General features: G+C 48.5%; 6 protein-coding genes, 1 long non-coding RNA gene, 1 other non-coding gene and 1 pseudogene across 14 annotated transcripts; 4 read left to right on the top strand and 5 right to left on the bottom strand.

The window, feature by feature from the left end:
• Window positions 1–123: 123 nt before the first annotated feature.
• TRNAE-CUC lies at window positions 124–196 on the top strand. Its single transcript has one exon. It is a non-coding gene; the product is annotated as a tRNA-Glu (tRNA).
• Window positions 197–2,209: 2,013 nt separating this feature from the next.
• LOC120655708 lies at window positions 2,210–3,900 on the bottom strand (annotated as a pseudogene).
• Window positions 3,901–9,082: 5,182 nt separating this feature from the next.
• On the top strand, window positions 9,083–10,850 carry LOC120711652 (expansin-B11-like). The gene is made up of 4 exons (XM_039997254.1): window positions 9,083–9,412; window positions 9,519–9,631; window positions 9,782–9,975; window positions 10,096–10,850. Exons 1-4 carry the CDS (start codon window positions 9,172–9,174, stop codon window positions 10,424–10,426), a joined length of 879 nt encoding a protein of 292 aa, XP_039853188.1. The 5' UTR covers window positions 9,083–9,171; the 3' UTR covers window positions 10,427–10,850.
• A 15,807-nt stretch (window positions 10,851–26,657) lies between these two features.
• On the bottom strand, window positions 26,658–28,399 carry LOC120711645 (expansin-B11-like). The gene is made up of 4 exons (XM_039997250.1): window positions 28,035–28,399; window positions 27,816–27,928; window positions 27,471–27,664; window positions 26,658–27,350 (listed from the first exon to the last, which is right to left on the bottom strand). Exons 1-4 carry the CDS (start codon window positions 28,276–28,278, stop codon window positions 27,020–27,022), a joined length of 882 nt encoding a protein of 293 aa, XP_039853184.1. The 5' UTR covers window positions 28,279–28,399; the 3' UTR covers window positions 26,658–27,019.
• Window positions 28,400–34,729: 6,330 nt separating this feature from the next.
• LOC120657361 lies at window positions 34,730–39,453 on the bottom strand. Its single transcript, XR_005668144.1, has 3 exons — window positions 39,396–39,453; window positions 38,799–38,949; window positions 34,730–34,850 (listed from the first exon to the last, which is right to left on the bottom strand). It is a non-coding gene; the product is annotated as an uncharacterized LOC120657361 (long non-coding RNA).
• Window positions 39,454–40,368: 915 nt separating this feature from the next.
• LOC120657352 (expansin-B18-like) lies at window positions 40,369–41,995 on the bottom strand. The gene is made up of 4 exons (XM_039935654.1): window positions 41,763–41,995; window positions 41,547–41,659; window positions 41,176–41,369; window positions 40,369–40,939 (listed from the first exon to the last, which is right to left on the bottom strand). Exons 1-4 carry the CDS (start codon window positions 41,935–41,937, stop codon window positions 40,609–40,611), a joined length of 813 nt encoding a protein of 270 aa, XP_039791588.1. The 5' UTR covers window positions 41,938–41,995; the 3' UTR covers window positions 40,369–40,608.
• An 11,103-nt stretch (window positions 41,996–53,098) lies between these two features.
• LOC120711627 (F-box protein At5g51370-like) lies at window positions 53,099–57,085 on the top strand. 2 transcript variants are annotated; one of them, XM_039997221.1, is made up of 3 exons: window positions 53,099–54,678; window positions 56,258–56,519; window positions 56,606–57,085. In XM_039997221.1, exons 1-3 carry the CDS (start codon window positions 53,519–53,521, stop codon window positions 56,672–56,674), a joined length of 1,491 nt encoding a protein of 496 aa, XP_039853155.1. In that variant the 5' UTR covers window positions 53,099–53,518; the 3' UTR covers window positions 56,675–57,085. The 2 variants fall into 2 exon arrangements, with proteins under 2 accessions (XP_039853155.1, XP_039853163.1); XM_039997229.1 differs by having other exon boundaries at window positions 53,102–54,678; window positions 56,609–57,085.
• Window positions 57,086–57,436: 351 nt separating this feature from the next.
• Window positions 57,437–60,508, top strand: LOC120711639 (remorin 4.2-like). The gene is made up of 6 exons (XM_039997238.1): window positions 57,437–58,061; window positions 58,728–58,827; window positions 58,918–59,133; window positions 59,210–59,420; window positions 59,796–59,877; window positions 59,965–60,508. Exons 1-6 carry the CDS (start codon window positions 57,567–57,569, stop codon window positions 60,154–60,156), a joined length of 1,296 nt encoding a protein of 431 aa, XP_039853172.1. The 5' UTR covers window positions 57,437–57,566; the 3' UTR covers window positions 60,157–60,508.
• Window positions 60,509–61,467: 959 nt separating this feature from the next.
• On the bottom strand, window positions 61,468–63,946 carry LOC120711591 (protein NONRESPONDING TO OXYLIPINS 2, mitochondrial-like). 6 transcript variants are annotated; one of them, XM_039997209.1, is made up of 4 exons: window positions 63,630–63,946; window positions 63,400–63,521; window positions 62,111–62,152; window positions 61,468–61,902 (listed from the first exon to the last, which is right to left on the bottom strand). In XM_039997209.1, the coding sequence occupies exons 1-3, from the start codon at window positions 63,758–63,760 to the stop codon at window positions 62,133–62,135; spliced, it is 273 nt and encodes a 90-aa protein (XP_039853143.1). In that variant the 5' UTR covers window positions 63,761–63,946; the 3' UTR covers window positions 61,468–61,902; window positions 62,111–62,132. The 6 variants fall into 6 exon arrangements, with proteins under 6 accessions (XP_039853143.1, XP_039853118.1, XP_039853132.1 ...); XM_039997184.1 differs by lacking the exon at window positions 62,111–62,152 and having other exon boundaries at window positions 63,364–63,521; window positions 63,630–63,942; XM_039997198.1 differs by lacking the exon at window positions 62,111–62,152 and having other exon boundaries at window positions 63,630–63,942.
• Window positions 63,947–68,823: the final 4,877 nt, after the last annotated feature.

Here is a 68,823-nt window from a genome sequence, read left to right as displayed (position 1 = left end):
GTGTCAAAACATGTCTGCCGTGCAGCTGCAAATTGCTATGGAAAATCGTGGACGCTGATTTCTGGACTTTCTGGCTTTTTAGTGACCGTAATAAAATGTGACATACAGTTCGGAATTGCAAAATCCGTTGTAGTCTAGCTGGTTAGGATACTCGGCTCTCACCCGAGAGACCCGGGTTCGAGTCCCGGCAACGGAATTCCCTTTTTGTTTTATTTTGTAGCATGTCCTGCACGTGCGTCGGCGGCCTTTCTTTATTTTTCCTGCAAACGGAGTGGCGTTTCCCGCCCTAGCACTGCAGGAGGCACCTGGCCCCCTCCTACTCCCTTTCTGTGCTCTGCTAGCTGAAGCGCTGAGCAGAGGATGCCAACGCCTATCATTACGGGATGAACAAACACCGTGTTATCCGATCAGAAAACATGCAAGACACAGATGTTGGTCGGAATTTTTACAGGATAAGCATTTTGACAATCATAACGTGTGCAAGTGTTGCTGGAAAACTTCCACAGGACGGAGCAGCATTTTCATGAGCAGAGGTGTGGATACGCCTTGTAGTATTCTACAAAAAACGGACGCATTTTTTCATGTAACTATGACAGGTACAAGTACAATATCCATTCGCTAAAGAAGGTACAATATCTATTTATAGAGCACTGATAGATTAAATCTTTTAGAACACATGTGTATGCATGATTTGTTATCTTTTTGTGCCAAGCACGTCTATTGCATCACGATATGGTCACCTAGTACTAATTAACCAATTGGGCACGGCAAAGCAACATGATCTCATGCCTTCTTTATTCTGCACTACGGCCAACCTCGTGCAAACTACTCATTGATCATATTATACATTCAGTATTAATATTGTGGCATTCTGAAAATTAACAACCCCATAGAAAATTTCGCCAAGCATGGTTGAAGGCTTACTAATTGAATTTGTGGTAATTAAGTCTTCATATCCATCATGTGGGCAAACCGTTCTTTTTGGAGTTTTTCTATAGAACTATACAATTGTAATAAGTTTGTAGGATTTAGATATAACGATGATATGTTTTATTCTATCATTAAAAATAGAGAGTGGATATGTTGTGGGAGGAAACATAATAGGTTGAGAAAATTATTTTGGGAAGACGGTGTGCCATGAGAAGATTTAGAAGGGCAGGAGTGCCCTGCGGAGGCGGACCGGTAGTTGACCCATTTTGTGAGGACATGATTTTGCATGTTTAATCAACAACATTTAGAATTAGGGTACAAAACTAACCGAATGTCGTTGTCTAAGTTGGCATGTAAATACTCACTCCATCCATAAATATAAATACATAAAGTTTGAGTATACTACCTAAAGTCTGAGTATCATTATTTACATCCGTTATGAAGTTTATTTATAGTTTATTTATTTGATATGGTAGATGTTAATAACGTTCTCTAAAAATTTGGTCAAAATTAGAATAATTTAACTTAGAACAAACCTGGAACCCCTTATGTTTATTGGAAGAGGGAGCATTTTTTTTTTGCATATAGCACTGCCATGTACCACTAATTTTTTTAGAATGAACAATAATAAACATGTCACTGAGGTGCATATCATTATTTAGCTTCTAAAATTCTTGATGCAATGTTCTTTTTCTTTATTTTTTTGCAAAACATAGTACATGTGCAAACACTCACAGTTCTTTTTTTTGTTTTGTTCTTTGATTACCACCAGAAGTTTATGTCCACTGAAAAAAGCAATTTGTTTGCTTGCCTCCTTTTATGTTTGCTTCATCGTTCAATAGATATAGATTAATAAGGAATAAAAACTGAAAATAATAGAGGAAAGCAACTTACATACATTTTTTACTTAGAACTACCGGAGATAAATCAACATTAAACAAAATTAACGAATAGCAAAACATAGAATTCGAGGAAATCAATCCATAGATGATTCCAAAGCTCTTCAAAGAATCGTACAGTAAGGAAACCTTCTGGAAACAAGTTTTCAAGCCTGTTTACAGGCCCCTAGCAATACGTTCCAAGAAGGTTGGACGTACAGGTTAATCAATCCCTTAACTACTAATTATCATATACATACATATGCTGCTCATATATATATATATATATATATATATATATATATATATATATTCATATATGCGACTAGTATAGGTTAAGTGTTTTCGATATGTATACTCAACGAAACAAAAAAAAAGATTAATATGTATGACCTCTCGCCTCACGCCTGAGTAGCCTGCTTCTCCTCGTTGATCTCGGACGGAAGGCCAATTCCCACCTGCAGCCACGGCGAGGTCTCCCCAGCCATTTTCATGTCCTTGAGGTCACTGATCTTGGCCCGTTTGGCACTCGTGCTGTCCGCCTCGTCCTCCGTGGCCATGGCTTCCCCCGCGTCGTCGTGGCCGCTCGTCGCCGTGTTGTTCATGTTGCTCGCGTTGCTGTGCCCCGCCCACGAGTGCATGTATAGCGACGCCGGCGTGTTCAGGCTCAGCACACTGTCGTTCAGCTCGGCCGCCTGCCTCGTGGCGCCCGATGGGTTCGTTGGCACGTTGAGGTCGAGGAACGGGTCGGCCCCAGGGTGAGCTGCCGGCACATGGCCTGCATGACGTGGTCCTGGGTGACGAAGGGCTGGAGCTTGGCGACTGCGCCGGTCGGGTCGCCAGTGCCAGTCGTGAGCCAGTGGCACCGCTTGTGGCCGCCGAGGGCCTGCCCCGACATGAACACGCGGTGGCAGATGGAGCACTCGTGCACCTTCCCCTTCTTTTTGAATGGCGCAACGGCGGACATTGTCGCCGGCACCTCGTCGGCAGCCATTTCCGGAGTTGCAGTGGCCATGACAACTACGCCGGTCTCAGCATTGACCGTGCTGCCTTCCACGTTGCCATCGACACCGGTAGTGTTCTGCTGTTCGTTACCAACGGTGGCTGGAATAATGGCATCGCCGACGACCTTGTCATTGGCGGGGGCGGCGACGACGATGGGTTGTGGGGGATCGACGCGGTTGCTCTCTAGCTTTGCGGCGAAACACCCCTTGACTTTCTTGTGGGAGGCACGGTGCCCGCCGAGAGCCTGATGGGAGGTGAAGACCTTCTTGCACGCCTTGCACTCGAACATGCCGCGCGGCACGGTGGAGACGTGGTGCGGTAGCACCTGCGTTGGCGCCAGCAACTTCAGTTGGGGCACTGCAGGTGCTACCATGGAGATGGGCTGCGGCACCAGGAGCTGATGATTCCTCTTGTCGCTCTTGCTTGCGCACGGCTCCTGGCCGACCTCGACGCCGACATGGGGCGGCGCAGCGCTCGACGCCGACGACGAGAGCATGACGAGGAAGTTGGCGAGGTCCTCCTCTTCGCTCGACGGGGCCGGTAATTGCTCCTCGGATGTCGTTATCGAACCATTCCTGATGACCATGACCTTGGCACGGCGCGTGCGTTTCCCTTTCGACCACCCCGCTGCTAGCGCCAGGTCCTCCCCAGCCTCCTCGCCATCGTTGGCGGCGTCGCCGTCCAAGTCGCCTTCCTCCTCGTCGTAGTTGCACCTCCCGTGATCGAGCAGCGACTTCCACGACGTGAACTCTTTGCCGCAGTTCTCACACACTCGGCAGTTCTTGGGCCGGCCTGGGTTGGTGCGGAGCGCGTACATGCGTCTCGCCGTCGCCGCCGCCGCGGCGCTCCCCACCTCCGGAGAGTCGTCGGCGCCACACGGGCCCGCGTCTTCGTCGAGCGCGTCGTCGGCGCTGAGCCCGTCGTCGACGACGCCGTGAGCCCGCATGTGGCCGCCCAGCGCGCGCCCGCACATGAACCCCTTCTTGCACACCCTGCAGCGGTGCTTGTACGCTTGCGGCAGCACAGGCGGCGGCGGGACCAGCGGCATCCGCGCCAGCGGCTGCTGGTTCTCCATAACCATCGCCATGATCGATCGATCACGACTTGCTTCTGGACATCGCCATGATGCATGCAGTTGATGAGCTGAGACGAGGCATTAAACTGAAGAAGAGGAGGAGCGGGCGCTGCAGCACTTATATACCAAGGACAGCGCGCCACTGCTAAAGATAGCGCCCGGTGAGCGGCTCCAATTGTGTCCGGTTTGGTCCTGTCGTCCCTACCTGGACGGACGGGCCGGGAGACCTTCAAGCAGTGTCGACATCAACTAGGAGCTGCGCGTCACAAGCGCGGCCCCATGGATCAAGCGCGTCCGAGAGTTGCGCTGGCCCTGGCCGTTGTGGCGGACTACTACTCTTGTGGGCAACATCAACATGTGTAATATGGGTATGGCAGGCCTACGGTTATAGTACTAACGGCACGGCACAGCCTGGCGGGTTAGTACTCTGGGTGTAGAATTTTTCTCCGATCGAGCATTCGGGATCGAGGAGAACACAACAAGATGGGAGAGAGTTGTATGGAACGTCATAGCTTGTGGCATGCTTTGACCTCTTTTTGTTTTTTTGGAAAAGATGGCATGCTTTGACCTAGAAGGACCGATTTTGGTGTGGGTGGGTCCGGTTTTCTTCAGAGGTTAATTGGGTACCCCTCCATCTCTAAATAAGGAGTGCAATTCTAATTTTTCAGTCACATTACTGGTGGTGTGAAGAGACTCGTACTCTCATTTGCTGGCCACATGCGATTAGTTTTAGCATGCAAGTCAAATAAGACCACTTAATTAAATAGGTAGATGAGATCTAATTTATTGCACTCTTTATGGGTTTTTTATTTCAAAAGCTAGGGTTACACTTTACATGGAACGGTAGGAGTATGTAACATTATAATTGTCACACTTTGGAGATAAATCATTGCTCGCCATAGTAGAATTGTATCATTATAGTAGAATTGTATGGCTTCGTGTTCTGGCCCAAGCACGACTCTCCAGATACTTGCAGTCGGCTTATGTACTTATCGTTACGAGAAGATATGGCCACGACTAACACACCATGTTTATGCGTTGTTATACTACTACCAACGATGAGAAAAAAAATTCAAACTAAAACGAAAAAGTTTAAGAAGAGACAAAATTGAGAAAAACATGCTTTATTAATTTTTATGTATGCATCATTTACCAGTGCATCCTATGTGCTGTTGTCACATCCTGCTAATGTGGACGAGATCGACGAATCGCCTGGAAGTCGCCTCGGTCTGTAGCTGGGAGAACTGTCGGGAGCTTCCTAATTGTGCTTTTCCGTCACGTAATCACGTTGCATGTACCTATTACTACCACATCAGTAGGGTCTTATGCCATCTGAGCCCACATGTCATTCCACGGCCCACAGCCCACAACGCGGCGGAGCCTCAGCACAGTTCAGAAAGTTGCGAGGCAAACGAAGGCCCAAATCCCACGTTGGACTTAGCTTGTATGCTTTCTGTTCTGTAGGAAGCACCGATATTTTTTTTCCCAAGAAGAAAGGCAATTGACTTCAAGCAGAAATGGACGCAAATGTTAGGAGTCGCACGTGTGAATGGCAGTCAAATCATCACACAAGACCCTATTACTATTATTTTGTTCTGGAACAATTTTTTTTGTTGCTGGAACATTTGTAGTAGAGACTAATTTAGGCCCAAAACGCAGAATCTAAAGTGAGGAGGGACTGCTGCGATGGATTAGCTGGGTGTAACGCGCGTTACCTGTTAGAAGCAACGGCGAACAAACCACGAAGAACAACAAGATCAATCGCAGGGACACGAGGATTTAACGTGGAAAACCCTCCCAATACGGAAGGAAAAAACCACGGGCGCCAACCAGCAAATCTTTACTATATCGGGTGTGTGTTTACAACGCCTAGTGGCGGCTTACAAGAGGAATTAACTGAACGAGGAGCAAACCCTGGTGAAGATTTGCTCCGGATCAAGCCTCCGGCGGCGGGCCTCCGTTTCGCTCCCTCGGAAGTCGGCCTTTTCTTGTACAATGAATTTGGATCACAATATAACATTACCCCAGACAGCCCCCGAAATGGACGGTCTCGATTTCAGTTTGTTGACCGTTGGGACTAACGGATGAATTAGAGAATTAAGCGTTGACAATTGGGAAAATAGGATGTGGGCATTCGAGAAACATTTTCCTTTTGTTAGAAGAAATCTAAGACGCCATATTGGATTAAGCTAAGGTTTAACACCTCGTGCTTGGAACTTTTTTCTTTCGAAATTGGAGACATGGGCTTCCATTAAACATTGGCTCCAGGTTTGTCACCGTAGACTAAATGTGCTACGAATTTCAGTGCTTGCCCCGTGAACATTTTCGAACCCACATCTGCCTCCAAATCAAGACGGCACTGCGACTGCGATTAGTGTTTATTTTTGGGAGTAGTAGTAGTATGCTGCCGAGTAGGGCGGGCGGCAGGGCGTGCCGGCACGGTGAGCGGGAAGAAGCACCTTCCGGCCTGGATTCCGGCTGCCGCGCGCGGACGAACGGTGCATACTGTCGGTCGGTGCCCGTATAGGCCAGGGCCACGCGGCCTTTCACGTCTCCCACTGCCGGTGCCGGTATCGGCGGGGCGCCCCGAAAATTCCTCAATTCACGGCGCCGGTGTCAGGGGCGACCCTGAACTGAACCGCCTGGCGCCGGAGCACTCGGGGGTGCTTCGACGGGGGGCGTGCTAAGGCCAATTTAAGTGGAAATATCATAAAAGTGTTATGGACATTAAATTTGTTAATATATACTAATAGTATGAGGAGAAAAAAGAGAGTAATGTCATAAAATATGAGAGAAGTGTCATCATCATAACACTCTATTAGTACAGTTCTTAAAATTCTAATCAGGTAATTATGTCAATGACACTTTCACTGAGACTGGTCTAAAACAATCCGCGGTGCCCATCCACACCATGGGGAACTAGAAACAGATTCTGAGATTAAGCTGCCTGCTACACCGTGCTAGCATGCAGCTTGCAGCAGTACACCGGGTCAAAGAGAAGGAAAGCCTTCCATGTGCGAGCGGTACTTGCGACCAAACGCCCCTGGGCTACCCTGCATCCACCGATCCACGTATGAGGTCCCCAACCAGGCGCGGGATTTGGGTGTGTTCCTTTGCCCGCGACTCGAGCCTACACGTGGGCCCGGTCCCAACGACCAACTAACTGCCGATTCGGTGTTCTGGACACAGACCGCCACCACTTTTGAGCGCACACCCGAGCCTGCTGCCTGCCTGCATAAAGGTCTCTCAGTTCAACAAAGGCAAGTTGAACTGCATGTCCTTCCTTCTCTTTAACCACCGGTCTTCCTCCTTTGTAACCGAATGCTCCCATGTTAAACTGCATGCAAAGGGTTACTGTTACTTCAGTCAGGTTCAGGTTAAGCACAAATTCTAACCTTGCATGCCAAGAAAAGCTAGCCCGCGGACTCGAAATTCACCGGGTCTCAAACAGCGCAGTTTGGCCAAAGCACACACAAATACCAATGGCTGCACTTGCATTCCCAATTCAGCTTCAGCCTTCAGCCATCGAATCTGATCCAAAGGTATACACGTCGCGTGCATGTGGCTGCGGGGTCACTTCAACCACCAGAAATTCAAAAGATAAGCATTGCCGTTTTTTTTTCGAATCAAAGAGGACTGGGTTATATTTTGGATTACATAGCTTCGCGAGAGCGCTGCAGAGCGCAACCGACCACAGATCAAAAGTGGAATTCCGACGTGCAGCTCAGGGCTCGAGACACACACACACTTCTCCTCAACTTTCTGAACCCAAGGCTCCACACCAAAACGGACCTGCATTCCGCCCTGAACACCGCAAAAAGCTCTGCGTGATTTGTAAAGCGCCTCGCATCGACCGACCGACCGCTCACATGGGGCCCGGATCAAAACTATTCGGCCGTCATCAGCAGCTTTCCAAAGAAAAAAAATTTGTGATACGTGAGCATGCAGCGATGTGCAGCAGAGTTCAGAGCTGCAAAAGTTGCAAAGGCAGCAGCCAGCAGCAGGGCACGAACATTCTCCTTCGCTGGCGCAGAGGATGGTCGGCGCCCTTCAGGCTTCAGGCCTTCAGCCGACGCATCGACCGCCCATGCGTGACAGGTAGGCTGTGGTATCGATCCTGTATGATCAGGAGCCGGGAGCCCCGGGACAGCGTTAGAGTAGAACTGATCAAAGGCTCGCTCTGACAGAATGATGAGCTAGCCAAGTAGCCAACCGTGCGGCTGAGAAAGGAGCGGATCGGATCAACATGGCTCAGAAAATTCGTAAGAAATCCTTGATGACCTCGCCTGGTCATCGAAATCCCCGGCGTTGGATAGGACGCGATCGCCTCCATCATCCAAGGGTCGCCGGCGTTCTTCAACCTTGTGCTCGATTAGCAACAAATTATGAGACTCTTGATGATCCCTCGTCAGATTCCACGCCCTCCTCAAATCGCGTTGCGTTGTGCCCCACTGGTAGTTCGTTGCCTTTTATTTTGATTGAGCACTCGACCTACTGTATAATTAAGCTTCTCCTGTTTTGAGTGCATCTCTAATGAGTTGGGATATCCTTTTGACTAGGAGCATTTTCATGACGCACTAAATCACTCTTAGCAGTACTACTACTGCGCTAGTCACCATAGTAGCTAAAATCCTCTACATAGTACTCTACGTTGGCTGGAAGATCCGGTCCTCACATTTTTTTTTTGCAAATAACCTATTTCAATTTTCAAATACCAGTTCTAGCATCTCTTGGACTTTGCTCTATGTTACTCAAATTGTACTTGGAACTTCTTTGAGACCTGAGAGAATTAGTCTGCTACTTGCAACAAGGCTAAATGGCTAATGCCACTCACTTTTGATACTACCATAAACAGTGTGCACTCACAAGTACATGTACAGTTCAAGATTAAATTTCTCAGCATGTGTTTCCAATTGTACTTCTTTCTTTCAAATAAGCACAGTTGCTAGTTCTACTTCATAATCCATTTTTGCCTGAAATTAGCTCGTACTGTAGCATTATTTGTAGGCCAAAACTGCAGAAAATTAATGCTGTGTTTAGCCTTTTTCCCGCGAACACCAAGTGGTCACGTCCCCCCCCACTAATTCAGCCGGCAGGATCCCAAAATTTCTTGCCACGTACGTCTGCATCCCCCCACCAAAGTGCCTATAAATACCCCTCTGTGGCCACTCCCACAACTCACCAAACACACACTCGAGCTAAGCTCAGAGCCTCACAGCTTCCCTCGAGCTACCAGTGTTAGCTTAGGAGGAGAAGGAAACCAAGCAAGCTACTGCAGCAGCAATGGCGAAGTCTCGCACCTTGCTGTTCGGCGCACTAGTCGTGCTCGCGCTTCTGGTGAGCCCCATTGCTTGCTCCCGCAAGCTCGCCAAGGCCAACAAGCACAAGCCGAGCCACAAGCCGGCTGTCGGGGCCCGCGGCAACTACACCGCCACCCCATCGGCCTCCGACGCCTACGGCTCCGGTGGCTGGCTGTCCGCCGGCGCGACGTACTACGGCGCCCCCAACGGCGACGGCAGTGACGGTTAGTGGCGGCGCCGCGGCGGTTGCTTTTAGTGCTCTGTCTGTTGGTTAGTCAGTTACTGTGCACTCTGCTTTGCACCGCGGGCTGACATCGAACACATCTGCAGGCGGCGCATGCGGCTACCAGACCGCCGTCGGGCAGCGGCCCTTCTCGTCGATGATCACCGCCGGGAGCCCGTCGCTGTTCAAGGGCGGCAAGGGGTGCGGCGCCTGCTACGAGGTCAGTCAGCGCAACGGATCGCCTCAGCGTTCGTGTGGTCACACCGCACGGCCTAGCTCCTGTGCAGTACTAGCAGTGTGTCTCCATTAATGGTGAAAAGTGGTCGGCGCTGGTGGTAACTGAATGCGTTCATGTGCCGACCTAATGCAGGTTAATTGCGACAGCAACCCGGCGTGCTCCGGGCAGCCGGCCACCGTGGTCATCACCGACGAGTGCCCCGGCGGGGTCTGTCTCGCCGAGGCCGCCCACTTCGACATGAGCGGCACCTCCATGGGCGCCATGGCGAAGCCCGGCATGGCTGACAGGCTTCGCGCCGCCGGCATCCTGAAGATCCAGTACAAGAGGTATGCGACAGCTACCTGCTAAAAAATTCAGAATTACATACAGGCATGCCAGCATTTGCGCAGATATGCCTCGTTTAATCTCGGATTCTCGGTGCTAATTTCCGTGGCTCGTCGTCGCAGGGTGCCGTGCAAGTACAGCGGCGTGAACATCGCGTTCCGGGTGGACCAGGGCTCCAACCCGTTCTACTTGGAGGTGCTGGTGGAGTTCGAGGACGGCGACGGCGACCTCAGCGCCGTCGACCTGATGGAGGCCGGGTGCGGCACCTGGACGCCGATGGTGCAGAACTGGGGTGCGCTGTGGCGCTACAACTCCAACACCGGCAAGGCGCTGAGGGCGCCCTTCTCGCTCCGGCTCACCTCCGACTCCGGCAAGGTCCTCGTCGCCAACAACGTCATCCCCGCCGGCTGGAAGGCCGGAGCCACGTACCGCTCCTTGGTGAATTACTCTTAATTATTGAACCGCGGCGCGGTTTAATTTTCACCCCCGCTGCGCTTGGCCGGATTTATTACGCGCGGCCAAGAATTGCTCGCAGGGATGTGGTGGCTAAGAACGAGTCTTCGAGTTTGTTTCGTGTGAAATCTGTGTCCGGGGTGCCTGCGAGAGGCGGTGTCAGAAGAGGAGGAGGAGGTTAAAGAGCCGTGTTCTTCACTCCCTCCACGGTCTCTGCAGTCCCCTAGTGATGTGTGTCAGTGTGAAGTTGTCGTGTCAAGTTCTCTGTAGTAGACTGTAGTTCCTTTTGCTGTGCTGCTGAGAGAAGCTTGAGCTGCGACTAAAAAGGTTGCAAGCCGGCAGTTGTATCAAGTTGTGTGAGTGTTTTTTTTTGTACCACGCAATCATTTCAGAGTAATGAATTACTGCTATCTCATTCCCGTCACGTTTATACTCTATTGACGACAGAAACCTGCAGTGTAAAAACTGAATACGAACCAGAACTGTAAAGTTTTGAGTAACCATGTACTCTAATCCTTCTGTAATCTGACGAACGAGAGGCAAGAGACGGCACCTCATAACGACCGAATCCAAGGAAATCACCCAAGCAGCAGCATGCAACGTTTGTGTAGTTTTCTGCACTCTGTTTTTTCTGAACTTTTCTAAAAAGAAAAGAAAAATCTGAAACACCATTTTCCACAGTAGGTATTGCTAGCTACTCCTTGAGTTGCAATCTCCACCTTCGCTACACCGACTAGTTTTCCCTCTCATGTTACGGTACCAGCTTCCTGACGATGGCACATTGGCACGTGCTTTTTTCTCAAAGAAAAGAGACAAAAGTGCTGCGGCCTGAATATTACAAAGAGGTATCCTACTGAATCATTATAGGAACTGTTTTCTAAAGGAATTGTTAAATTCCTAATACTGAATCAGTCTGGCATGGGAGTGAGACTTTTTTTTAAAAAAAAAACGACAAACATGGGAGTGAGACTGACGAACAAGAAAGGGCCGCACAACACAATATTAGGATAATACTCGTGGAATTAGATTTTGAAAATTAAGAAAATATACATCACGAAGCGAGTATGATTTTTTTTTAAAAAAAACAAGTATATTTTTTATTCCTGAATTCCAATTCCGCGTGCGGGAAAAAAAAGAAAGCGGTTCCCCAAATTTATCGAGCAAGCATTTCCACGAAGCACTCCTTTTTCCCATCTCTCTTTCTCTCTTCACCGCGTCTTGTGCTTCTTGCTCGTTACAGATTCTTGCAAATGCAACACAACCAAACCAAAGCATGTTGCGTTATGCAGTTTTACCGTGCCTCTGCATATACAGCAACAGCAAACACCCAGACGTGCTTCACGCTGCTGCTGCTGCTTTTTGTACCGTGGCAACCTTTCTGTAAAAGAACGGCGAGTCGTCGCCGGTGATACGATGGACGCTGCACCCGCATGGCGATTGACGCCGACCGAAGGGCGCTGCCGAGTCACTATCGCGCTCTGGCTCCCGCCATGTGCTTCGCACAGAGAGACGATACGCAACCACGACCCAATCTGTCAATCCCTCCAAAACGATGCTACTATGATGCCATGCTACACAAAACCGTACCGGAGCCGCCCGGGCCTCCCGAGTCATCGACGAGCACATGCAACGGTGGCCGCTCCGCCGCTCTCACTTCCGGAAAAGAAAAGCCCTATCATCAGTTCACGTGAATGGCGAAAATCCTTTGCAGGATTGCAGTTTGCAGTTGCGGTGATTTCCGGAAGAGATTTCCAGAAGCTCGCGGCACGGAACTGCAGATCTACCGGCGCCCAACACACCGCCGGCCGGCCGCCGGTGGCAGCAGGAGAGATCGAGCGGCCCGGCCTCCTGTTGCTTCCAAGCGCCGGCGTGACTCCCACTGTGACAGAACCGTCAAATTAAAACTCTAATTAAGCGTAATGGCCGTCATTTGAACACATCGGGCGCATTAGCTTAACGGCTTAATTTGGCGATCCTTTCTCAACCCACGGCCCGATCGAAACGACACCGGTAGTCCCACGTGAAGGTGGGCACAGATGGTACAAGCACAACACAAATCCTTGAAATTATACAATGATGCGTGATAGAACTTTAAGTTTACAAACCGAGTTTCAAATACAAAGTTAATTTACATAAGTTGGAACCCTCTCAAATTTACAACTGGAGGACTAAAGTTAAAACTTGAAAGAAATTACACTAAAACAAACAACCCTACACTGCTGCCCACTCTCAGCCTAACAACACCGGTCAGACCGGTTAGGAGAACCGGTCAGACCGGCGTTGCATGCACCTGCCCAAGGGCTACCGGTCAGACCGGTCCTCCAGATCGGTCAGACCGGTCCTGACAAAACAGATAGGCTGAACACTCCGCTAGCTCAAGTGTGCAACCCGACAAACCCCTAACCTAAGGGTCTCGCTCCACGACCTGCCACCCCTCTGCATCCCGGCGGATGAACTTGACGCAACAGGGGCAAAAGTCGACGTCCGGGTGTCCTGAAATAATAATTGTGGCAACAAACCCTGAGTATACTAATACTCAGCGAGGCTTACCCGGCCAGTGGATATAACTTAGCCCACATATCTAGACATACAAGGCTTTTGGCTGATGGTTTGTTTTTGCAGAAATAGCAACTAGAGGTGTATCCTTACTTTCAATATTTTAGCCACATATTTTATATAGCTAGACTCTCACTAAAGTTTGCATATCTACACACATATGGAGCATCCAAATAAGATTCAGAATTTATGTCCATTTTTATATCTCTAATATCCTAACTCATTCGCTACGGTGTGACAAAGAGACCAAGGTCCTCATAACCGCGAGACACGGCGAATCGATCCGATTTAACCTTGCAAGGTGGATCTAACCAACACGTCACGTATTGGCCCCGTCGGACTATACATGCCAACCATTCACCTCCCTGCCTCGAACTACAGAACCGCCCCACCTGCATATAGTCAGTCGAGCCCTACGAGAGACCACCAAAAGTAAACTTATGCATCCCATTTCTCCGCGGCCACTCGACTCGCCCTAAGGGGTGGGTAGAAGTTCTGTACTTTCGAAACAAGGCAGTACTCGGCTTACCGATTTCGACTACCTCCTACTCCCGGCATGCGGTTAGTACAATTCAATCCCCGATCAGCATTGTCACAACGACCGGTCCTCAATCGATACGGATGGGGCTAAGACACCCAGGAACCCTGTCCTGCTGCCACCTAACATCATCATCCCCGCCCGGTCTCACATTTCCATATCCATTTCAATTCCAAGTCAAATACTGAAGTACAAAGATAACAATGTAACTCGCGAGTAACCGGCAAGTACTCGGCTTCTAAAGCTTTCCTATATCTCGCGAGTGACAAGAGTCACTTGACTTCTCTCGCGACTATTAAGCATAGCGCTACTATCGTCCTATACATACTAGTATAACTCAGGGAATCCTAGGGAATCATGCAACTAAGGTTCCAAACAATTCCTACACCTAATGCACAAGTAATAGAACATATACATAGGCGTCATAATTTAAAATAGAAGGATGTGCACCGGGGCTTGCCTTGTGCCTGCTGCTCAGTACTGGGGTTAGCCGGGCCTTGGGCCGGCTCCACGCGAACCTCCTGCTGCGGGGCTCGCCCCTGGGGCTCCTGCGGCTCCGCAACCACCTCGAATACGACCTCCTCCGCCGCGGCTACTACACGTATGCATATGCATATGACATGAGAATGCATGCATGAGTTTATAAAAATTATAAGTAAGAATAAACCAAACCAATTCCTAACAATCTGTGCCAACTAACCCTAACTGCACCCTCCCAGCTCAGCTAGCACCGGTCAGACCGGTCCCCAATACCGGTCAGACCGGTCCCCCTTGACCTGACTTGAGACCGGTCCATCAGACCAGTCCTACTCAGAGCAAACCTAGGATTCCTTGGCGCGGCAAAATCGTCCATCAATCCAACAACGCTTCTAAGTACTAGTTTCTGGGATCCATTAGGACGTTTTTGACCGAAGGAAACTACCTAAAACCTTCTAGAGCGAGAGATCGATCCAACTCCTAGATTTACCTTGAAATGCTCCTTCCTCCACGAAGATCTCGCGGTCCCGCGTCACCCCATGGAGAAGATCGTGGAGGAGATGATCCTTGACCAATTCGAAGCCCTCCCCGCCCTTGGAAACCAATGGAGAGGGAGGATTGGGCTCTAGGGTTTGGGGTGAGAGGGGGAGCACGAGAGAGCCCGAGCTCGAGTTCAGCACAGTGAGAGGGAGGGAGTGGTTGGGGAAGAGAGAGTGAGTGGTTTAAATGATGTGGGCCCCCAAACGGTGAAGTTCCGGTTAGACCGGTCAGACCGGTTGTCCCGACCGGTCAGACCGGTCCCGCCCAATCTGACAGGAGAAGTTCCAGCTTGTGCTTTGCCGAGTGAGTTCGAAACTAATGACCTTATTTAACCTAAATACCGAGGATAAAGACCTAGGTGTTACAGTCCTACCCCTAAAAGAAATCTCGTCCCGAGATTTAATGTGTGTGTTAAATGGAGAGTTGAGAATTGGAAGTACCTCGATAGGTTTGTAGCAATTCCGGACATTTAGTCCGAATAAAATCCTCCGTCTCCCAAGTGGCTTATCGCTCTGAGTGATTACTCCACTGAACCTTATAAAAATTGCTGGTTTGATTCCGAGTATCCCGAGTCTTGAAGTCAACAATCTTTATAGGTTGCTCCGGGTAGACAAGGTCGGGCTCCAGTTGCAATTTCTCGACATCAATTACCTTTTCTGGAACCCGGAGACACTTCCGGAGCTGGGAGATATGGAAAATACTATGGACCGCGGATAAGTGGGCGGGAAGTTCCAAGCGATACGCTACCGGCCCACATTGCTCAATAATAGGAAAAGGCCCAACATAGCGAGGTGCAAGTTTTCCTTTTACGCCGAACCGCTGAATCCCTTTCTTTGGAGAGACCCACAGGTAGGCACGATCTCCCACTTGAAACAGGACGGATCGACGTTTCTTATCCGCATAACTTTTTTGTCGGGACTTTGCAATCTTTAAATTTTCCTGAATGACCCGAACCTGTTCTTCTGCTTCATTCACCATATCTGGTCCAAAGAAAGTCCTTTCTCCAGCTTCTGACCAATTTAATGGCGTTCTGCATTTCCGTCCATATAAGGCCTCAAATAGAGCCATCCTGATGCTCTCTTGATAACTATTATTATATGCAAATTCGGCCAAAGGTAGGCATTCATCCCACTTCTGTAGGTGAGTGCACACGCCCTGAGCATATCCTCCAAAATCTGATTAATCCTCTCTGTCTGTCCATCTGTCTGAGGATGATAGGCTGAACTGCGGATCAATTGTGTACCAAGAGCGGCATGCAAGTGTTCCCAAAACCGGGCTATGAATTGAGTACCCCGGTCCGAAATGATGGTCTTTGGAATTCCATGGAGACTCACAATACGGTCCATATACAGCTGAGCGTACTGCTTCGCCGTATGTGTGGTTTTTACCGGTAGAAAATGGGCTATCTTAGTGAGGCGATCCACAATAACCCATATGGAATCGTATCCCTTGGAAGTCTTGGGTAAGCCGACAATGAAATCCATGCTGATATCTTCCCACTTCCAAGAGGGAATACTTAAGGGCTGTAAAGGGCCAGCTGATCTTAAATGGCTCGCTTTAACCCTCTGACAGGTGTCACATTCTGACACATATCTGGCAATTTCCCGCTTCATTTTGGTTCACCAGAAACGCTGCCTCAATTCTTGATACATTTTATTACTACCTGGGTGGATGGAGTACCTAGAGAGGTGAGCCTCATCAAGAATATTCTTCCGTAGCTCCAAATCTTTAGGTACCACCAGGCGATTATTAAACCACAACACACCAACACTATCTTGGCGAAAACAAGCAGCCTTAGGGTCATTTTCCCTAAGCCTCCGCCTGATCTTCTCCATGCCCACATTATTTTTCTGTGCAGCCACAATCTGATCTCGAAGCGTAAGTGCAATGGTGAGATTGGCAATAGTACCCTCAGACACCATAGTCAAGTTCATCTTTTCCATTTCTTGGCACAAAGTGTCATGCACCGCTGTGGCTAAGGTGCAACTGCAACTTGCCTTGCGACTCAATGCATCGGCCACCACATTTGCCTTGCCTGGATGGTAATGGATCTCCAGATCATAATCTTTAATTAGCTCCAACCACCGTCTCTGGCGCAAGTTCAATTCACTCTGGGTAAAAATATACTTGAGACTCTTGTGGTCTGAGTATATATGCACTGGATTGCCCAGAAGATGACGCCAGATCTTCAATGCATGCACCACTGCTACTAATTCCAGATCATGTGTGGCATAATTCTCTTCATGCCGCTTGAGGGCTCTGGAGGCATAAGCAATCACACGCTGATCCTGCATGAGGACGCAGCCTAGGCCCGTACCTGATGCATTACAACAAGTATTAATGGCCAAATAATATCCGGCAAAAACAAACAGGGATGAGAATGTAGCCAAGATCCGTACCTGATGCATCACAATACACATCAAAAGGCCAGGTAATATCTGGCTGAGCAAGGACAGGGGCAGATGTCAGAAGTTTCTTCAAAGTCTGGAAGGCCTACTCACATTTGTCATCCCAACTAAATCTCACCCCTTTCTTGAGTAACTCGGTCATGGGCCTAGCAATTTTAGAGAACTCCGGTACAAACCGGCGATAATAGCCTGCTAGCCCAAGGAAACTCCGGATCTCTGAAACAGTCTCTGGAGTCTTCCAATTCAGGACATCCTGAATTTTGCTAGGATCAACAGAAATCCCCTTGTCCGAGATGATGTGGCCCAAGAACTGGACTTCTTTGAGCCAAAAATCACATTTACTGAATTTGGCATACAGCTTGTGCTCCCGCAGGCGCTGAAGCACGATGCAGAGATGCTCTGCAAGCTCTTCTTCATTCTTGGAAAATATCAGGATGTCGTCAATGAAAATCACAACGAATTTATCCAGCTCAGGCATGAACACCGAGTTCATGAGATACATGAAATGCGCGGGGGCATTGGTTAGCCCGAAAGACATCACCAAATATTCAAAAAGCCCATATCTGGTGGAGAAGGCGGTCTTGGGAATATCCTCAGCTCTGATCTTTATCTGGTAATAACCCGAGCGGAGATCAATTTTTGAAAATACTTTAGCCCCGAATAGCTGATCAAACAGAATATCAATCCGGGGGAGTGGATACTTATTCTTGATGGTGACAGCATTCAAAAGTCTATAATCCACGCACAACCTGAGGCTTTCATCTTTTTTTTTCACAAAGAGTGCCGGACAGCCCCAAGGTGACGTGCTAGGATGGATATAGCCTTTCTCTAGCAATTCTTGCAATTGTTTCTTTAACTCCGCCGGCTCATTGGGTGGCATCCGGTAAGGCCTCCTAGAAATCGGTGCCGTACCCGGTTGCAGTTCAATAGCAAACTCCACCGCACGGTCAGGTGGCATGCCCGGCAAATCATCGGGAAAAACATCCGGGTATTCACATACCACTGATATGTCCTCAAGCTTCTTGGTCTCAACATGATTTACCGTATGGGTCGACGGGATGCTCATGAGAGACAAGGTCATCGGACCGTGATCGGGAGAATTTACGTGCACAGATGAAGTAGCAGTGTTAAGAATAACTCCGTGAACTCCCAGCCAATTCATGCCGAGAATAATATCCATCTTCTGGGTTGGCAACACTATGAGCTGGGTGGTAAAAACCCTCCCCTGTAGCTGCAAGGGAACTTGTCTAACAAGTTGATTAGTAATCAAGTGTCCCCCCGGTGAGTGAATATGATATGGTCTGGATATGCTCTGCACTTCTAACCTCGGTCTGCTTACACATTCTTTGCTAATAAATGTGTGAGATGCCCCAGAATCAAATAGTACAGTAACTGAGTGTCCGTTGATAGAGAACGTACCCGTCATCACTGGTGCTCCCTCAGGGATGGCCTCAAGAGTGGTATAGTGCACCTGTCCTGACTTGAAGTGAGCCACTTGCTGCTTCTGACCCTGCTGACCAGACGGCTGGCCTTGCTTCGGTGGCATTGGGCAGCTCCGTGCAAAGTGACCCGACTGTTCACAGTTGTAGCACGGAAGCAAATTGGGGCGCACCCCCGGCTGCTGCACCCAGACCTTCTGCTCATTCTGCTGAGGAGCAAGAGGCCCGACCGTCCCTTGTGACTGAATGTACTGAGGGGGGCCTGTATCCCCACTGCGGCTGTGGCTGGTGCTGAAAAGGGGATCTCTGTGGGCCCGACTGTACTAGGCGGAACCTCTGAGGAGTGCTGCTAGAAGATCCCACAGCCGGTGCCTTTCTCTTTTTCTCCGCCTTGTGAGCTAGATGGGCGTCCTCCTGAATGATAACCCCGTTGACTAGCTCACTAAAGGTATCAAACTTAATCATAGCTAGGCGGTCTTGGAGCTTGCTGCTAAGCCCCTGCCGGAAACACGCCTGCTTCTTCTCATCTGTGTCTACATGGTACCCCGCATACTGTGATAAGGTGTTGAAGGCCTGGGAGTACTGTAGTACACTGTTATTGCCCTGTTTCAGGGCCAAGAACTCTGTGAGCTTCCTTCTGATCACCCCTGCTGGAATATGGTGCGCTCTGAAAGCCTCCTTAAATTGTGCCCAAGTGAAACGAGTGCCCTCAGGGAACATGTCTACGTGATTGTCCCACCACGTGCGTGCGGGACCCCTGAGCTGCTGGGCTGCAAATCCCGCCTTGTCCCCATCCTGGTACGGGTGCAGGGTGAACATGGACTCTATGGTCCGGAGCCAACTATCCGCTTCCAATGGCTCGTCCGCTTTATGGAAGAGTGGTGGTTGAGTAGCCAGGAACTCTGGATAACCAGGAGCAGGCGGCTGGTGGTGATGTCCAGGCTGCGGCGCCCTGCCTTGCGCCACAATCTCACGGAGGAGTGCCGTCTGCTCATCGCGCCCAGTGAGCATAGCCGCAATGGCCTGAGCCAACTCAGGAGGGTTTGGTAGTTCCCCCATTCTGCATTCAACTATGATCGGGTTAGTTACATTTTTCTGATTACTTAAGAAAAATCTTGACTGCAACTAACATCCAAATCATGGAAGAAATCGTCGAAAATCAATTATTTGAACACAACTTAGGGGTCTCTGTCCGCGCTCAACCGGTCAGACCGGTGGAACCGACCAGTCAGACCGGTCTGCATGGCCTGCATGGCACTGTACCCGGACAACATAGAGTAACCGTTCAGACTGGTGTATAAGACCGGTCAGACCGGTCCCAAACAGAAAGAATTTTCTAAGCCCCAACTGAGTACAAATCATTTAAAACCAGATTACAAACTGCGAATTTGAAGACCAAATGCCATGATGCAGTGCATGAACTCCTATGCCGAACTTTCAAATGCAACCAAATCTAATTGTCATGATGCATGAGCGTCCTACATAGCCTCTCAACCAATAACTAAACATCTAACTACTCCTCTAACATAACCATACAGGGATGTTGCGAATAAACCCTCCCATACTAGTGAACTACTTCCATTTTAATTTTTGAAATTCATTTTTAATTTGTAAACTCTGAAAATTAGTCGTGCTCGTACCACCCCCAGTGCGTTTCGGGTCTGATACCAGCTGTGATAGAACCGTCAAATTAAAACTCTAATTAAGCGTAATGGCCGTCATTTGAACACATCGGGCGCATTAGCTTAACGGCTTAATTTGGCGATCCTTTCTCAACCCACGGCCCGATCGAAACGACACCGGTAGTCCCACGTGAAGGTGGGCACAGATGGTACAAGCACAACACAAATCCTTGAAATTATACAATGATGCGTGATAGAACTTTAAGTTTACAAACCGAGTTTCAAATACAAAGTTAATTTACATAAGTTGGAACCCTCTCAAATTTACAACTGGAGGACTAAAGTTAAAACTTGAAAGAAATTACACTAAAACAAACTACCCTACACTGCTGCCCACTCTCAGCCTAACAACACCGGTCAGACCGGTTAGGAGAACCGGTCAGACCGGCGTTGCATGCACCTGCCCAAGGGCTACCGGTCAGACCGGTCCTCCAGATCGGTCAGACCGGTCCTGACAAAACAGATAGGCTGAACACTCCGCTAGCTCAAGTGTGCAACCCGACAAACCCCTAACCTAAGGGTCTCGCTCCACGACCTGCCACCCCTCTGCATCCCGGCGGATGAACTTGACGCAACAGGGGCAAAAGTCGACGTTCGGGTGTCCTGAAATAATAATTGTGGCAACAAACCCTGAGTATACTAATACTCAGCGAGGCTTACCCGGCCAGTGGATGTAACTTAGCCCACATATCTAGACATGCAAGGCTTTTGGCTGATGGTTTGTTTTTGCAGAAATAGCAACTAGAGGTGTATCCTTACTTTCAATATTTTAGCCACATATTTTATATAGCTAGACTCTCACTAAAGTTTGCATATCTACACACACATATGGAGCATCCAAATAAGATTCAGAATTTATGTCCATTTTTATATCTCTAATATCCTAACTCATTCGCTACGGTGTGACAAAGAGACCAAGGTCCTCATAACCGCGAGACACGGCGAATCGATCCGATTTAACCTTGCAAGGTGGATCTAACCAACACGTCACGTATTGGCCCCGTCGGACTATACATGCCAACCATTCACCTCCCTGCCTCGAACTACAGAACCGCCCCACCTGCATATAGTCAGTCGAGCCCTACGAGAGACCACCAAAAGTAAACTTATGCATCCCATTTCTCCGCGGCCACTCGACTCGCCCTAAGGGGTGGTAGAAGTTCTATACTTTCGAAACAAGGCAGTACTCGGCTTACCGGTTTCGACTACCTCCTACTCCCGGCATGCGGTTAGTACAATTCAATCCCCGATCAGCATTGTCACAACGACCGGTCCTCAATCGATACGGATGGGGCTAAGACACCCAGGAATCCTGTCCTGCTGCCACCTAACATCATCATCCCCGCCCGGTCTCACATTTCCATATCCATTTCAATTCCAAGTCAAATACTGAAGTACAAAGATAACAATGTAACTCGCGAGTAACCGGCAAGTACTCGGCTTCTAAAGCTTTCCTATATCTCGCGAGTGACAAGAGTCACTTGACTTCTCTCGCGACTATTAAGCATAGCGCTACTATCGTCCTATACATACTAGTATAACTCAGGGAATCCTAGGGAATCATGCAACTAAGGTTCCAAACAATTCCTACACCTAATGCACAAGTAATAGAACATATACATAGGCGTCATAATTTAAAATAGAAGGATGTGCACCGGGGCTTGCCTTGTGCCTGCTGCTCAGTACTGGGGTTAGCCGGGCCTTGGGCCGGCTCCACGCGAACCTCCTGCTGCGGGGCTCGCCCCTGGGGCTCCTGCGGCTCCGCAACCACCTCGAATACGACCTCCTCCGCCGCGGCTACTACACGTATGCATATGCATATGACATGAGAATGCATGCATGAGTTTATAAAAATTATAAGTAAGAATAAACCAAACCAATTCCTAACAATCTGTGCCAACTAACCCTAACTGCACCCTCCCAGCTCAGCTAGCACCGGTCAGACCGGTCCCCAATACCGGTCAGACCGGTCCCCCTTGACCTGACTTGAGACCGGTCCATCAGACCAGTCCTACTCAGAGCAAACCTAGGATTCCTTGGCGCGGCAAAATCGTCCATCAATCCAACAACCCTTCTAAGTACTAGTTTCTGGGATCCATTAGGACGTTTTTGACCGAAGGAAACTACCTAAAACCTTCTAGAGCGAGAGATCGATCCAACTCCTAGATTTACCTTGAAATGCTCCTTCCTCCACGAAGATCTCGCGGTCCCGCGTCACCCCATGGAGAAGATCGTGGAGGAGATGATCCTTGACCGATTCGAAGCCCTCCCCGCCCTTGGAAACCAATGGAGAGGGAGGATTGGGCTCTAGGGTTTGGGGTGAGAGGGGGAGCACGGGAGAGCCCGAGCTCGAGTTCAGCACAATGAGAGGGAGGGAGTGGTTGGGGAAGAGAGAGTGAGTGGTTTAAATGATGTGGGCCCCCAAACGGTGAAGTTCCGGTTAGACCGGTCAGACCGGTTGTCCCGACCGGTCAGACCGGTCCCGCCCAATCTGACAGGAGAAGTTCCAGCTTGTGCTTTGCCGAATGAGTTCGAAACTAATGACCTTATTTAACCTAAATACCGAGGATAAAGACCTAGGTGTTACACCCACCCCCGCCCCGCCCGCCACTTGTCCGCTAGCTTATTTACGCGCCTCACATGGGGGCACCGCAATGGCAGCGGACGGACAAGGCCGGCGACGGCGAGGGGATCCCATGCATTCAAAAGGTCCGGTAGCTTCGACTGTTGTTACAGTTGCGGGTGGTCCCTCTCCCGGCCGGCCGGCTCGCCCACACTGTCGCAACCGCCGGCGTTGGCCCCCACGGGCGCCGCGCCGGGATCCTGGCGTCATCGGCCGGATTCGGCGCGGTATCTCCCGACACCCCCCGGCCGCGAGTAAATTAATAGCTGTGGCCGTGCTCGCTCGAGCGCGCGCCGGCGACGACGTGCGCGTGCGGACACGCCGACGCCGACACTCGCGGAGCGCCGAGCCAGTCCGTTGGGCACAGGTAACGGATCGGATAGGATACTGCATAGAAGAAAAGAAATCACCCCGGCATGTGAGGCAGCGATTGCAATCTTTGTCAGGCTACGGCGCGGGTTAGGCGACGCAAATCGCTCTGATCCGACATGCTTGCCGCTGCTCGGAGCACGTTCGGGGGATTAAAAACTCGTGGAAACTTAAGCCATGTGAAAGCTCGGGATGGATGTGCTGCTGCTGCTGGTGCTGCTCTACTCGATTCTCGATAGGTATGGTAGATAAGTTGGAGATGCTGCCAAGTGACATACTGACATGGCATGCCAGTTTTGACCGCTCGTGTAGCAAACGGGGGCGGGGTGTGGGAGCTGGTAGATAGGGTGCGCGGGCGAGCGAGCGAGCATGTGCGGGTCGCTTTCGGGGCTCGAATCCGCCGGGATATCTGCCCGCCCGTCACATGCGTGGCGAGAACGGACGACGACTGGCACGGCGGCGCCGGGCCATGCAGCATGCGCGGCCGCCGCGAGCATGCATGCCCTCGGTCTCGGTTGGTCGAGTGGCCGCTCTCGACCATCGGTCGTCGGTGCGGCATGTGCACACCAACCGGAGTTACCGGACGACTCCGAACCGGTTGCTCTGCAGTGTGCAGTACTGTACTGCAGAGGAGGCTCGTCCGGGGAGGGAAGGGGGGGGGACAAAGCACAGGACGGCCGCGGGCGCAGGCGCCAGAGCATGCATGCATGCGGAACAGATCGGAACGATTAGCTCGTGCCCGTGCCTGTCGGACATGGCGGACGCGGATCTCGGGACCCCGACGGCGACCAGGTAGCGTCCTTCGGCCCACGTCAGTCGCCACGCAGCGCAGGTCGTTGACCTAGTTGAGCGGTCGAGATTCTAAATCTACAATCGCGCGCTACGAGGCTTGCTGGCGTTCGACGCGACAGCCACGCTCCCACCACGCACATGACTTTTACCGTGTTTTCTCCCCTATTTCGTTGTTTTCTCTTTCTTATTTTATTTTTCCCTTCTACGTTGTGCAAGTTCAATTTTTTCCTTTTAAAATTTTTTCTTCTTACATTCTATTATACGTAAAAGTTCTCTTGACAACTTATTTATGAAAATCATACTAAAAGTGTATACCGAGGATTGTACTCAAAAGTTATGTGATGAACTTGTGCGTAAAAAAACTGTATGAGAAAAATTTCCCGATAAAAATAACATATACAACTTGTGCTAAAAATTATCATCCACAATTATGTTATAAAAGTTATGCTAAAAAATTATTTTCTAAAAAGTTGTTAAGAAAAATTATATGTATGTATCATAAAAGTTAGGATGCAAATTTATCTCTCGGAAGGCATGTGTAAAAAGTTATACGTAAAAATTATATTTAGAAGTTATACTTCCCAAAAAAAATTACAAAGAAAAAACTTTCCAAAAAAGAAAATAAATATCTTGTCGGAGATCGCGCGCTGGAATTCGGCGCGCGCTAATTAGTTGGGCCCTTGAGTGGTCGTCATTTAGAAATCTCACGGATCATAAAGCGTACCGAACATTAATAATTCAGGTGTCTTTAAAGGGAAATACTCTCTCTTACTTTCTCCGCCCTAGAATGTAAGGCTAGTCTCAGTGGGGGTTTCATGACATTAAATGCCATCAATTTTGCTGACATGGCCAGGAGAGAGAAGGATGAACTTTCATGAGATGTGAAGAGAGTTTCATCATCATAAAACTCATCTGACACGGTTACCTAGTTCTCAGTCTAGTTATTTGTGTTCATAAAACTCTCACTAAGACTGGTCTAAGTCATTCTAGAATTTTTAGGATAGATTATGGCTGTGTAGAAAAGACTCTCCTACCCCTAATTATTAGGCATTAGAAATGTACTAATTAAACTAGCATGCTTTTTCTCATGCACCTCCCCCACATGTACCTCCTTCTAGATGATTGCTTGCATAATTAAGATGGTTGGGTTCACTCTCAACCTAAAACGATTTATATATGAGGATAAATTTTAATTCTCAAAATGACTTATATTTGAGGACGGAGGGAGTATAAGTTCAGAAATTAAAGGGCAATGTTTTGGGGCAATCACCGGACCGATGTTGTTGCCGGCCATAGGCGGTCGGAAAACCGGGACCTCTTGGACCCCTGAACAAGCTTCGAAGTGAAACTTTTGTTTAGAATGTAGTATTTCTGATGGTTCAGTGGTATAATTTTACCCCTAATCATTTATAATAACCTCTTGCTCTTATAAGTTTCTGTGAACCTTTTCTTCCAGTGAACGGCAGGAACACTGCTCTGCATGTATTTGTATTCATATAGGAGTTCAAATCTGTAGACTAAAACAAGGCGGCAAGAAAACAACAGGAAAAAAAAACACCCCATATGAGCTACCCTCACGGCTAGTTTGGAAACTCAAATACCCTTGACATCCTTGACTTTTCCCAAGGTGAGAAATCCATGGGGATGTCATTTGAATAAGATATTTAGTTTTTGATGGGAGGTTTTTCTTCCCTAGGTTTAGCTCCCACCTGCTTCCAAATTAGGCCTCAGTGAACAATTTCCCTAGTATTTGTGAACTTGTTGAGAAATATATTACTACTTGATTGTGTAGCATCTTGTTCCGGCAACCTCATTAATGGCTACAATAACAGGCTACTCTAAGTCTACTCGGCAGCATCGTTAGAATTTTGGAAGTAGGAAAATATTGAATAATGTACAGCGAAAAAATAAATAAGAAACAAAATTGGGCATGTAGATCAATTCGCAGAGCTCTATGCTGTGCAGAGCGAGAGGCACGAGGTTCGATTCCTCGCATTTTCAAATAAACTCCTTTTATAGTCTCCTTTTAATTTTACCATCTATCAATGGTGCATGCAGGACTCAGGACACAGCTCCTCTGCTGGCAGGTGTCACAGATCAGACTCGTCGGCCTCGAGCATCAGATAAAAAAAATGGTGCCACAGACCACAGAGATCAAGCGCTGCAACAACAACAGTACTAGACAAGAGTGGCTAAACTGTATGGAGACGGCCGTATAGATGGTTCTTGAGAGTTTAGGGTAAGCATGAGCAAGGTCAAAGAGAAACAGGTAAGGTGCACGTTCAAAAAAAAAAACAGGGTGTGCGCACCGCCTTTTTTTTTCTCCCCAAGTGATTTCCTTGAGAAAACTGAACTTTCATGTCAAATTTTAATTTGCTGATACGGTTGCAGTTTCTAGGTATTTATTCCCTCAGAGAAAAAAGTTTGCAGGTACATCAGAGTCTACGGTGTGCTCACTAATTTGAGTACAGGCAGTCATAAGGAACGCAGTAGCAGGGTGTTCGACAAGACAACAATAGCTCTCAGCCATCACCCAGCTGCCTTCAGACAGGCGCAAGAAACACCAGAGTAGTAACCCGCCAACAGGCAATAGGGCCTGTTGTCGGACAGGGCACAGTACCCTTGCAAATGTCCTCTGAGTTTGGTTTGTTCAGAGGTTCATTTATTATATTTCCTTTCATTCTCTTTGGTTTAAAGGCCAAAACGATGTAAATACCGATATTGATTTCTACAAGTATATTGAACTCACTTTCTTAAAAAGAAAACGACAAGAAGAAAAAATACTGAACCTGACAACACATGGAATACTGTAATTGGGATGAATTACAGCAATTCATTTCTTCTTGTTTTCTTCATAGCTGATACACCAGCATGCAACATTAGTCGCAGCTCAAGCTAAGCTTTTCTCCTCAACATCACAATTCACAACTTAGAGGAAGAAAAAAGAAAAGAAAAACACGTACAGAGAAATAGACACAACGACTAGTACACGGCAGCGCGCATCACCGGGGGCTGCAGAGACCGGTGGAGGGAGGGAAAGAACACGATTCTTTAACCTGCTTCTCCTCCTCCTCTTCTGACTGACACCGCCTCTCGCAAACACCCCGACTCCCCGACAGACACACAGTCCTGTCCAGTTCACAACACTTAATCTGGGACGAGCAGTAATTTAGGAGTAGTTCACCAAGGAGCGGTACGTGGCTCCGGCCTTCCAGCCGGCGGGGATGACGTTGTTGGCGACGAGGACCTTGCCGGAGTCGGAGGCGAGCCGGAGCGAGAAGGGCGCCCTCAGCGCCTTGCCGGTGTCGGAGTTGTAGCGCCACAGCGCGCCCCAGTTCTGCACCATCGGCGTCCAGGTGCCGCACCCGGCCTCCATCAGGTCGACGGCGCTGAGGTCGCCGTCGCCGTCCTCGAACTCCACCAGCACCTCCAAGTAGAACGGGTTGGAGCCCTGGTCCACCCGGAACGCGATGTTCACGCCGCTGTACTTGCACGGCACCCTGCCACGACGCGCCACGGAAATTAGCACCGAGAATCCGAGAAAATTAAGGCAGCATATCTGCGCAAATGCTGGCGCGTGTATGTAATTCTGAATTTTTCAGTAGGTTGCGCTCGCATACCTCTTGTACTGGACCTTGAGGATTCCGGCGGCGCGGAGCCTGTCGGCCATGCCGGGCTTCGCCATGGCGCCCATGGAGGTGCCGCTCATGTCGAAGTGGGCGGCCTCGGCGAGGCATACCCCACCGGGGCACTCGTCGGTGATGACCACGGTGGCCGGCTGCCCTGAGCACGCCGGGTTGCTGTTGCATTTAACCTGCATTACGGCCGGCACATGAACGCATTCAGTTACCACCAGCGCCGACCACTTTTCACCATTGATGGAGACACACTTCTAGTACTGCACAGGAGCTAGGCCGTGCGGTGTGACCACACGAACGCTGAGGCGATTCGTTGCGCTGACTGACCTCGTAACAGGCGCCGCACCCCTTGCCGCCCTTGAACAGCGACGGGCTCCCGGCGGCGATCATCGACGAGAAGGGCCGCTGCCCGACGGCGGTCTGGTAGCCGCATGCGCCGCCTGCAGTTGTGTTCCGCGTCAGCACGCAGTGCAAAGCAGAGTGCACACTAAGTCACTAACTGACTAACCAACGGACAGAGAAGTAAAAGCAACCGCCGCCACTTACCGTCGCTGCCGTCGCCGTTGGGGGCGCCGTAGTACGTCGCGCCGGCGGACAGCCAGCCGCCGGAGCCGTAGGCGTAGGAGGCCGAGGGGGTAGCCGTGTGGTTGCTGCGGGCCCTGACCGCCGGCCTGTGCGTCGGCCGCCTGTGCCTGTTTGGCTTGGCGAGCTTGCGGGTGCAAGCAATGGGGCTCACTAGAAGCGCGAGCACGACCACTGCACCGAACAGTAAGGTGTAGGACTTGGCCATTGCTACTGCCGCAAGCTTCTCACTTGCTGCTGCTTCTGAGCTAAGCACTTGTAGTGGAAGCTCGGAAGAGGCTCTGAGCTAGGAGATGAGCTCAGCTCGAGTGTTTTGCTTGGTGAGTTGCAGGAGTCGCCGCGATCGAGTGGTGTATTTATAGGCAATCGGGATGGGGACGTGTACTACGTGGCAAGAAAAATTGCGGATCCTGCCGGCCGAATTATTGGGAAGAACGTGACGAGTTGGTGTTAGCGGAGAAAAGATAGACTAAAGTAACCATTACACAGTAGTACAGTTCTTATTCTGCAGACTTCAGTGCCTACCAAATAATGCTGCGAGATAGAATAATGCAAAATGCACGTACAATTGGAGAATGCCTATTACAAATGTGTATCATGGGAAAGCACGTGTTGATAATTAATTCTGAAGGCGTGCACTTGTGTCTTGTAAGCGAAACTTCTTCTAGCACTGCTGAACAGCAGATCCCTATTATATGAGTTGCATACTTTAGCTACCGTTGTGTCGTATCGCTGAGAGGGATTCAAATGCGAGCAGTGAATTTAGAGGCGAGGGGACGCATAAACTTTAAAGTAGATAAATCGTGAGCTCATCCCGGTGCAAAATTTGCTGGTATTATGTATCAAGGAAATGGCAGGTGAAGTGTTAATTTACAATGAAGCAACGAACTAGCCACAGTTGGTGGTCAGAGCGTGATTTCAGGAGCAATAATTTGACGAAAGGAGATCGCCTGGTCATAATGCTAATTAATACCAAGCCGAAGGAACCCACATCCCTTGAATGATGGAGATGGATTCACTTTCTCCAGCGCCTAAGATGAAATCTGTCGAGGCACTGATCATCACCTGTCAGTTAGTTAGTTACTGTAGTTAGTTAGGATCACACAGATTAATATTGAATTGCAGGCCATTGGTCCCAATTTGATCCTTCCTGAAATGCACGGTTGGCTGGTCCATGATTCTGTCGTCCTTCAACCGGAATACTCTCTTTACCACCGAAGCTCTCTTGTCACGCAAGAGCGATGATGCCGGCCAAAACGAACCGACCATTCTTCAGGCAGCAACAGGAAAATGTTTGTAGCTTCTGCAGACTCTGCCGACGTTTAACAACTAATTTGGAGCTGAATTATTCGATCTTGAACCATGTGATCATCAGCCTTTGCCACGAACCACACCTTTATCAAGCATCCTTCGCAACTACACACACAGAGATCTTTCGCGGTGTTCAGGAGGAATGCAGGCCTGTGCTGTGCCGTAGAGCTGTACAGTTCAGAATGAAAGCAAAGTATCGGTCTCGGGGCCTGCACTGCACTGCATCAAACTTCTACTTTTGATCGGTGGCACTGGTAGTGCTGAGCACCTCTCGCTGTGTCATATCATATCTTCTACAATTTTAAGGAATCGCAAAGGTGTAATCGGAATCGGATACACTAATGATCGAAATCTTTGAAATTCTTAGTAGTAGTTGAAGTGACCCCATAGGCACATGCGCGCAGGCTGTGTGTATCTGCCTTTGGATCAGATTCGGCGGGTGAAATGGGACTACAGCAATCAGTGTATATGCTTTTAGTGTTTCAGGACCTGGTAAAAGTTTGGAGTCGAAACAACTTGCGATTTAACTATTTCACGTCTGAACAAAAATTTAGGCGACTTTATTTAGCTGTGGACCATCACCTATATCATGAGAGATATCATGTCACTCCGTATCGATAGCACTCCTATAAAAAACACTTTCTTGAAAAAAAGTGTCACGATATTGACAGTGTTCCGGGAAAAAATTTCAGCTTGCAGCAGTCAGGGATGGCAACGTATTAGGTGCCAGATAATATTACACTTAACCGCCGGCCTCTAATCACACTATGACTCAGATTTGAAGTTTGTATGATTGCATGAAGATGTTGGTTTGCACCTGATATGTTGTCTAGAATTATGATCACCCGTGACAGAAAATGACCTTTGTTTACAGTTAAACAGTAAGCATGAGCCGACATCGTCAGAACCTGCTGCAAAATCAACCCGCTTCCGTCCGCTCGCATCAGCCGAAATCGGGGCCGGAAGTTCCGTCCTCGCGGCTCCACGGCCTTGTCGCCGACTAGCACATGTCCTTAAAAATTCTCGCAGCGTCGTCTTACCACGAGGTTTGGATTGGATGAATGGATGATATGGTGGGGACAATTTGACTTGCTGCTGGTGGTGGACAAAAAAACCTCACGTCCATTTGACTTGCTGCTGGCGGGTGAACGAGAGGAACCAACTGCAGATTGGTGGTTGTGTACTGCTGAAGTGCATGCACGTACACAACACGGGTTCCTGCCGGCGCTTCCGTTTGTCGAAATTCAGTCCTGAAACGAGTACTTGGCATTGACCGGGCAAGATGATGCCTGTTTTTTTTTTCATACTGCTGCCTGATTGCATTGGTGTTTTATGTAAGAAAAATAAGAAGGGCATTAATTGTTTTGCACTTGTTGAGTACATTATAGAGATTGGAAGTGAGATGGAAAATGTGAAAGGCGTTGGTGTATGGAGGAATCAAATCAAATACTATATTCTAGACACTGTTCTTCAAGCTGGAGGAGTTTGAGTTTCTCTTCCGATACGTTCGAGAAAAAGAGTTTCTCTTCCGGTACTAAAAAAACAAACCTGACAGCTACTAGCCACATGTCCTCGTAGTTCGATGGACGCAGAATTGAAGAGGCATGCTCTTCACGTTCTAAATTTCTGAGTACTATAGTAACTGTAGCTAAGAATAAGATATAGTAGTAGCAAACATTCAAGTCTGGAACAGTGGGAGAACATAAAAACACTTCGATTTCTTGTGTTCGACTGTATCTATGGTTTTAATTTCGACTGTATCTGGTGACCAGGTAGCACAGCGCTTGGCCCAGTTGCATCCCTGGCTGTGTTTGGTTAGGGTGGTAAAAAAATTTGGCGAATTTTTTTGCACCTTTGACCACTAATTAGTAGTACTAAATAAAGTCTAATTACAAAATCATCTTCATAACCTTTGGTAAATTCACGAGACGAATCTAATGAGATCTTTGACCGTATGATTAGAGAAAGGTTACTGTAGCAAATCGTGAATTAATTAAGCTCATTAAATTCGTCTCGAAAAGTTACACCCATCCGTGAAAAGATTTCACAAATAAATTTCATTTAGTACTCCATGCATGCATTTATCATTTTGTGAAAAAAATTTCACCGTGTTAACCAAACACACGGCCCCTGTTGGGGAGATAAGGCAACCCGCACGGGCCGGGCCAGACCTGAGCCAGTGAGCACAGAAAAGCGGGCTGGTTTCCAGGCCCATCTCCAACGCGGCGGTGGTCGGCCCCGTTGGCTGCGTTGCGCAGTAGAGAGCCTCGTCTTCGATCGCGCCTTTTTTATTTTTATATTTTCCGAAAGCATTTTTTACAGAAATATATTTTTAATATCACAATTTACAGTTTTGTACCCCTACCGCCCGGCAGGGGGCCTGCCGCCCAGCAGCGGGGCGGCAGGGACTTATATGTAAATTTTAAAAAAAATTATTTGCGCGGGAGCCCTTGGCGGGAGCCTGCCGCCCTCCTGGCGGGCGGCAGGCCCCCTGCCGCTAATCCACTGGGCGGCAGGGGGCCTGCCGCCTGCCAGGGGGGCGGCAGGCTCCCTGCTGTAGACAGCTTCCTGTGGCCATTAGATGTGTTTTAGATATGGATACAAATAAAAACCATTAGTAAAGAACATGAATATGAAACGTATAAGCTAGCAACATGAATATGAAATGTATAAGCTAGCAATTCACACACAAACGCAAATGAGAACGAAATAGGTGATGTATGAGAACGAAATAAGTATAACATGATGACATGTCCATAACAAAAATACAGAAACAACTAGAAGCACATCCTAAGCACCCCGGCCACCCCGGCCATGTCGACCTCTTTTACGCTGAGCGTGGACGTGGTCTGTAGAGTAGGTGTGTCGCTCTGGAGGCCCTACGTCTGTACCTGGACGTCCGGTTGGCACAGGTGTCTGGAAGGTAATATCGGCCTGCGGGTTAGGTGTAGAAAATAACCGACTCCAATCTTCGAAGTTCGCCTCAAAGGTATCCTGTGTGGGCCCTATACAGTAGCAATTAAGATATCTTAATATCGTCTTATAAGTCATATATTTTGGTATATATTCATCATACGTACCTGGTGGTGGTGGATACGAGGAATGACCTATATCAGGAAGCTGGTGGTGCGATCCTGTAAACCGTTCAAATTATTTAAAATATTCATAGAGATAAGAAGCACATGATAAATTCGGGCTACAGATTAGGTATTTACCTTGCGTTCCTTCTGCTGTCGCCGTAGGGTAATACGAAGAAGGTCCAGCATCATACCCCTGTTGTGATCTTATATGTAAATACAAAAGGAATTAGACTTCATACCACAATTAATTGAAATTAAGATATCGACTATATATTTACCGAAAGGTCGTGGTGGTGCCTGTGTTGGTTGAAATGACATCCCTGCAGCTGGTGCCATGGTACTAAACTGAGTCCCTCCGTGAGGTTGGTAAGGTGGGTGTGCATCACCTGTATGGACTGAGAATTAATTGTTGGCTTCAAAGTAGGAAGTTAGTAAGTATCCTCACGTACCTGGATAATGCTGCTGAGACCAATAAGGTGCTTGGGAAGACTGCTGCTGTGTGGGACCACAAGGAAACGACGTCGAGGCTTGAGACGAACCGTACGAGTCATCGTACGATGTCCGGCTACCAAAGGCTTCAAGCATGGAATGAGATCTTTGTGAAACTCGAGTCCAGGCCGACTCTTGCTCATTCCTATTCATCATAGATCCCCCTCGAATCCTCATCAAATTCGCCCTGGCATCTAAGTCCATCAACCTGCACATTTCAAACTGCAAGCAAGAAAAAAAAAGGCATTAACACTGTAATCCAAAGTATTTGAAAAGCGATGATAACTTTGACTCACCGCCCCAGCTAATGCTTCGTCCCTATGTCGTGCGTACCCATCCTGTGCTGTCGCAACATGCGGCTGTGGTTGCATGTCAGCATATATCAAGCGGCAACGAGTCTGAGGCTGGTACCAGCTCAGGTACGCCCTGTACGAAGCCTCCGTGTGTGCAGGGGTCGCAAGCGCCACGTTCTCGTCTGCCTGGTCCCAGCCATCGACCCAAGGCTGCACCCTTGTCACCCACATGTTGGAGAAGGGTTGCCCAGTCCTCGATAAACTAAATATTGAAAACAATTTAGTCAAATATGATTAGTTAACTATACAATGCATAGTCACTGAAATAGTATATGAATTGTTACCTGTGGTCATGGCGTTCGACCCGATCCAATGCTGACGGCACAGGATACAACTGTCTTTGACCGAACTGTCTCCTGACTCTGTCCGGGCAATGAGCCTCAATGTAAACGTCGTACACCAACGCTGTAGTTGTCATCCATAAGGCCTGGTCCTGAAAGCAAACCGAAGATATCCCGATCGGTGCACGAGTGTTTATAGCCAACTCGGAGTAGGGCTCCCACACGACGTCTTCAGGTGTCAACCGATCAAACTCAGCCACAAAATCAGGATAGGCCCGACGAGACTGTACGTGGGCCCACCTCTTCTGCACAAAATTAATAATAATATGTATAAATAAGAAATACAAAGAGAGTAAAACAAAGCAACAGAATTGCCAACAGAATAGTACGAGTAGCAGTTATTTCCGTACCTGACGAGCGTACCAGAGAGTCCCCATGGTGGGCCTATCGTCCTCGGTGTCACCGTACATATCCAGCTCATACGGTGAGTGGTCGACAAGCGGGCGACCAATTGCTATCCTCTCGTACGACCAAAGCTGTAGCAGAATTGGACATCCTGTAAGAATTGCATTGTGCTTATTTTGCACCGATGCCTTGCAGAGGCCACGGTACGTGGCTGCAAGTACCGCTGCACCCCAACTGTATTGAGGCATTTCCTCCACAGCTGCCTCTGCGATCTCCGGTGCGTAAGGCACAAGCACCCTATCCACATAAGCCCCGTGTGAGTTGTTGAGCATTATGTATCCAAACAACCACAACAGGTATGCCTCAAGGGATCGAGTGACGCTATCATCATCAGCATCATGTGCCAAATTGTCGGGCTGCATAGAAATGATGAACATTTATGAGTACGAGATCAATTATAAAATAAAACCATAACTGCACTAGTAAAAAGCATAACTCTAACATTAATCGTTCCATAACAAGGTATGTACCTGGAACTGGAGGATCCATGCCTTGGCAGGGCCTGTTGCTTTTGGGTGCTCTTCTACATCAATCGCGATGTCAATATTTGCAAAACGCTCTTCTAGATCGTCCAACCACGTAGGCGGGACGACACGAGGCCCTACGGCATCCCCACTGATAGGAAGACCCAGCAGCATCGCAACGTCCTGTAGGGTCGGTGTCATCTCCCCACAAAGGAGGTGGAAGGTGTTTGTCTCAGGCCTCCATCTATCAACTAGAGCCGTAAGTAGAGACCTGTCCAGCTGTACTAAACCACTCTCAGCAAGACGACCTATAGTAAGAAGACCAGCCTCACTCAACCTGAAAAATAGAACGATCAAATGTAAGTACATTATTGTAACACCCCGGGTGTCTGCACAGTAGTTAAATAGGTGTCTGCACAGTAGTTGTGTATGTTTGCTAGGCATCATGTGCTTGAAATGCTTAAAAAGGATCTTTTTGTAATTATAAAAGGCTATATGTGTAATTATAATTTTATGCAAGGTCCTTTCTTTAGTTATTTCTGAATATAGCTTTTATGGAGGGTGTTTTTGCAAAATTTCAGTGCATTTATTGCATGGCATCCAATTTTGCTTGTAAGTCTACATTTGAAGTGAAATTGCTTTGAAAAAGACAATTCTTAGAATTCAAATTCCTTTCTATGTTTTTAATTTTAGCTCTTGAATCTTTGGTCAAATAAATTTTTGCACAACATCAAAGTTATAGATCTTGAAAAGTTGAACAACTTTCATGTTGGGCACTTTTTCATTTGAGCCCTATTTTAAAAGTTATCGCTGTTTTACAGTGGGGTCCCTGGAATTTTTGGAAATTGCAAAACTGCCCTTGTCTTCCACCTCCACCCCCTGCTCTGTTTCGCGCCGCCGCCCACCGACAGCGCCCCCGCCGGCGCCGGGGAAAGCTTTCCCGGCCATTCCGGCCATTACTTCGCCTCGCGCTGTCACCCACGCGTCGCCCCGGAGCTCCTCCCCCGCCTGTTGCCTCGCGCTGGAGCTCCTCGGCCGTGCCACGCGCCCCGCCGCTTCCAGAACTGCCCCAACGGCCGCCACCTCGCCGTCGCGGTGGAGAGCCAGCTGCAGCAGCCGCCAGCCTCTTCTAGCGAGCGCCTGAGCACTACACAAACCCCAGAAGTCGATTCCATTCGTTCTTTTGCCCTCTCCTCGCTCTCACACTACAGAACGCCGCCGCCGCCCCGCTTGAACCCCGACGAGCTCACCCCCGCTGCGGAGCCGCCTCACCGCCGCTCCTCCGCCCGCTCTGACCCCCTAGCAAGCACCGCCTCGCCCTCGCGCAACTCCCAGACCATCTCCCCTCGCCCGAAACCCATCGGAGCCACCCCGCCGCCGTGCTCCGAGCTCCACCGGCCACCGCTCGCCGTGGACCAAACTCTTCTCGCCCTCATTTCGCGACCCAAGCGCATCCCGAGAACCGCCTCGACTTCCTCTCTGTTTTCCCCAACCCACCCCTCGCCGCCGGTGAGCCCCTCGCCGGGATTTGGCCGGTCAACCGCCGCCCCTCTCTCTGACCCGGCCCAGGGACCTCGGGGTGGAAGAAACAAAACTTCAGGGTGTTATTTGAATAGGCCTAGACTCATGTGAATAGTGCACTAAGGACTTGTTTGTAATAGTTTGCTGTGATCTTTGAAATTCAATATCAATTCGTGAAAAATTCGTAAAATAGCAAATCTGGATGTTTTGGAATCCTCTTGAAGAAATCTATGCAATAGAACCATAATATGTTAGACTTTAGTTGCAAGTTTTTGCTGTAGACTTTGATTTGTGTTACTAGTGCATAAATATTGGCTGATTTTATCTTTTTCTTATCTACCGTGTGAAGCCTGATCTTGCCATGAAATTTTTATGGTGGTTTACTAATATGTATTTGGTGTTGCTATAAAAATTTCGTGCTCAGTTATTATTTGTAGATTTTCCTTTGTTTTAATCCTTGTTTAATAGACTTTATTTATGTTAAATAGTTTTTGTTCTTGATAAAACCTGAGTTTATTCTTGAGTGTTCATCTGGAGTATCTTAGCTTGTCCAGGAAGTTTGAGCTTCAGTTCATGGCTAGATCAGGAGCTAAAAATAAATCTTGCTAATCTGTTGTCTGTATTGTTTATTTTCTCATATTTGTTTCTGTGTAGATAAAATCTTAAAAAATTCACTGTAGTTAGTTAATTTCTTTGTCAACCTGCTGTTAAATTTTGAGGTTCTGATTTGTTCTAATTTGACCTGTATAATTCAAGTTTGTTCTATGTGTTGTCTGCATGAATGATTTGTTGTGATTAAATGGCTACATGTCTTGGCATGATTTTTACAGGATAGATTGCTTTATTCATGTTCTGTTTAGTGTAATTTTGGCAGAATTTATTACTGTTTTTACTATGAGTAGTTGTTTTGTTAGCAAACTATGTTTTGTTTGTTATAAGAAAACCACCCCCACTTGTTTATGAAGTTAGTCAACTTCTTTTGTGCTATTGATCATGATGTCTTGTGTAGTTAGTTTTGTTATTTAACTACTCTATAAACGATTGCCCATGTGTGCTTATAATACTGTTCTTGCATTACATGTAGACACGACTGCCTTATCGGACGGGACGTACGAGCTGATCCCGGAGTCTGACGGAGGTGATCTCGAAGCTCAAGTAAACACTGCTGAACTAACTGAAGCCCCGAACCAAAGTTCGGAAGAGCCTAGGGCTGAAATAGTTAGCAACTATCGAGAAGGCAAGCCCCGGACATAACCTATATTTCAAATTAATATCATTTACTGTATTACTTACTTGTGCATTTACAGTTCTTAGGATTTGAATTGAAACCCTAGATGCATGATCCTAGGAACCTATGTACTGGACACTAGACTTGAGTTCGACTACTTGCTAAGCTTATAGGACCGGTAAAAGTCGAGTGATTGCCTGTCACTCCCGAGCTTTATAGGAATTGCCTGTTTACTTTCTGTTAACAATATAAGGACGACGGACGGGGTTGTGATCGATATCATAACTTCATGTGAGACTCCGTCTGTGTTAATGAACTTGCTAAGGTCGCGGTGTGTGGTAGCGTTGGTTAAGTCTTTGAAAGTACTAGCCACATGCCGTCAATATGGTACGCGGCAAGCCTAGTAGCCGATTGGACCGGGGAGTGGATATACCTGACACTCTCTCTTAGGGATAGGTTTTATTTTTATGTTACGCAACACTGCGGCTTCAAGGGACAAGGGTGGACCTCGTAGAAGGGTGGACCTTGGAGCCCTGTAGTCGGGGAGAGTGTTCCTATCCACAAGCCGGAAAGAAAGGTCAACGGTTGTTTGGGGATGACCCGACGGTGTTCCAGACGTGTGTGCTAGGTTATCCTTGCAAGGTTGAATTTCGATTCAGAATCGTCCGCCTCTCACGATGAAATGAGACTGCTTGATCTCTTTGCCACACAGAGTAATAAGAGCAATATTATTATTTATCAATCTTGATGTTTGCTTAATTTTCTACCATGGTTGATTAGTAGCTGCTTACATAGAATGGTTAATCAACTAGAATCTTGAAAGCTAAAACTTGAAAGTAAGGACATACTCTTTATTGCTTTTCAGCAAAGGAAAACCAGAGCCTCACAAAACCTTGCATAGTCTAGCTAAAGTGGGCTATTTATACCCGTTGGCGGTTAAGTCTTGCTGAGTATTAGAATACTCAGCCTTGCTGTTGAACTCTCTTTCAGGTATGAGTTTTGAGGATCAGATCGCTAGCTTGACCTACCCTTGCTCGTTGCCTCCTGGCTGGTCCGTAGAGTGGGATACGTAATCGACCGGCAATGACCTTGACGAGTGATACCATGCTTGGGCTAGCCTGGTATCCTTTTTGCGACGTGTTGTAGCCGTCATGTTTTATCTTCCGCTGTTTAAACTCTGAACTTACACTTATAGTTGGTATAACTGCTTTACTTAAGTTGGTTTTGTAATAAGGGTTTGAACTGATTTGCAATCACTACTGAACTTGCCTGTGTTGTAAAATTTGTGGTTGTAATATCTCTGGACTCGCCTTCGTGCGGGGTATGCTTGTTCGATCCGAGAATCGGTGGTTGTATCGGGACGTTACCCGACAGACCAAGAATTGTTCCGTTTGAAGTGCGTTTAAGCTAATGTTGCCTTTATGGTGATGGCCTGCGCACTTGAGCCGGGATAATTTAGGCGGTTCTGCCACAATTATGTACGAAACATATACGAAACAAACGTATTTGTAAAAACATAATCCGACGACATATCACCTGGGCACCCATCGTGGCTCAACAGGAATAAACTCCGCTGGTGGACGTGGACGCAGCACGTTAAATTTCACGCGCTGAACCACAGCAAGAAAGGACCGGTGCGACGAGTCTATGACTCCGTCAAGTAGAGCTGGCGTATCTCCGGCCATACCTAACACAAAAAATATAAGTTTTCTGCATTTTCTATAATTTTTCTGCATTTTTCTACAATTTATCTTAAATTTTCATAAACTTTTCTAACATTTTCGTGCATTTCCTACAATTTTTTACAATATATTTTTATAAATATATTTTTCTAATATTTTCTAAATTTTTCTGCATTTTCTACAATTTATCTGAATGTTTCATATACTTTTCTAATATTTTCTACAATTTCTGACTATTTCTCGAAATTTTTTCTCGTATTAAACAACTAATCAATACCACAAAAGTTGTTGGTAAACCTAATTGGTTTTTCTAAAAACTAACCTTAATTCTACCTAAATTATATTAAAAACATTACCTAAATCGCTAAAATATCATTACTGCTGCATACACTAATTATAGAATTAAACATACAATAAATTTAGATTGAGAAAGTTGAGAAATATTTATTACCTGCGGTTAGGATCCAAAATCCGGCAGGGCTTCGCCGTTACAACTCTCTCCCTCACCCCTCCTCTCTCCCTCCCGCTCTCTGGATGTCGTGGGAAGCAAATGAGGGGGGAGGGGGAGGGAAACCCTTTTATACAGGATTGGGGAGCCTGCCGCCCCCTGGCCCAGTGGATTGGCGGCAGGGGGCCTGCCGCCCGCCAGGGGGGCGGCAGGCTCCCGCCAAGGGCTCCCGCGCAAATAAATTTTTTTAAAATTTACATATAAGTCCCTGCCGCCCCGCTGCCGGGCGGCAGGTCCCCTGCCGCCCACCTGCCGGGCGGCAGGGGTACAAAACTGTAAATTGTGATATTGAAAATATATTTTTATAAAAAATGTTTTCGAAAAATATAAAAATAAAAAAGGCGCGTCTTCGATCATGGCGCACGCCGCGCCGGCAACCTGCCACTGCCAGGGCCTACCAAACACCGAAACACGCGACCCGGAACCAGGAATCGGTGGCAACAGCGCGCATCAGCTCCGTCGGGATGGCCGGATGGCCGATGGATCGTTAGCACTTAGCAAATCTGGCCCAGAGATGTAAGCCGTGTTCGTTCTCTCGGTGCCGGCCCGGGCCCGGCGGATGTACGACGATGGCCATGACGACGCCGTGTGCCCGTGTGCTTCGGCCCGGAACACGGGACATGGGGGGACGCACGTGGAGCCCGGCATGGGCGCCCGCGGTTGCCTCAGCGCCACGTCTCGTCGCGGCCTTGCTCACGCTGGAGCACCTCGTCGCGACCCGCGCGCATGCACGGGCGCGACGCTAACTGAGCTCGACGATCTCCACCGCTTCTGTTAAGAATGGTGGCGTGGGCATCGCTTGGCATCCGACGGGCTCTGACGACGGGATGAGCTCCGACTCCCGTGGACACTTCCCCCAAGGACGGGCCCGTGGCATGCACGCGCACGCGCCTGAAGGTGAAATGAAGTCGAGATGTGATGAGCACTAGTAACAATTATTCATACCCAAACTTGGCACGAGCACGAACTACACGTCACGCACCACGCAAAAACTAATGGTAACGGCGTTAATATTTTTACGCCCACGCACGCACAGCTTGAATCATAAACCAAGCTCGACGCGACGCGGCACGCCGCCGTCACAGCTCACGCCACCGGCGGCGGGCCGGGCGGGCGCGCTCGCATCTACCCATTATTGTGTGTGCCCGTCACTTGGTCAGTAGTTGAAGTTGACGACCGAGCGGTACGTGGCGCCTGGCGTCCAGCCGGCGGGGATCACGTCGCTGGCGACGAGCGACCTGCCGGAGCCGGAGGTGACGCGGATGGAGAAGGGCGCCCGCAGGGCGGCGCCCGAGTCGTACCGCCACACCGCGCCCCACGACTGCTGCATCGGCGCCCACGCCGCGCCGCCGCCGCTCTGCATGAGCTCCACGGACCGCAGGTCGCCGTCACCGGACTCGTACTCCACCAGCACCGCCAGGTAGTTCGGGTTCGAGCCGGCGTCCACCTTGAACGTGATCTCCGTCCCCTGCCAGTTGCACGGCACCCTGCATGCAAAAAAAAAAAGGAGCAGCGCAGCGCAGCGCGCGGTCATGGACGGCGCAAAAAGAAAAGAAGAGACGCTCCGAGCCTAGCCCTGTCACGACAGCCAGGCTACGCGAGAATGTCCGTACGCGCACGCCGCATGCGTCACGCCACGGTCACGCTGTGCTTGTGCGTGCATGCGTGAAGCCACAGCGAACGGGGATTATTACGTGCAGCTCAGCTGATCTGCTGGTCTTACCGGGTGTACTGGATCTTGAGGCGGCCGGCGGCGCGGAGCTGGTCGGCCTGGCCGGGCTTCGCCATGGCGCCGAACGCCGTGCCGCTCAGGTCGAAGTGCACGGGCTCCTCCAGGCACGCGCCGCCGGGGCACTCGTCGGTGAGGACCACCGTCACCGGGCTGCCGGAGCACGCCGCGTGCCCGGTGCACCTCACCTGCGGGAATAGTATTGGCCCCCCAACGGCGTCATTAAGTGAGCAGTACAATAACATTTACTACAGGTGATATTCTCTTTTTTTTTCCTCTCTGTTTTGAAACGGCGAGCGACTAGAAACTGAAAGATGTATACGGCGTCTTATGTACGACGAGCGTGCGTGGACGGATGGTCGGACCTGGTAGCAGGAGCCGCAGCCCTTGCCGCTCTGGAAGATGGACGGGCTGCCGGCGGCGATCATGGACGCGAACGGCGGCATGTCGACGGCGTTCTGGTACCCGCACGCGCCGCCTGCACAACGAAATAGATCGGCACACGCATGAGGGGCAGGCATTGTTACATTATCAGCACTATATCTGTGCGCGTCCATGTATCAACAGCATGCGCAACGCACCGTCGCTCCCGGCGCCGTTGGGCGCGCCGTACCACGTCGCGCCGGCGTCGTCGGACCAGCCGGAGAGCTTGCGGTGGAGCTCGACGGGCGTGCCGGGACGGAGGAGGCAGGCGAGCGCCGCGAGGGCCGCGAACACGAAGCGAGACGACGGGGTCAGTGTCTTGGGGGAAGCCATGGCCGGCGCGCCCACGACAAGCGGAGCGCGGGGCAGTGGAGTGGAGTGCGCTACCTGCGTGTGGCGGTGGTGTGCGCTCCCGAGCTTGCCCGTGGCGTCTACTTATAGGCTGCGGATGGGTAGGTGGCGGGTACACGGCAGAGATTGATCGCCCAGCCACTAAATTTACTCCGCTGATTGTCGGGTTGCGGCGTAGCACGGCCCGCGGATTTGCAGGGTCAAATCCGTCCGTCCGAAATTCAAGGTGCAAATCCCCATTTTGGGATTCTTCTATTTCCACCATGGTCCGCGGTGACTCATTACTCCTCTGTTGGTGGAAATGGACTTCGTTGATTGTGTCCAGATCCTAGGAGAAATGAAAGGTTGGAGTTAAAGATACCCGTTGATTGTGTGTTATTTACAGATCAGTTGTTTCCGGTTCCGCCGCAGTTGATTCCATCTGGATACCGCCGCAGTAGAATTAGCCGGCGACGGACATGGAAAAAAAAATGACGCAGCGCAGGTAACCAGAGTTGCAGAGCACCTCGTCAAGAGGACGGGACGGCAGTTTCCGTTATTTCGGTTGGAGAGACGACCCCAGAGGCTCTAGTCGTTGCCCATCCCGAGACGGCACGCCCAAACCCCGTCCACTTGATGATCCCCCAAAATCCCGATCAGCCGAGCGCCGCTCCCATCGGCGTCGCGAGATGAAAAAAAATTTCAACTCTCCCGGCGCCGTGAATCCCTCGGAAACGCACGGGCGCGCCCCCCGCGACGTCGTCAGAACTGCCGCCGCGGCGGGCAAGCAAGCAAGCGGCACTCGAGCCGTGATTCTGGGCAGCTTTGCCGGTCCCTCTCCCCCGCGATCCGTGCGGTTCCGTTTGCGCCGCCCGGCGAGCGGATTCAGCGCTCGCGCGCGCAGGGTGCGGTGGGCTTCAGATGACCGGCACCGGCGGGCGGCGGCCACGCCGACTCGCACACGAGTCTGGTACGGTGGCCCGGATACCGAAGCACGGCGGGGTGTGGCGAGGTCAATGGCGTCGTTCTCGCGGCTCCTGGATTTACTCGGTTTAGTTGAGGAGGAAGAAGGCGTCGTCGTGAGTCGTGACAGCGCCCGCTCGGCCTCGGCGAAATGAGTTGCGGCAAGCCGGCAAATCGGGGCAAATGGGCACCGATTTGCGTGCTGAAGCCTGAAGTAATCCGTTAACTGGGCCATCTCGCAAGGAAAAAGGCAGCCCATCATCCGTCGCTCAGCCACCGGCGCATCTACAAATATGTAGATCTATATCGCTCAACCAAAAGGAGGCTTGCGAGAGCCTCTGGGCTCTTTGGCCAGTCCTGACACGCCGCGTCGGACTCTAGTATTCTCCACCGGAAGACGGAGAAGCCGGCGGCGGTGATCATGGAGCAAAACGGCGGCTGGTCCACGGCGTTCTGGTACCCGCACGCGGCACCTACATGCACAAAAAATCGACATGCACGTACGCCGGCAGGCATTACAAGGAATTTCGAGTTAAAGTACGAGTGCGGCTCGATTTTTGGCATTTTACTATGGATCGTATAACACTACGTACAGTTTCGTTACCACTCCTGCATCGACACTTACCATCGCTCCCACTCCCAGCTCCGTTTGGTGCGGCGTAGCATGTCGTACCAGCATTGTCGGACCAGCCGGAGACCAAGTCTCTTCACAATCCAGTTTCTAGAGATCAGGTCTCTTCACAATCCAACTTTTAAATTTTTTTTAGCATAAAATTATATAGGATCGAAGTCCGATTCTTAGATTACCTTGGCTAAATTTTAAGATCCATTACAACCCTCAGCTGGAGAGCTCAACGGGCGCGTCGGGACGAAAGAGGCAGGCCAGAGCCGCAGAGGCTATGAAACGTGACTAGACCTTGATCTTAGAAGCATGAAGAACTTGGCCCATCGGCAGGAATTGGGTGACCGGAATTAGCGGAGGACATCTGAACAAGCGGAGTGTTGTAAAAAATTAAACAGTATGCTCGTCTAATTTATTATATAGCCTGCTGATCACCAAGAGTATTTGTCGGGGTGCAGTCTACAACTACTGCATGCAGTCTCTATTTAAGAAAAAAAATGGGGAAACTAGGACTATACTGTCTGTAGATTTATTCAATCAGATTATGAACACATAAAAGACATCCACTATCTATTCAATTAAAACAAAACGGGTTCGAATAATAAACTATGATTAGCATTATCTATATTTTTTTACAGAAAATATCCATAAATATTTACTCCATATTTCAAAATAAAGACGATTTTGACTCGGTACTTACTCAAAATTAGGCTGTGATCTATCATTTATCTTATATTATAATGTTTATAGCAATAAAATCATAATGATATGATATTATCTTCAAATAAGAATGAAATAATACTATACACTTTTTTAATGAACCGAATTTCTTATTTTTTTGAAATCAAACCAAATTTCATCTTGCAAGGCTAAATGCTGGCGTGCGTAGAAAGGCTACTAACGCCGTGGGATGATGCTGACCAAAGACAGAAAAAAGGAAAAAGTCCTATTTACCCCCTGAACTTATGGCCGAGTCCGAATTTCCTCCCTGGACTCGAAAACCGTCCGAACTGGCTCCTCCGAGTCCTGATACCGGGTAACTTACCTCCCTGGCCGGGTTTGAAGGTAGTTTCGTCCCATCTGGCGCCACGTCGACGCCACGCGGCCTTTATGACATGGCACGGGCCCACATGTCAGGTGCCGCCGCACCAACACTCCCCGCCGCCGTCCGCTGCCTATCCGATTCCCCATTCCCCTTTCTTTCCCAAACCCTAGGAACCCTAGCGAGCCGCATCATCCGCCATTCCCCATTCCTCCGAAACCCTAGCGAGCTCGACTCCTTGTGGGATGTCGCTTTCGGTGAGCTCCAGCCCTGGTCACGGCTCGTCGAGCGGCGACGGCGTGCGCCGCTATTCGCCTATCCCATATCGCAGAGGGCCGTTCGATTATGAGCCGTCCGTCCTCTGCCAGTGCGGCAGGAAGGCTGCGCTCTGGATCTCCTGGAGAGATGACAATCCGGGAAGGAGGTATTTAAAGTGCTACAATGCGCGGGTAAGTTGGAGTTTTGGAGTGGATTTAGTTGATTTTGCCGAGTTGATCTTAAATGCACCTCTGTTTGTGTTGGAGCTGCAGTCTAGAGGTTGCAATTTCATGGGATGGTTTGAAGGGCCTGTTGATGAGTTCGTCCGTGGCTTGCTCGTCGACCTCCGTGACACCGTTTGGGGTTTGAAGTGTGAAAGGGTGGAGCTGAAGGCTGCTCTTGCGGATGCCGTGGTGAAGATGGAGCAACTGAAGGAGGAAATTAGTGCCCTGAAGGTGGAGAATCAAGCTCTGAAAGCTGTGAACAAAGCTTCGGCGCAGAAGTCTTTGATGAAAACGGTCTTGCTGATTGGATTGGCTGTTCCAGCTGCTGCTGTTGCAGTTTTCATGCGCCTAGGTTAGGATCCAGCAGTGTTAAAAGTCTTTTGGTACTGATGCACCAGGAAGTAGTAGCTTTAGTAAGTTCATGTTAGGCATGGCAATGATCTGGATGGTAGGTCTGTGTTGTAGTACTAACAAGTGATCTATGCTGGAACCTGTTAGTATGTGTTGTTTGGTAACTTGTTTTGTGGATCGTGTAATGGCATCATGTGGCCTCTCTGAACTGAATTGAATTGGAATGGTGGAATGCAACTAGATTGTGCTAGAAGCAAAGTTGTCATTGTGTGATGTTGTGTATGTTGTTGAGCCAGTGTTGAAAACATGTTCATGTCATGTCGCTGAAAAGCACAACCAATGCACATAATAACATGGTGCCATACACTTTGGCATATAAAACACAAGACCATAGTGTTTGCCATATAAAACACAAGACAAACAGCCATTCAGTTTGGCACACAGCACAGACATCAACCAATAAGCCATAAAGTTTGGCACACACATCACCCAATAAGCCATACAGTCTGGCACACACATCACACAAACAACCATTCAGTTTTGGCATACAGTACACATTCAACCATACAGCACACAGTCAACCATACAGCTTGGCATACATCATGAACAGATCAATCACTTCACAGCTTTGCGGTGTCCCAAGGAGGAAGAAGAAGCATAGGGCCTGGTGCAGTGGCCCTCTTTCTAACTTGTTTCTTCTTTGGTGGTTCTTGGGCTGAACATGTTGATGAAGCTGATCCAGACCTCATATTGATAGTAACAGTAGATGTTGCTGCTGAATTTGGAGCATGTGCAGTCAGCTGCATTGTAGCAGACCCTGATGGAGCAGTTTGAACCCTTGCTTTGGCCCTGCTGTGCACAAGTCCTAAATTTTTCCCTGCAAGGTATAAGCAAAAAGAAAAAAATGAATCAAGTATATGTTGTATTTTTCTGACATTTTAAGTAACATAGGATCTTACCTTTGACATAGAAGAACTGGGCCCAATCGAGTCTTGGCTTCCAATTTCCATGGAGAGCTTTCTTTTGCTACTGATGCTGCCATGTTGAGTACCAGATGCTGATGCTTCAGTAGCAGTAGGAGCCATAGGAGGACCAGCAGGAACAAATGCTGAAGTACCTTCACTGCCCTCACAGAGGTTGTTTTACCATTTTTCCTATCACAAGATGCCCTATTGTGGCCAATACCTTTGCACTTGTTGCATCTAATTACAGTTCCCACTCTTGACACCTTAGTTGCTTTAGGTTTTTCATGAGGTTCTCTAGTCCTCTGTGTCTTCGGTCTACCTGGCATTTTAATGTATCCTGGAGCTTTCAGTTTTTCTCTATCAGAGATTGGCTAGTTTTCTTGTCCTTCAACTGGCTCTAAGAAGTACATGTAAGTCTTTCTGAAATTTTCCACTGTGTAGCAGTCTGCAATGTAATGATCCAAAAAATTTTTCTTGAAGTATATGTTGGATATTGCATGGCAACATGGCAGCCCAGATAGTTACCAATACCTGCAAGAGCAAGTCATTGCCTGTAGGTCCACTGTGAACCTATGATCCCAATGTTTGAGCTCAAATTTGTCTGCTCCATTACTTATTGCATGGTAGTAGCCAGACATTTTCAGATATGAATTCAGCTTCTTCATGATGTTTGGGCAAATTCTCCCCATCAACCTTTCTGATTTGGATCTCTGCTCCTGAATCCTAATCATAACTTTTCTTCTAATGGCCTCTAACATTGTGATGATAGAAAAGAACCTGGCCTCAACTATACATTTGTTAAATGACTCACAGAGATTATTATCCACTGAGTCACAATTGCTTCCTAACCTGAACCAAGCCCTACTCCAGGTGTTGTGGATGTGTGTTCAATATGGCTTGAGCACTAGGTCTAGTCTCTTTTGCCAACCTAGCTCTAGCAAGATTGAATAGCATTAGGCATGGGGCCTTTGCACAACCCCAGAACAACTTCTGCCATTCTTTCTTGAAGAACTCCTTCCAGTTTGCATAAATATGCCTGGCACAGTTTCTATGTTCAGCTTCTGGTGCCCACTTCTGAACAGCATTCAGGATACCCTTTTGCTGGTCAGATATGAACACCCACTCCTTCCCATCTCCCACTTGAATATCCCTGAAAAGTAGGTCACAGAACCAATCCCAGTTCATGTTGTTCTCTTTGTCCATGACAGCCCAGGCAATAGGATACATTTGGTTGTTGGCATCCCTTCCAATTGCTTGTAGCAGTTCACCACTTGTTGCACCTTTGAAAAAACAACCATCCAAACCAAAAATGTTGGAGGATCAACATCAGGCAGCTTGTTTATCACAACTGTGCTTCCAGGATTACTTCTAAGCAGCTCCAACTGATAGTCATATAGCACCTCATATTGACCTTTGGTTGCATCATATGCTTTCTGCATCACAACTTGCCTTAGCTCTCTTCAACTTGGAGATGGAAGCATCAGCAAACATCTCTTCTAAGACTGTATTCTTCATCTGGGCAAAATTCCAGCCAGGGTTTGCCATTATGAAATTCTCATACTTGGCAGCTATCTTCCTAGCAGTGACAAGCTTGTTATCTCTTCTGGGAGGACATGTGTGCTCATCTTTAAATGTGGCAACTTGGCAGCTTATTGTCCTTGAGTTCCTAGAGCACAAACACACCCAAGGACAATGAGCCCAGTCACATTTAGCCCTGACTCTAGTTGGCTCATCCTTGATGAAATTGACAACCTTTCTTTCATGCAAATAGTACCCTATGATAGCCTCTTTGAATTCTTTCTTACCACTGAACTTTATCCCCAGCTCAAATTTTGGGACATCATCACTTGACTTGAACCTCCTATAATGCTCCTTCTTCTGCCTTAACTCTCCATCACTGCCTAGTTTTATCAACTGAGTCTTCATCATTTGATTCTAAATATGGAGTACCATATCCTTCACTTTCAACCTCTTCTTAAGCTCCCTTTGAAGCTTGACTGCCCAGAAGCATATCATCAAGTGTAGCCATTTCACCATTCCTCAACTTCTTCTTGAAAGCTCTGAATTTTCTCAAGATATCAGCAGCTTCATCATCTTCTTCTGAGGAACAATCATCACCAGGCATGTAATCACTATTTTCTGACTCAGCAGACACATCATCTTTGTTGGATGGTATTGCAACAATGACTTCCTTTCCTTTCTTGCTGGGACTCCTATAAAATTCTTGCAGCCGCTTAATTTGCTTCTCAACTTCTTCCCTACTTTGCTGTCTTCTCCTACTTGGCTTCTCCTTTGTCATTACTTCAACACAGTCATCTTTGGACATTTTCTCTTGCATATCCACAAGCTCATCCTCAAAATCACTGACATTCCTCTCCCTATCTGAATCATTACCAGAACCATTTTCCACTGGAGCATCCTCAACAAAAATATCAGCAACCCCTAGTTCAACAATGATGTCTGACATAAATTGACAAGCCCTGTCATCAACCAAAACACGCAGGCCATCATGCAGTTCCATTCCAGGAAACAACCAATGCAGCAGAACTCCTTCAGAGACATTCAAGTGGTCGCGCAGGTGCCCTACTACCTCTGGTAAAGATACCTTGTCCCTATCAATATAGGACATTGCTTCTCTGCCTCTAATATACTCCCTCTTATTCCCATGGTTGACAAAATGACCTCCAAAATGGAACCTCACTGCCAACATATCTAGAAGATCCATGACTCCAACCGAATAGTCACTACCTACATGCAATTAACAACAACGACATGCTCAGTATCACACACCACTAATCAAGACCGACACAAGATTTTAATATTGCCAACTCAAGATTAAAATACACCTCCACCGAAGCCTCCCATTAAACATCTACAACAAATATCCTCGGATCTAGCGAAAAGGTGCCTACATTAGTGGACCCACTACATAGATCCACAATAGGAGCATTTCTTATTCCTAATCCGTCGCAGGGAACATGCATCGAGGACTCACCATTTCAACCGCCGGTGGTTACTTTCCCCACCGATGGCGACGCCTTTACCCACCACCCACGTCCCTGCAGATCTACCCGTCGAGGATCCGCGCACGCCACCGTCGAGAGACGCACCACCCGACGGGATGTCGCTGGGGGAGAAAGAATGGAGCATAACACGAGCGCCGCCTAGGGTTTGGGAAAGAAAGGGGAATGGGTAATCGGATATGTCGGTACCCTGCAACTGGGGTACCCACTCCTACTGTGCCAAGACTCGCGTAGTTATCCGTAACTACGCCCTAAGGAGCTGAGCAGCCGACCCCTGGGGTCCGACTCCATCTCACCGGGCCAACGGTCCCGGACCCGCTTCCCGCTCGGGGACGGGTCCGGTGTCACCACATGTCCCAGAGGTGGAAATGCTCAGCACCTGTGACCGCGGACCCGGACCACCGCACGTGGGTCCGGGACCTCCACGAGCCATCTGGACTCCCACAGATGGGTCCGGGACCTCCACGTGCCTATCCGGACCCTCGTGAGCTCTCGGCTCAGCTAGCTGCTCGGGAGGGGTCCGGAGCCGCCACGTGTCACGCAGACGCGGGCGCGGGCGCAAGCCTTCCGCTGGAAGCTCCCTCACCCACCCGCATTAAGTGCGAGTGGTTGAGGCAGGCTCTACTGCCTCTGGGCACGGGGCAGCTTTTGTCAGTCCACACTGTGGATCGTCAGTTACCGGGACGGCTCGTCAGTTACCAAGACAAGCATTAAAGACTCAGCGCCGTGCGCATGGGCGACGAGTCATGATGACCAGCTACTGACTGGAGCAACATTGCACGATGCTACAGTGGACTGAGTCAGTAGTTCGGCGCTTCATCATGACCTCGACGCGCGGCTGCAGAGACTAGACTCTACTCTGACAGGACAGCGCAAGACCATCCCTGGTCAGAAGCTACGCACGGAAGCCGACGACAAGATCTCCGGATCTGAGGTATTGAAGGCCAAAGTGTAGTTTATAATACATCACCGGGTTCACATGTCGGGGCCCCGTTAAGTGTACGTGCTCCCCTTGGACATATAAAAGGGAGAGCACGCCCGCTAGATCCTCAGACTCTCTCGAGACTCAGCTCTCGGACACAAGCAATACAACACACAGTGGACGTAGGGTATTACGCTCCGGCGGCCCGAACCACTCTAAACCAGCTGTGTTCATCGTGTTCTTCCTCTGAGATTGGGCTAATCCTAGCTAACCCCCGATTACTCACCCTCTGGGTTTAGGCGGGTGCACTCCGCCACCCGGCTGTGTGTTTGCACACCACGACAGGATAGGCAGCGGACGGCGGCGGGGGGTATTGGTGCGGCGGTACCTGACACGTGGGCCCGTGCCACGTCATAAAGGCCGCGTGGCGTCGACGTGGCGCCAGATGGGACGAAACTACCTTAAAACCCGGCCAGGGAGGTAAGTTACCCGGTATCAGGACTCGGAGGAGCTAGTTCGGACGGTTTTCGAGTCCAGGGAGGAAATTCGGACTCGGCCATAAGTTCAGGGGGGTAAATAGGACTTTTTCCAAAAAAAAACAGTGTGATGATGGGCCGTGGGGCCAGTGGGCTTGTCACACATGACATGTGAGACTTGTAATGGGCCTATTATTATACGGAGCAGAAACGTGGCCTGCTGGCCTATGGCATGAAAGAGAAACTGTTCGGAGGCCCTTAGTAAAGTGGGTTGCAATTTCATGCGGAAGCGGAACTAACTGCAACGGGTCAGTCGCACTTTTTTGGGCTGATGAACTGGGTTAGAGAAGTGGCAAAGTTGGATGGCCCATCCTTCTTAGGGCATGTACAATGATTAGACGGCTGTCGCCTGTATGTGTATAGAATACCGCACGCAGACGACAAAGCAGACAATATGTACAATGGTGTCTGTGTAGCTGTCTGCAAGCCATTTAATGTATGTCTAGACACATGAAATATAGTGATCAAATATGTGAAATAGATCTTTATGTATTATTTTGTGGCATACATGAAAGAATCATTTATGTATGCAAATAAAATCACATAATAGTATTTTTTTTAAGAAACATAGACCAATATAGATAACTAGAATACATGAATTGCTAAAGGCTATTTTATAAAATAGCTAAGGGTTTTATTGTAAAAATGGGTCGAGAATATCTCCAACTCATCTCTCTATCTCTCTCGTCTCTCAGCCACTCATTTCTGACTCATCTCTCTCGTCTCTCAGCCACTCATTTCTCTCTCCCGTGCTTGCATGCTCCACTGACCACCTTCCTCCATGGCAGGGCGGGCTGCTGCGGCAGGCAGGCAGCAGCGAGCGGCTGCCGGCGAGTGTGGCGTGGGCAGCAGCGAGGCTTGGCGCGGAGGCCAGCACTGGCGCCGCACCCGTCAGGCAGTAGCGAGCGGTTGCCGGCGAGCATGGCGTGGGCAGCAGCGAGGCTTGGCTTGGAGCGGTTGCGGCGGCGCGGCGTGACGAACGTGGGCGGGCGCAAAGTATTTGCCCATCGAATCGGGAGCGCGAGCACGAACTCGCAGAGGATCCGTCGTCGCCGTTACATCTTACAGCTGCTGCTACAACAGATGTGCCAAGCCGTCGCTTACTCTCGGGCAACGGGACGAGGCCGTCGCCTCGCGAGAGGACGGCAGAGGCCGTCGCTTCCCGGTTTGCTCTCGGAAGTCACAATAAACCAGCAATAGACGGCATAATAATTGCCATTGTAGATGCCCTTAGCTCAGTTGACCTGGGCTGGGCCGGCCCATTCTTCAAAAAAGTCACGGTACCGCATCAGTAAACGTCTACGCAGCTTCTACAATTACTCCCTTCGTTTCAAGATGTATTTCGTTTTGATTTTTCCCTTCGCTTCTACATATATCTAGATATATAACAAAATATATAAATCTAAAAGTCAAAACAGCTTATATTTTAAAACAAAAGAGTACATCAGTATACATACATAGGGCCAAAATGCACAAACTTTTGCTTGTTTGAGACGAACAAGTCAGAAACTGCACAAGACTGGACCAAGTGCCCAGACTGCAGCTGAGGTGAGCCAATGGATTCGCCAAAAATAAGGAGATCAGAGAAGCATCAGTTGAATAACCAGTAATAAAGTAGACTAAGGCGTACAGTTTAAGAAAAGACGAAGTAACAGTCAGATCTTCAACTGCATTTAAGGTGAGCTCCACCTAATGCTGAACAGCTGAAGTACAGTACACCCATGACCCACCCAGCTCAAGAGCCTCGGCATGGTTGTACTAACATCAGTCTCGCAATACTATAAGTCATAAGAGTGTCATGACATTAAATTTGCTAATATATATCAATAATATGAGAAGAGAGAAAAGAGGAATATCATAAAATGTGAGAAGAGTGTCATGGTTATGACCCTTCACTGACACAGTTTTTAAAATTTTAGTCTAGATCTGTATCTATGACATTTTCATTGAGACTGACTTAACTACTACTTCCAACGAGTAATAGTAGACTTAGTGGTGGTACTAACTACTACTTCCAACCAAACGCGACTAACCTCACTATCCCTCTCTAGTAGTACCTCTCCTCTCTCAACAAACGAAGGCCAGATGTTCCAGGCAGCTCGTGAGCGGAAGGAACAAGAACGCAGTCCATTTCTTGCAGCCGAAAACGAAGCGTTTCTCGAGAAATAATAATCCCTGGCCGCAAGAGCGGCGGGCGGCCCACCAAGCAACGGAACAAACGAAACAACACGGTCGCACGCTGGGACAAGGAAAGGATTTCAAAACGCTCGTTCGCCTTGCCCCCCACACCGGCACCGGGCCACCACCACACACGCTCCTCACCGGTGGAAGTGGAAGCGGAAGCCCTGAACTCGCCGGTCGCCACATCGCTCGCGGTGGTCTTCTCTTATCCCGCGCCCGCGCCTGAAGCCGTCAAGCGGCAAGGCAACGCCAATTTCCAATTTCCAAATCCCAAAACCCCCCACAAGCCCCGGCGGCGGTTCGCGTTCGTTCGAATCCTCAGATCCCCAACGCGCCGCGCGCCACCGGAATCGCCCCCCCCCCCCCCCCCCCCGGCAGTCGCCAGGACCCGAATCGGGGGGAGCCGCCGCCCCGGCCCGCGCCGCGCGCGCCCCCCATGCGGCCGCGCGGCGCCGCGCCCGCGACCCCCGCTGGAGCCGCCGAGCCGGGCGCGGTAGATGCCTGAGCCGGGCGGCCGCTGCCACGGCGGCCTCGGCCTCGGCAAGCGCCAGCTGCTCAAGGGCTGGCCCGACCTGTGGCTGGCCGCGGGGGACGCGCCCGGCCTCCGCGCGCGCCCCATGGCGGCCGCCCCGCCGCCCGAGCCCGACCAAACCCTAGCGCTCCCGGACGCGCTGCTCCTCCGCGTGCTCGCCTGCCTCCCGGAGCCCCACCTCACGGGGGCCGCCTCGCTGGTCTGCAGGCGGTGGACGCGCCTCGCCGGGCGCCTGCGCCGCCGCCTCGCCGTGCGGGACTGGGGCTTCGTCGCGCACCGCCTGCCCTACCGCTTCCCGGACCTCGCCGACCTCGACCTCTTCCCGGCCTCCATCGCCGCGCCCACCGCCGCGGCGCCCCACGCCGCCGCCCCGCTCCTCACATGCGGCGCGCTCTCGCTAACCCTAGACACCAGCGCCGACCCGCCGCTCGGCGCCTGCCGGTTCCTCGACGACGATGCGCTCGACCGGGGCCTCGCCGCCGTCGCCGCCAGCTTCCCCAACCTCCGCCGCCTCTCCGCCACCGCCGCCGCCGAGTCCGGCGGCCTCATGGCCATAGCCGGCGGATGCCTGACGCTGCAGGAGCTCGAGCTACACCGCTGCACCGACCTCGCCCTCCGCCCGGTCTCCGCCTTCGCGCACCTCCAGATCCTCCGCATCGTTGCCGCGTCCCCTGCCCTCTATGGGACCGGTGAGGGCGGCGGTGTCACGGACATCGGCCTCACCATCCTCGCCCATGGCTGCAAGCGGCTGGTGAAGCTGGAGCTTCTGGGTTGCGAGGGGAGCTATGACGGCATCGCTGCTGTGGGGCGCTGCTGCGCCATGCTTGAGGAGCTCACCATTGCCGACCACAGGATGGACGGCGGGTGGCTTGCTGCGCTCGCTTTCTGTGGGAACCTCAAGACCCTATGCCTCCAGGGATGCAGCTGGATTGACGATGATCCTGGGCCGCCTGAACATCTTGGGGCTTGCCTCACGCTTGAGAGCCTGCAGCTGCACCGGTGCCAACTGCGCGACCGACGTGCCCTCCATGCCCTCTTTCTGGTCTGTGAGGGCGCCCGTGAGATTCAGGTCCAGAATTGCTGGGGCCTGGAAGATGATATGTTTGCCTTGGTTGGCCTATGCAGGTACTAGAACCACCAATCGAATTTCTTAAGTGTATTATTACTGGTTTCCTGATATAGTAATGATTGCATAATGGGGACGGTTTTGTGCTTTTGACTGTTTCATATTTCCTGATTTATGGTTATTCTGTGATTGTGACATGCTGGCAACAAATGACATGATATGTGCATGACATTTTGGTTATCTATTGGTAGGTGTCAGAAGTCAGGCTGTGTAAGTTTGATTACTGGGAACTCATGGACCCCTAGTACCAGAGTTTGGAGTCACCACTAGTTCAGTGGTGATTGAAAAAAATAAAGAATTGCCTTGCAACTTTGGAGTGCAAATTATGGCTCCTTGCAAACCTTCTAACATCTGCACCATGATATCCTTCATGAGCAGATTTTTATATGTTTACTGATGTTGCCTCTGTGTGACCCTGGAACAAGCACTGCAGCTAGGCATTTGATGTTCAAGTACACTTTGCTGGTGTCCTTTTTGTCAAACCGGGGAAGAAAAATATACATCTCAATAGTGCAGACATGCACCATCCATTCGAAATGCATTTAGTTGGGGGGGGGGGGAATCAATATCCTGGAAATGGTGTTAGTTTTGACACTGTTCAGAAACCCTTTTTGTGTGCCAACTGAGAAGCCATACTGCAGCATCTCATAACTATTGTCTCCACCTGGCTAAGGCAGTGATGCTCATAGCCTCATGTTATATCATTTATGTAGCTTTGATATATAATAGCCTGTGGGTTATCTAGACGTCACTGAGAGTTTTACTAAATAATGACAATATGAAACCATGATATCGATAAGATAAACTTGAATAAATGGGTTTGATTGAGATAGGAAATAAGTCATTTTCTGTATCCACCAAAAATCATAAGCCCAGCACTATAACATGACTATTTGAAGCAATCAAGATTTTGGTTATATATCTAGCACGTTGATAGTTTTTTCTGTCCCATATGAAGTTATTAGTTTATTATATTATTTGTGCGTAAATGTGACCATGTCCAGACAGTTCCTAATATCTGATCTTCCTTCTGGGCTCTGGGTGGGAGTAAACATGAAACATTTGTAAGCTAATGACTTGCATGTGTAATCAGGGACCCATGTTTACTTTTACTCCATGCCTTTGATCTGGGTTCTTCACGAGTTTTGTTGCCATTTTTGTTTCATTGTCTGTCTCTCATTTCGATGTATTTGAGTACTAGATGAAAGATACTTAGCTTTGTTTCGTTCTCATTTTTCCATCTACACTGTAGAGGTTTGCATAAGAAAAATCATACCATCTCCAGTGTCGTTACATTTGCTTCACTTATCAAAATACCCCCTTTTGCAATATAGTATCAGATACAGAACAGTGGATAGGGAAAGGTATACCTAGCAGCCACAGGTAAAATGCTAAATATCCTTAGCTTTCATCTGGATATTTCTATCTTGCCTCTTTGGAAATGCCTGGATGAATATGACCTGCCCATATATGGTACTATGGCAGGGTAGAGGATTGGTTATATGTGTAGAAACATACGATTTATCAGACCTGGTACATGATTGTGCCTAACCATAGTCATTTTTTCATCTTGTGCAGGAGAGTAAAATTTCTGTCATTAGAAAGGTGCTCACTACTAACAACTCGTGGTCTAGAATCGGTTGTCACCTCATGGAGCGACCTGCAGAGCCTAGAAGTTGTCTCCTGCAATAAAATCAAGGATGAGGAAATAACACCTGCCCTTTCAGAACTATTCTCCAATCTCAAAGAGCTGAAGTGGCGGCCCGACAACAAGTCACTTCTTGCTGCGAGCCTTGTAGGGACTGGAATGGGGAAGAAGGGCAGGGTATTTTTCAAAAGGGTATGAAGTCTGATCATCCTGGTGCTCCATTCCCTGCGATGCGCTTCACCTGTTGTCTGCCCTGTAAGGATTGACCTTTCTTGCAGCAGATCTTACCGGCCCACCAACGGATCAAAGGGAAGGTGCTCAAGTATCCAGCAGCTGTTACCTCTTAGCTCACTTGCTGCTAGTCAGGAACTTTGCACGCTCCAGTAAAGTTCTTCGTGCTCAGGAGCCAAATTCATCGAACTTCAGACAAAAGCAGCCGAATTTCTTGACACTCAAAGGGAAACGTTTGTACACAAAGTCTGGCACCTGTTCTTCAACTTCAGATCAAGTACACATCATAACTAGTCAGAACCTGTAGTTAGAAGCACATTTTCGGTACCAGGCGCCCGATTGTGTTTGTACCTGAGTTGTAACTGACAAGCTGAGATTTGCTCTAAAGAGCCTGACTAGAGTACTTATGTATGACCAAAAGCATTCCTTCATAAATTATGCAGACTTTGTTAGCCATTAACTCGACAGAACCTTCAGAAATTTATGCATTACAGCACATGATTTTGCTGTCTAAATTTTTTCCGTCACACCTGACTACCTGAGTACCTTATTTCTGCTATTATCTGTCTAAATTATGCATTACCTTTGTTTTGAGGAGTATCTGCTAACCTGTCTGGGCTACGCTGCTCTATACAAGGAGCTTCACAGCTGGTGCAAAGACGTTCTTAAAAAAAAATAGTTTTTTTTTAAAAAGAGCTGCTGCAAAGGCGGGTCCACCAGTCAGTGTAGAGCATTCCATGCTCCGGCCCAAAGGCCTGGAAGCATAACTAACATGTGAAGCCCGCACACATCCTGTGACACGCCCGAGCTGACTCCTAATATTTGCGGTGTCGTCCCCAACCCCAAGGGATCAAAGGCACACAACCGCAACGGCCGCGCGCGCTCTGCAACTAATCAAGAAAGAAGAGAGAGAGGGGGAGGGTGAAGGCCTCAACTCTTTTTTTTTGGGGGGGAACGTGAAGGCCTCAACTCTGAACTTCTCAAGGAGAAGAGCAAGAAACCAAGAAGATGGCCGCCGTCCCCGCCGCCGCAGGCGCCCCGCCCCCCGTCCCGGACGGCGTCTCCTCCTGCGGGAGCACCAACGTGCGCCGCGCCGACCACCTCCCCCCGCTTCCGATCCCGCTCCCCTGCATCGGCGAGCCCACCGCGGCCTCCCGCGTCTCGCCGGGCTCCTCCCCGGCCCGCTCCGAGGCCTCGCGGGGCGCCCCCTGCTACGCCGCCGATGCGGAGCCGGATCCGGTGCCCCAGGTCGAGGCCTCCGTGGGGCGGAGCACGCAGATGCTGCTCGCCATGGCCGCCATGGGCGGGCGCGGCGGGCACTACGGCCGCCGCCCGGCCTCGTCCTACGGCAGCTGCGCCGCGTGGAGCGCCGGCTCGCTCACCAAGCACCGCCCCGCGTCGCCGTCCCCGATCTGCAGCCCCGTGAGCAGCCGCGGCGGCGGCGGGGACGACCGCGAGCCCCACGGCGCAGACGACGACGCCTCGTTCGTCACGCCACAGATGGTCAGTTTTTTCTGTTCTTTGCCTTCCTGGTGTCCCTTTCCACTGTCCCGGATAGTTCTTGCTCGAGACGGAGGTGGCGCCACGGTTCTTGGTTCTTGATTTAGCCTGCCGCCTGCATTCGATCTTGATTGCTTACTTAGTAGTTCGCGGTTCTTGAATGCTGTTGGAACATGCCGATAAATCGATGTTAGTTTTCTTTTCTGCTGTAGGTTGTTTCTTCTTTCTTGGATAGAGTAGCTCAGTATCATCCATGCCTTATAGGAACAAATGACTCAATTTCGTACCATTGTCTCGTTTTTTTCATGAATTTTATATGGGTTAATGTTGCTGGAGTAGTCGAATTTTCAGGAAATTCCCAGGCTAGTTAACTTACAAGCAGCAAAGGTTGAACTTCTGACGATTTGGACTTGTTGTCAGTTGTCACATTTTTGTTTGCCAATTCTGGAGAGGGCCAAAATTCAGAGCTATATTTACTCGTCTTGATCGTTGCACATATTTGCTTAACATCGCCTCATCAAACAATAATCGGGTTATTTAGTGTCTGGTTCCATCCAATTGTTACATGCAGCTCCGAGTTTGATCAGCACTTTGTTATTTTCGCTATTCATTTGATCTTTCATAACCCAGACTGAAGCAGGAATTAATAATCCAAATATACTACTGCAGGAAGAAGAGCAAGGGAGGTTGCCAACCAGAGCAGATTTCATGAAACCTTCTGCTACACCACGAAACATCAGAATACAGACACCCAGGCTGGATAGGAGAGGTACCGCCTTTCACTTGTCTCTTATATTCATAGATCAGATGCTCATTTTATTTGCAGGGCATGCTGAGTAAACCAATTTCAAATATGCAGTTGATGGGACTAATCAAGTGCCTCCAAGATTCATCCACAAGGCCACACCAGCGAGATTGATGCGCCGAGTTCGCTCCTCACATAACTTCCGTCAGCGTGTGGGTGCAATAGATGCTATCAATGAATGGAGATTGCCCAAAGTCAGTGAAGGGGAGGACGAAGGAGGCGATCAAAAGGAATGGCAGACTGAGACTGTGTCGTCTCGTATATCCTCAGGTATTGGTCTGAATCTCATGGTGTTCATTAGATCTTCGGCATAATCTGAACTTTGAGACAATCATGTATATTGCAGCTCGTGATTGGAATTTTGAGTCTGATGGTGCTTTTGAGGGTGGCAACCATAGTGATCGTTCATTTGGCGATTCAGACGGTGAGAACTGTCCAGTTCCAGTGCCAAGGATGGAGAGATGGCTCCCGGCCTCTGGGTTAAAATCCCAAGGCAATTTTGTCCATGCCAAGTTGGTTGCCTGGAAGGATGCACAGGTTGCAAACCTCATAGAAAAGTAATCCTTCTTATCTCATCTTTCATAACATCTTTATTTTTTGCTTTTGTAAATTACCTTTATTATCATTAACTAAAAGAAAGAATTATAGTATAGCAAGTTTGTATCGCTATGATCAGATCTTATTTTCAAATGGTCCATTAGATAATTGTGTAGCACTAATGTTCCTTTATCCTGAAATCATGTTTGAAGTGACAAGGTCAATTCATTATTGGTGTCGGTATGAAAACAGGAGCTTCTGTGAGTAGTCACTATGCATTAATTGTTGAAATTTTGAACATTTTTTGTGAGTGTTGAAATTTTAAATTTGATAGCCCACGGGTTTGATTTTTTTCCCCTAATCAGAGCACTAATAATCTTACTTAAATCAATTAGGCTGAAAAGGAAAGAAACCGATATTGACGATTGGCAGAGGAACAAGATCGCAAAGGCCAGGCAGAAGATGAGAAATACTGAGGTATGCTTGATAACAGTAGTTCTATATTAAACGGGTAGAATTGCTTTCCTAATTTCAAACCCTCCTGTGTATCTCGATTGAAAACAGTTGATCTTGGAGAAGAAGAGAGCGGAAGCGGGAGAGAAGATGCAAAAGGAGATAAAGCGTGCGCAAAGGAAAGCTGATAAGAAGAAAGTCAAGGAGCAGGCAGCCACTACCAATCAGATCGCTGGTGTTGAGAGAGCACTGGTGAAGATGTCAAGGACAGGAAAGCTCCCCTGGTCACTGGCTTTTCTGTGATCTAGCTCTTCGTTTCTGCCTGTCCCAGAGAAGCTGGTTTGCCAAACCGTGAAAGCTATTGGTGATGCCCGCGTGGCAAGAGCAATATGAGTGAAATCAGCTGCTAAATACTTGAAATTAGTATATGGCGTATTAAGAAAAAAACAAGTGCATATATCTGTGATTACCCCATTCTTGATGATGGAAGTTTTGAACATGACATGAACAACTTTCTTGTACGTTGAACGATAACATATGCTTGACTCCTGTAAATTGGAAATTTTGCTGTGTGTGTTGTATTAGTGTACAGCAGCACTTCGGCTTTATGAGTATGATGTGATGAACAATGCCTGTTGAGATCTTATTCTTTATACACAACTTCAGCTAACACTCCTCGATCTGAGTCTCCCAACAATTTATGCACTGAATGGTGGTTTCATGTGAAATTTCCATAACATCTTTCAATGCTTCAAATCGAATTTTCCCTAGATCCATTTGGATGTCCCCGTTATTCTCTGACAGATCTATCACGTAGAGTTGATCTAATCTTTGACGGATTTGAACTCAGAGTGAGGAAAAAAAAAACTCTACACGAATGAGGGCCGATCACGTCTGTTTCTCCCTTGGAAGTCGGAAGATGTCCTGTCGAGTGCTCCAATCAGTCTTGCAGCTAGGTGTGTCGGCGTTTCTCAAACATTGAAAAGAAAAAGAAAAGGTGTGTTGGCGCCTGGGCTTTGACAGCGAATTCCCCTAACCGGTTCAGAATCAGCCGCCAGCATGCTTGCTTGGCCGATACAAGCTCCTAATCACACATTGCGCAGGTGATAGATGCTGTCAGGGCGTGGCGATGCCAGCAATACTGGTCCAAAGGCGACGTCGAATCCGCCCTATTGTTGTCCTGGCCTGAACATAGAAACCAAATGTGAACCTAAACACCGAATCAGAGGAAAGCGATCGGCGCTTCATTTCTTTTATGTTCCGACCCAGAGCAGCCTAGTTTCCCTTCGCCGCTTCATTTCTTTTATGTTCCGACCCAGAGCAGCCTAGTTTCCCTTCGCCTCGCCTTCCGGCCGTACCATCGGCCATCGCAGATTCACAGGCTCAGAACGAGAATTCTAGTGCCGACACAGACAGCAGACGCACATTTTCTAAAGACCGGCATTGTCAATTCCATCAACGACGGTGCAAGAATACAAGCGCAAGACGCACAATCACAGACACGAGATCTGGAATTTATAAGCTGATATGAATTGAATTCATGATAGCTATCGATAATGAGAACAGTATGTACTGGAGAATTAAACATACACGAGACTTCCATTCATAGCTAGATGAAACCAAAGCAAACTTCATGGCTCGAACTAGGAAAACCACTATTCAGGTGCAGACAATCTCATTGACAAATTTAAAGAAACCAATGGCACATAATGCAATACTAGGATACTCATCAACACAATTATCAAATCATTCCTTCCGGTCCTATTATAACAGAAAGGGTATTCAGAATTGTGCTGGGCGAATACAGCCCGGGCATCAGCAAGCAGTATACCGTCCTGGCATGTTTTCTTTTATCAAAGGATATCAAAAGGCATTAACTCAAAACCTTGAACAATATCATATAGCCAAGATTGTAAATAAGGTAAAAAAAAATAGTAGTGCTGCCGACGTTCATATAGATACCTACTCTAAAAAAATCATTTCAGCCCAATAGCAAGACATGAGCAGGTCTTCCAGCGGTTTATCACCTTGGAACAGATAGACCCATCTCTATATAAAAAAATAAAGCATACATCAGAGGATTGGAAATTTAATCATTCTTCAATTATAAGTATGAAGCATACAGTGTAGCATTGCATGTGAGCCCCCACAGTAGCAAAAAATACTTTACAAGTGGCTCTAAAGCATAAGCTCTATGACTAAAATGTGGTTGTCGCGGTAACAAGCATGCATCATTGCCAAATATCCAAGCACCCACCTTAAGACATTGCGTAAATGTTTCACGTACCATCATTTTCATCTGAGAAAAGAAGAGTGATCATATGGTAAACTACAACGGCGACCAGATTAAAATTCTCTGTTGAACAAAAATATCAAGCAGGCATGCAGCTCTCTCAAAATGCAAACAGGAGTCTCAAATAAAATGCAAAGAAAGAAAGAACGAAAGAGACACAATTTAAGCATTGCACCCAGAAATATTGACTCAAGTGAATGGTCAACTACCGTGTAAAACATTCGAAAAGGATGCCACATTATTGCACCAAGGCATTCCTCAACAGAGGTAGCTAGTACTTTTAGATAAATAACAAACTCTACTCTTCCATTACAATTTTGCATGTTAAAGTACTCATTCTTCATGATTGTATGAAGCAAAACAGCAAGCTCCCAGTAAAATCTTTCAAGAAATAGCAAAGTCATGTGCCTGCAGCAGTGCCTGCAGAAACCAAATGTCTTGCTTAATTGACCTCAGCTCACCAAAGAATATTTTTGAATAAGTGAATCTGAGTAATCATCATGGCATGCAAAACACTATGTTGTCTTGCTTTACAAAGCCTGATTGAAATTTTCTTTATAGAACATAAACATATAAGACGTCTTAATAAGACGTCTTAAGCTACTAAACAACCTCCCTACAGAGACTGTAATCTAGAAAATTACTAGGTTATCTACTACAGCCTTATTCCTACCTATTAAAAGAAAGTTATCCTTGTGGAAGGAATGAGAATAGGGAAAATCACCATTGCAATTTCAACATAACTAGTACATTATAGTTCCAAAATCAATGTTGGGACGTCTGGCATGGATTTATTTTGACGTTTCCTATACATGCACAAGAATCACAATACTGGAACCATCTAAATATATAGCCATCAAATGAAGGATGCGTGCATTCAACATTCATGGCTTCATTATTTACATGTGCTTTACTTTCAGTTCAGAGACTAAGGCAATCATGTATTACACACTGCAGGGAATAGCAGACAGCATTCAGAGAAATAGAGACGTTTTTTTGTTGAACATGGTCAGCTAAAATGGTTAGGATGACATTTCGATGTTACAACAGAAGAACATAAGTGCCGTTTATTTGAGGGAAGATCAAACAAGCACACCAGTTTCTTCAAGCACGCAGAGGTATGAATCTACTCGTGAGGGAAGGAAAACAAAATAGACAAAATGCTGCTCTCAGCCAAATGGAAAGCAAAGCAAACACGGACAAGAGCATAATCTTACGATGTTAAAGCCCGGGATAGGTGCGACAGAGGATACCCTGAGAGAGAGCACGGCAGCTCGAGTCCGTGCTCAGCCGCGACGTCAGTCTGGCCGCCGCCACCGCGCTGTGCAGCGGCAGCAGCGACAACCCCGCGCAGCACCCGAGCTCCACCGGAACCCTGCACGCAGCCACAGTCCGTCCATCACAGATCCGGCAACCGGACGCTCTCACCGGCACTAATGCGACAACGACAACGGCAAGGGAACAGAGGAGCGGCGACCGTCACCTGGAGAAGCACGGGGCGCGGCTGGCAGCGGAGGCGGCGCGGCCAGCGAACGTGGCGGGGCGGGCCGCCGCCGCCGACCGGCCGACGGCGGAGGCCACGCGAGCGGCGGCGCGGAAGCAGGTCGAGGCCATCTCGCCGCGGGTTCCGGGCGCGGAGACCGGGGATGGGGGGGGGTGTCAGAGGGGTGGGCGGTGAGAATTGAGGAGCTAGGTTTCGGCGTGTCGGGGGAATGCGATGCGGCGGCGGCGGCGGCGGCGCCAGCGCCACGGATCGGCAGGATCAGAATGGGGCTCGCTTTCCTTGGAGAGGGGGAACGGGAGTGCTGGGCCGTTGAGCCCATTATGCGGCCGTTGCGAACGTTGCCCCCGTCTCCATTCTTCAGTGGTGGGCCGAACTGGGCTGACCGATAGATAGGAGGCCTGCAAAGATACAAATATTGGGCTCTGGCAGACGGAATTCCAATCGGAGGGGCCCACAAAGATACGTCACGGATGTACTCCCTCCGTACCAAAATAAATACAATTCTAAAACCGAGCACGCAAACCATGTGAGTGCGTATAATTATTTTTGAGTATACAAGTTTTTTCTCATAAATTTCCCATAGTGTTCCTAGTATTGTTAATATTGTTTTTCTCGATACTCATGTTAATTCTTAGTCCACGTATTATAATCAATTATTCTTGACGTCTAATATTATCTTGGTCGGTATATAATCATCTTTGTATTGAATGTCTCTATTGAATATACTTAATTATTTATTCCTGATTTTTAATATTTCTTTTTCTATATACAATCATTTGTTTGTGATATTAAATTTTTTTATTCAATTTGTAGACTAAATTGTTCTGTGATGTGTATTCATTTGTTCATGTTTTAAATGTTCACACTATGTAACCTTTTCATTCATATAAAGCAATTATTTTTTCTCGTCGTTAATGTATTTGTTCTAGTCAAAATTAACTATCTAATATTAAAAAAATATTTTTAAAAAATATTTTAAATATCGTCAAGTGTAGTTTTGATTTGAAGATCTCATCATAACAAATTTAATTTAGATACTCAGTTTGGGATCTATGAATTTTTTATATTGGATGTCTCTTGCACGTAGAGTCACCATTTTATATCTTTTACTTTTCTAATATGTCTTTTACTTTTCTAACACATTTTTTTTACTGTGTTTAGTTCCAAAATTTCTCTCTCCAAACTTCACTATTCACCTATTACATCAAATCTTTTACCTCATGCATGGAGTATTAAATGTAGGTAAATAAAAAAATTAATTGTATAGTTTTGATGTACACGACGAGACGAATCTTTTGAGCTTAGTTAGATCATGGTAGGACAACAATTACTACAAACAAACGAAAAATACTACAGTGTGCTACAATATCCGATGTGACTCTTTTTACACCATTTTACGGATCTAAACAGAGCCGCTATCGTTGAAATGTGCTGCATGATGTCATGATTATGATACGGTGAATAGATTTCTTTTTACCACGGGTGGAGTACTCGCAAATAGTCAATGCACCGGACTATTAAACTGACAGCCCACTAAATATAGTTGGTGGGGAAGGAGTCCTCAGGTGCTGGTTGATAGAATTATCACCTCTGGCGACATATAACCGCACCCACTAAATATAATTGAGGAGGAAACAAACTGGATTCGGATCTCTCTGTGTTGTTTCCCTTTCCTGCCGAACCTTTTCTTTCGCTCCCCCTACACCTGCGCTACACTCCCTGAGCTCCGGCGCGGCCAGTGTGTGCTCCGCCGTGGCCCCCTCTGAACTGGATGCCGCACGGTGCGCACGTCGAATTTAGAGGGGTCAAGGCGGGGGTGGCCGTCGACGAGCCACTCTGAGCGGCAGCATGCGCCGGACCCGCCCAGACGCGGTGGCAGCTGTTGCTGATACGCCCAAGAGTCCATCATCATAATACGGTTTAAAAGCCCAAGAAGATATTGATCTAAGAAGAATTAGGATTACTAATGGGCCTATGAGATAGAAGCCCATTAGTACGCCCTATATATACGAGGGAGGGGCTAGGGGGCGAGACCCCGGTGAACCGCGTCACCTCCTAGCCGCCGCCCCTCCCTCTCTCTCTCGGCCGCCGCCCATGCCGTGCGTGCGGTGCTAGCACACCGACGCCCGGCGTTTCATCCCCGTACATGTGGACTCCGTAGAGTCGTTGCTGCGACTGCTGCACTGATCAGTTGTTGGGATCAAGTACGATGAGCTCAATTCGTGGGACGTGATCGACTACTTCCTCTACATCGACGCGCGACTTTTTCCGCTGCGCTGCGCATCTAATGGTAACGATCTATGATCTTTTACTCGTAAGTATCTTGGGTATATGCGATAGTGATGCCAGTATAGTCTACCCGTTTACCTACACCAGCGGCAGCGCAACAGTTCCTCCTGCTACGCCCACTCGTTATCGAGCTCCCGTCGCTGGCACAGGCGCAGAAGAGGGGCTGAACGACATGCCGGCGGCGGACGTGCGCTGCGCGACTAGCGGCTCGCGGTGGAGGCCAACAACCTGGCACCGTGGGAGGTCATGCCAGTGGAGTGTGCAGCGCACGTGCAAGCCCACCACATGAGCGCTCCATGCCTCTCTGACATCGACCTCAAGGCGCGGGAGTCCACTGCCTACGCTCGCGCCGCGATGCCAGGATCTTCGACATTGACGAGACGTTGTTGTCGATCCTACTACCCTGCTACGCCGACCACAGATACGGGTAAGTTTTCCAGTTTCCTTCCTCTCCCATCCTATCGACGAAAAAAAATTGATAGAGATTTAGCCACACAAAATTCGGAGCATCATTAAAAATTGAGCAACTAATCCGCGTCTGGTAGCTTCCACCCAATGCAAACTGGTGAAGTCGACGTCCGCTAGCCGCGCGCTGCCTCAGCCACCACGAGCTTCATGCTGGCGCTGTCACCGGCGACCTTGGGCACGCCAGTGGAGGCGTAGGCCACGACGTGGCCTGCGAAGGGGAAGAAGCAGGAGAGGAAGGCCGGCAGGGCGGCGCGAACATCCGTGGCCATGGCGGGGAAGCCCGCGGCCGGGGCGGGGCAGACATACACGAGCTAGGTTTCGAAGCAGCCGGAGATGGTCTCGAGGTTGGAGACCAGGAGGACCGTGGGGAAGCCTCGCGGCTGGTGTAGGGGAGTGCAGTGTGCGCAGGTGGAAGGAGCTCATGAGCAGTCGCGGTGGCGGGAATGACGGCCTTTATGACTGCAGGCGCCGACGTTCATGGCCTTAACGGAAGTGTCTAACAGAGCTGACGATAGGTAGGGCCAAGGGATACAAGATAAAAACGAGGTCAAGTAAGGGAGTTTGAACTTTTCAAGACCATAGAAGGAAGTACCATTTGTTTTAGGGCCACACAAGGAATTTTCTTAAGAAAAAACGATTGGAACTCTAGAACTCGCTGTACGAAATCTGCAACACACCAAAACTTAAACCTATACATACTCATGTATGTGACTGCCTAAATGCCTAACACCTATACTCTACGTATACCTGGGGGTGGGGAATCTTGGGACTGGGGCCTGCACTTTAGTTTTAGTTAAACCAGAACTTTTAAAATTAGAAATCAGTGTTTATATCAACTATGTGAGTAGGATTTATAATCCATTTATACTTTTCCTTAGTCAGTTCAAACAGCCTATGTGCATTAGTGTGAGCAATTAAATTTTTTTTGGAGATGAATAAATTGAGTACAGACTATTTTGTGTTTCCTTCCATGTGAGCAGATGGCAAAGGCGATGGATCCTCTCTCACACAAAAAATGAAGAACAATTTGATAGCTGATCCTGAAAAATCGTGATTTTGCTCATAGCAGAAAACTAAGGCAAACGTTCCAATCATCCCCGTTGATGTTCATGGTGGAGGCCGCTATCATAGGAAATTGCTTAAGATCTTGCAAAAAAAAGGGAGATACAACTATCCCCTTTTCTGATTGCTTTAGAAGAATCCATGGTCCATGCCACTCCCCTCCCTAACCACTTGGCCAATCCCCAGTTCAATCTTCTGAAGGACAAGGAAGCCCCTAGAATTAGTTCATTGCATATCCTACAACTATACAGCTCTCATATTAGATCATATAAGGTAAATTTATTGATCTAAGATGACAATTTATATTTCATTGTATTTCGCCGTCACATCCTTAGAAGGAATCGAAACACAGAAGGCCTCCAACTTGGCTCGGGTTGTTGGCATGTCTTCAAAAACTAGGTTAAGGAATTGTCAGCCTCCAGCAGGTTAAGGAATTGCCCGGCTTCATATAAGCTATTCCATTTGATATGGACAACTCATCTGGAGGGTAAGTATTCTGCATTTTTAAATATTGCTTCAATTTTACACAGTGGCTCACATGTTTTAAAATTACACATGTTTCAGAATTACAGTGGCTTATGAAATTTTGCTTTTGTTGTAGGGTGACAGTACATGTAGGTGGGAGTGTGAAGGCAATATATGATATCTTTTATGAGCTCATCGACTTTGACAAGAATAACAAAGTGACGTTAAGATTTGGCAATCTATTGTGATGTCGTGTTTCGAAAGCTGCATCAAGGACATCAGGTCTGCTACCTCCATTACAAGATAAAACAAAGAATATATGGGATACATTTTCAGGAGAGGTCTTGGTGGGAAAGAAGGATAAGACACTGTCTCCTGAAACATCTTTACCAAGATACTTTCAATCACTTTCAAGCTGGTGTTCTCAATTTTAAGACAATTTCTGATTCGATCGGTTCAACAGGTGAATTATTGATACAAAGCTGGATATGACATTGGTGCGGAATATGTGAATGAAAAGTGGTTTTCGGAAGAAGCTGATCAAGCCCAAAAAAAATCCTGGTCACCGCCCCAACCCTATGTTTGTCACTCCTATCAACTATGTCCCCCAATGGATCTATAAGAATTTTTTCTGAGCAAGTGCGGGAGGATTTGAGGTTCCAGCGTTGAGGACAGAAGAGGATTTACCAGGAGGCTTTGGGTTTCTGTCTGAGGATATATAAGTGTGTTTTATTCTGCATCCAGTTAGTTATCGCTACGTTGCTTCCATAGCTTTTTTTTGTCTGAGCTGCTATGGTTCAAGTAAACTTTATCACCTAGCAGGGTTTAACGATTACAAAGTCAAACATTTCTTATCATGTTTTTACATTTTATGGAACTTCTTGCTCAC

The sequence above is a fragment of the Panicum virgatum genome, chromosome 1K, assembly GCF_016808335.1.
Source record: "Panicum virgatum strain AP13 chromosome 1K, P.virgatum_v5, whole genome shotgun sequence".
Taxonomy (NCBI): Eukaryota; Viridiplantae; Streptophyta; class Magnoliopsida; order Poales; family Poaceae; genus Panicum; species Panicum virgatum.
Note: the sequence above shows the minus strand (reverse complement) of the source record. Positions and strands in the feature narration are given on the sequence as shown.

What these genes read in the sequence shown, in the direction of transcription:
- LOC120657352 (XM_039935654.1), bottom strand. Translation starts at nt 41,937, where the DNA reads ATGGCTTCCCCCAAGACACTGACCCCGTCGTCTCGCTTCGTGTTCGCG. An exon ending in CAACGGCGCCGGGAGCGACG is followed by an intron (nt 41,660 to 41,762) that starts GTGCGTTGCGCA and finishes TTCGTTGTGCAG; the next exon opens with GCGGCGCGTGCGGGTACCAG. An exon ending in CTCAAGATCCAGTACACCCG is followed by an intron (nt 40,940 to 41,175) that starts GTAAGACCAGCA and finishes TTTTGCATGCAG; the next exon opens with GGTGCCGTGCAACTGGCAGG.
- LOC120711645 (XM_039997250.1), bottom strand. Translation starts at nt 28,278, where the DNA reads ATGGCCAAGTCCTACACCTTACTGTTCGGTGCAGTGGTCGTGCTCGCG. An exon ending in GGTGCGGCGCCTGTTACGAG is followed by an intron (nt 27,665 to 27,815) that starts GTCAGTCAGCGC and finishes GCCGTAATGCAG; the next exon opens with GTTAAATGCAACAGCAACCC. An exon ending in CTCAAGGTCCAGTACAAGAG is followed by an intron (nt 27,351 to 27,470) that starts GTATGCGAGCGC and finishes GCGTCGTGGCAG; the next exon opens with GGTGCCGTGCAAGTACAGCG.
- LOC120711639 (XM_039997238.1), top strand. Translation starts at nt 57,567, where the DNA reads ATGGCCGCCGTCCCCGCCGCCGCAGGCGCCCCGCCCCCCGTCCCGGAC. An exon ending in ACCCAGGCTGGATAGGAGAG is followed by an intron (nt 58,828 to 58,917) that starts GTACCGCCTTTC and finishes TCAAATATGCAG; the next exon opens with TTGATGGGACTAATCAAGTG. An exon ending in AGAAGATGAGAAATACTGAG is followed by an intron (nt 59,878 to 59,964) that starts GTATGCTTGATA and finishes GATTGAAAACAG; the next exon opens with TTGATCTTGGAGAAGAAGAG.
- LOC120711591 (XM_039997192.1), bottom strand. Translation starts at nt 63,760, where the DNA reads ATGGCCTCGACCTGCTTCCGCGCCGCCGCTCGCGTGGCCTCCGCCGTC. An exon ending in CGCGCCCCGTGCTTCTCCAG is followed by an intron (nt 63,522 to 63,629) that starts GTGACGGTCGCC and finishes GGCTGCGTGCAG; the next exon opens with GGTTCCGGTGGAGCTCGGGT.
- LOC120711652 (XM_039997254.1), top strand. Translation starts at nt 9,172, where the DNA reads ATGGCGAAGTCTCGCACCTTGCTGTTCGGCGCACTAGTCGTGCTCGCG. An exon ending in CAACGGCGACGGCAGTGACG is followed by an intron (nt 9,413 to 9,518) that starts GTTAGTGGCGGC and finishes ACACATCTGCAG; the next exon opens with GCGGCGCATGCGGCTACCAG. An exon ending in CTGAAGATCCAGTACAAGAG is followed by an intron (nt 9,976 to 10,095) that starts GTATGCGACAGC and finishes TCGTCGTCGCAG; the next exon opens with GGTGCCGTGCAAGTACAGCG.
- LOC120711627 (XM_039997221.1), top strand. Translation starts at nt 53,519, where the DNA reads ATGCCTGAGCCGGGCGGCCGCTGCCACGGCGGCCTCGGCCTCGGCAAG. An exon ending in GCCTTGGTTGGCCTATGCAG is followed by an intron (nt 54,679 to 56,257) that starts GTACTAGAACCA and finishes CATCTTGTGCAG; the next exon opens with GAGAGTAAAATTTCTGTCAT. An exon ending in GCAGGGTATTTTTCAAAAGG is followed by an intron (nt 56,520 to 56,605) that starts GTATGAAGTCTG and finishes CCTTTCTTGCAG; the next exon opens with CAGATCTTACCGGCCCACCA.